This window comes from Electrophorus electricus, chromosome 10 (assembly GCF_013358815.1).
Source record: "Electrophorus electricus isolate fEleEle1 chromosome 10, fEleEle1.pri, whole genome shotgun sequence".
In the NCBI taxonomy this organism is placed as follows: Eukaryota; Metazoa; Chordata; class Actinopteri; order Gymnotiformes; family Gymnotidae; genus Electrophorus; species Electrophorus electricus.
Window position 1 is genome coordinate 1,633,391 of NC_049544.1, and position 60,948 is coordinate 1,694,338.

The 60,948-nt window shown below is 39.7% G+C and overlaps 6 protein-coding genes across 7 annotated transcripts; 4 read left to right on the forward strand and 2 right to left on the reverse strand.

The window, feature by feature from the left end:
- Positions 1-11,841: 11,841 nt before the first annotated feature.
- Positions 11,842-14,767, reverse strand: lratd2b (LRAT domain containing 2b). 2 transcript variants are annotated; one of them, XM_027007259.2, is made up of 2 exons: positions 14,572-14,767; positions 11,842-14,415 (listed from the first exon to the last, which is right to left on the reverse strand). In XM_027007259.2, the coding sequence occupies exon 2, from the start codon at positions 14,286-14,288 to the stop codon at positions 13,467-13,469; it is 822 nt and encodes a 273-aa protein (XP_026863060.1). In that variant the 5' UTR covers positions 14,289-14,415; positions 14,572-14,767; the 3' UTR covers positions 11,842-13,466. The 2 variants fall into 2 exon arrangements, with proteins under 2 accessions (XP_026863060.1, XP_026863058.1); XM_027007257.2 differs by having other exon boundaries at positions 14,509-14,767.
- Positions 14,768-26,068: 11,301 nt separating this feature from the next.
- klhl38b (kelch-like family member 38b) lies at positions 26,069-29,414 on the forward strand. Its single transcript, XM_027007295.2, has 4 exons — positions 26,069-26,354; positions 26,931-28,284; positions 28,393-28,498; positions 28,594-29,414. The coding sequence occupies exons 1-4, from the start codon at positions 26,329-26,331 to the stop codon at positions 28,881-28,883; spliced, it is 1,776 nt and encodes a 591-aa protein (XP_026863096.2). The 5' UTR covers positions 26,069-26,328; the 3' UTR covers positions 28,884-29,414.
- Positions 29,415-34,169: 4,755 nt separating this feature from the next.
- Positions 34,170-40,248, forward strand: fbxo32 (F-box protein 32). The gene is made up of 9 exons (XM_027007256.2): positions 34,170-34,426; positions 35,121-35,227; positions 35,316-35,365; positions 35,478-35,570; positions 37,446-37,539; positions 38,218-38,402; positions 38,590-38,772; positions 39,062-39,205; positions 39,311-40,248. The coding sequence occupies exons 1-9, from the start codon at positions 34,305-34,307 to the stop codon at positions 39,398-39,400; spliced, it is 1,068 nt and encodes a 355-aa protein (XP_026863057.1). The 5' UTR covers positions 34,170-34,304; the 3' UTR covers positions 39,401-40,248.
- Positions 40,249-40,413: 165 nt separating this feature from the next.
- Positions 40,414-47,633, reverse strand: prelid3a (PRELI domain containing 3A). The gene is made up of 6 exons (XM_027007255.2): positions 47,491-47,633; positions 46,743-46,911; positions 46,028-46,117; positions 45,801-45,871; positions 45,480-45,582; positions 40,414-43,679 (listed from the first exon to the last, which is right to left on the reverse strand). The coding sequence occupies exons 1-6, from the start codon at positions 47,520-47,522 to the stop codon at positions 43,608-43,610; spliced, it is 537 nt and encodes a 178-aa protein (XP_026863056.1). The 5' UTR covers positions 47,523-47,633; the 3' UTR covers positions 40,414-43,607.
- Positions 47,634-48,229: 596 nt separating this feature from the next.
- On the forward strand, positions 48,230-50,475 carry si:dkey-29h14.10. The gene is made up of 5 exons (XM_027007269.2): positions 48,230-48,323; positions 48,552-48,815; positions 48,940-48,990; positions 49,473-49,592; positions 49,829-50,475. The coding sequence occupies exons 1-5, from the start codon at positions 48,278-48,280 to the stop codon at positions 50,023-50,025; spliced, it is 678 nt and encodes a 225-aa protein (XP_026863070.2). The 5' UTR covers positions 48,230-48,277; the 3' UTR covers positions 50,026-50,475.
- Positions 50,476-50,721: 246 nt separating this feature from the next.
- tbc1d31 (TBC1 domain family, member 31) lies at positions 50,722-60,727 on the forward strand. Its single transcript, XM_035531066.1, has 22 exons — positions 50,722-51,071; positions 51,928-52,074; positions 52,163-52,278; positions 52,363-52,541; positions 52,655-52,806; positions 52,893-53,052; positions 53,215-53,415; positions 53,511-53,681; positions 54,232-54,311; positions 54,471-54,617; positions 54,837-54,970; positions 55,062-55,195; positions 55,312-55,491; positions 56,109-56,341; positions 56,724-56,876; positions 56,987-57,122; positions 57,269-57,361; positions 57,642-57,782; positions 58,425-58,619; positions 58,947-59,100; positions 59,513-59,641; positions 59,915-60,727. The coding sequence occupies exons 1-22, from the start codon at positions 50,998-51,000 to the stop codon at positions 60,052-60,054; spliced, it is 3,249 nt and encodes a 1,082-aa protein (XP_035386959.1). The 5' UTR covers positions 50,722-50,997; the 3' UTR covers positions 60,055-60,727.
- Positions 60,728-60,948: the final 221 nt, after the last annotated feature.

The window sequence follows — 60,948 nt, forward strand, 5'->3', positions numbered from 1 at the left end:
TAACGTTTTTAGATGACAGGTTTTTAAATGATTTTAAACACCCCACTGGAACACTGACAAAAACCAGATGTTTTAGTTATTGTACAAACCCGGCTTAGTTTTCAAAGTGGGTAATTGCAAAAATGTATCATATGAATCACAATTTATTTGGCATGTGAATACCTCTCAATCCTCACTCTGTTATCTGTCTCAACGTGTCTTGGTATTTATTATCTTAGGCCTTGCGTGTTGTACTGTGTATGACTATGTATGTGACAAATAAACCAAACTTGAAACTTGAAACATAAGCACTGGTTGACATGTAATGCAAACAATGGAACATTTACACTGGGGAAGCACACACACACACACACACACACACACACACACACACACACACACACACACACACACACACACACACACACACACACACACAGAGAGAGAGAGAGAGAGAGAGAGAGAGAGAGAGAGAGAGAGACTGACAGGAAGAAGCAGAAGTTTATTTTAGACACTGGATTAAGAAGGATTACAATCAATCATTTCTCATCTGACCTTAATTAATAGCACTCAGACTATAAATTATTTCAGCTTTTGAATAGTAGGGTGTGGGCTCAAAATCAGATAAAAAATATGCTATGCACAAAGTCCAAAATCAATTATTTAAATACATATTTGGAATTTTTAGACTTGCCCATGAGATAAACCATGTTAGTTAATATTTCCAAAGGTGTAGCACATGGGAGCTGTCCTCCCTTGTAGTATGGAATACAGTAAATCTCTCTCTCTCTCTCTCTCTCTCTCTCTCTCTCTCTCTCTCTCTCTCTCTCTCTCTCTCTCAATCTCTCTCTCTCTATATATACCTCACTTACTGTGTCTCTTTCTTACTCGTTCAACTGGATGAATAAAGCTTCATGAAATTACTATGTGACCTCTAGCGTAGCACACAAACCTCATTTAGTTTTAGGAAATTAACCCTTTAAAACTCCACCAGGCTCACACATCACTGTTACTACTGCGCTACTGTGAATTCAGCTTGGTGCGGTGAAGGGCTATCGCTGGAAAGGCGGGGGGTGGGGGCGGGGGGTGGGGGGTGGGGGGTGGGGGGGACCATCCAGCACAGAACAGCACTTTGCTGTCTTTACAGTACTGCTAATCTTGGACAAATGTAGCCACAATTGTTAATGTGTTATCTGTTTCTCACATTATGTACCGTTGGCGGCCCACACTATGCTTGGGTACATGCAGTTGAGTTGTGATATACTTGCTACTTTACTATTACTTGTGCTAACTTCAATATGTAGTATTTTTAAAGATTACCCACTTAACTTTACATACCTAAAACAATTAGGAGGTACATTGTGCAGATGCAATATCTTGATGTAATTTCAAAGAGAAACCCAACAAACTGCAGGGAAAAACTATCATGAAGACAAGGCTAAAAAAAATATCCCCCCCCCCCCCAACCTACCCTCAACAGTAGCAGGTATGAATTTTACATTGATATGTAAAATGAAGACTGTAATGTAACCGATTATAAATGAAGAGGAACACCAGGAACAGACAGACATGCACACACACACACACACACACACACACACACACACACACACACACACACACACACACACACACACACTCACACACACACACACACAATTGCATCTCAGTGGCTTTGGAGTAAAGGAAAAAATGGAACTGACCTATTCTATTATAACCAGCTATGGGTTTTGTTTTCAGTTGATTGTGCTGTCATTCTTGGTTTCACACCTGGCTTTGCCATCCTTATCTAATTCAGCCCCTACATGCAGCTTTTGGGTAGCCAGAACATTTCATTTAATTTGAATAATTTGAAATGTGTTTTTATTTTTAATGTTGGCTGTTGTTTGTGCTTGGTTTTGTATTTTTGATTGGTTCGATGCCTTCATAAGTGGGTGTGGTTTTACAATCAGGAATTCTACTTAGTGGCCTGTTGACTATAATAACATTAGCACACTGAAGAAGGCTTGTGCTGAAATGCTTTTTCTATGAGACAAATAAATAATCAGCAGTTATATGAATGCTGTCTTGATTTTTCTTGGTAGCCAGAAGGTACCATGATCTACTCCTTGGCAAAGAGGCGGTGCTGGTGAATCCTTCAGCTGGCAGCTTGGATCACTTTCCCAACCATATCCTGAGATATTTCTGTCAACCAGCACTTGCAGAGTTTTGGTCCCAAAGGGAAACAGCACTGGCTCTACAGACAGCCACAAGCAGTACTCATGTAGCTCACCTGGTAAAGCAGGTAGTGTAAGATGAGATTGTGGGTTTGATTCCCTGAGACTCACTGGCATTCTAATGGATCTTGCTGAATAATAACACATGACAGGTTCTGGAAATGTATGTAGTTTTGTTAGAGGCCTTTTGTAATGTGACAGTTACTGCTGTAGGTTTTTTTATGGCATTACAGCATTGTGAGACAACTGTATGATGAAGAAATGAATGTGGTGTTTTATAATTAGGTACATTTTACATAATTAGGTACAGGTGTGTGTGTGTGTGTGTGTGTGTGTGTGTGTGTGTGTGTGTGTGTGTGTGTGTGTGCGTGTGTGTGTGTGTGCGTATGCCTGTGTGCATGCATGTGTGCACATATGTGTGAGTCTCTGTGTGTATGCATACATTTCTTTTCGCATACTGCAGTAGGCCACTCAGTGGCAGTGAGTGAGAGAACACCCTGATACTTTAGGGCCGCTCAGAGAATGCGTGTCACCTCCATGGTCCTCAACCTAAAGTCAGAAACAGGGTCACCTTACCCTGTCATAAGTCCATTGCTCTGCAAACCAGTATCTTGTGGGTCACATCTACTGTGAAGCCTCAGGAATCTATTTTCCCTTGTCTTATTATTTCTGTGTTAGTTTCTTTAAATTGGGCAGCTAAAGTAGTTAGTGATCTCTGTATTTGGCCTGGTTTAATGTTGCTTCTCATGTTATCTAAATTCATCATAGCATAATAATTTCTGTAGTTAAATATATAAAGTGATGGCACATGACAAATTAGCTGGATGTATATGTATTAATTCACTAGATATCTAATGTCACCAAAGTGCTTTTTCACATATACAATTAGATGAGATAAACCATAGTTTCTCATAGAAAATCATTCTTCCTTCTTAAGGACACCACATATTTACTTTGTGTCTTCATCTACCACTCTTGAGAAATATGTTGGCTGAGTCAGGCTGAGTAATTGATTACTTAGCTTTCTACGTATTCTAGTTGCAGGTGTTAGGTAAGAGCAGTTATGAGGACACACCCGAACAACACAAACCTCCTGGCACATTGAGCTTTGTGTTGGAGACCTCGTTGCTTGCGGTGCCAAACTGCAAAACGAGAAAAACTCCACTGGAGGTCTTTAATGTTAAAACCCTTCAGCAAAACAATTCAATTAAACAGTGAATGAAATTAAATAGTAGATTATTAATTAACTGTCTGATAAAAAATATGCTTCAGGAATATACCATATAATATATAGTATTCTGAAGCTCATGTTAATAGACAGCCAGAGTGGCATAAATGAAGACATAATATATGAGGTAGTACTATTGGGTCAAACCCAAAGCCCACTGTGTGAATATTCATCTTCATTGGTATTAGGCGTTCTCAACAGGAAGTCACTCATGACCTCACAATAAAGGGGAATCAGTGGCAAGGCACAAATTAGGCAGGTGAGAGAGGGATTAGAGGACCGTCACCGTCCGACACAAAGAGGATGGATGAGGGTTTTTCAGGGAGAAAAAAAAGAACAAGGCTGGATTAAAGGACTCCTTTGATGCTTCCGAGTGCAGTGAAGTGGGCAGGGATATTATAACAATACAAATAGATGAGATTTTCACAAAGACCCAGCATGGTGTAAACCCTATATGCGATGTGTACGCCATATGCCAGTGGAAACACCTCCCGTGGAGACATTATTGTCAGAAGCACAGTCTTTTGGACTTTCTGGTGGTCTGAACATGGACTTGTTTGCCATAAATAAAAGACAAAATATACCTTTGACACTTTTGTGCCAAATGTTTCTGAAGACAACTCCAGCCTCCTTGTAAAGATGTCCACTCACACAGCATGTTTCTTGGAATGTGCTGGAACTGGTCACTGGTCAGAACCATTGATTCTGCAGAATGTGCCCTTTCACCAGCAGAGCAGAAATTTCCTAGATCTGATTTTCACACAGATGGCTGAGTGAAAAAGGTAGATATCACAGCCTCCTGATACTGTCAGTTGCAATTTAATTCTAAACATTTGATGGCTAGAGGCTCTTTCTACAGAATAAATCTTTATTTGTATATATCTCACTCAGAAGTTCAAAATGTCCCAGTTTCCGTGCTACCAATCACACTGGGCAGATATGCCTATATACTTCACAAATACACAATATATATCACATATATTCCAGAATATATATCACACATGAGAAGGAAAACTCTGGTCTCCTCTGTGAAAAGCATTTTTCTATGAACTACTCTCTTGTCTGCTATCTTATTTGTCTTACAATGTCTTTAGTAGTATTAAAGAAATGTTACAAAATTGTTGTTTCAAAATGTTGTTTATAGAGAAACATAATAGGGAAGTGTAATATACAAATTATAGATAAAAACAGTTATAATTGCTAATAAAGCAAGCATATCAAGCAGTATTAAAATATGATTGCAATAGACACCTGGTGAAAACTTAAATTGTAATGATGTTATGTGGCTATCTTAGCTTAGTTTACACTTTTTCAGATCAAGTCCTCCAAGCTCTCAAGTTTTGCAACATAATTATCTCCATATAGAATATTCTAGCCTCAGCCTGGTGCCATGTGAGAGAATGAAACCACAAAACTTCCCCCATGTGCATGTGTTTAACACAGCTGTTTATACTGTGTGCCTAAATACAAGACTAAAAACATTCAGGATTACCTACATTTAAATGCTAGAACTTAAACATAAAAATAGTCTCCAAGTGATTCAAACAAGGCCTTGTAGTTGTGTTCAAGCCTGGTGAGTGTGTCTACTTCTCTGTGGATTATGATGAACAGTATGTAAGGTATAAACAACAACCAGGCAATGACATGCTTATTGTTCAAAGATTCCCAACTTATAAGAGCATTTGTACACCAGGGGCTACCAGTGAAAAAATAGTAGCTATTAGTAGGTATCTGTGAAAAAAAACAAATAAAACCCAGTGACATAAATTGCCTCGAGAGGTGCAGTGCCACTGTAATCAAAGGGTGTCTCAATCACCTCTCGTGGTAGGAATGATGGCTTTGGTCATCTTTCCTGTCCATTGCACTGGTTCTAGCCAGTACAAGATAATATATGCAGAACTGGGCAATCAGTCTCCTCCGAGCCTGTTTGAGCAATCGTTTGGAAAAATGTAGCAGCTGGCTTCACTTGTCCTCCCTGTAGCCTCCCACATTGGTTGGTGCAATACGATAAGGGTGATACAGACACTGAGTGGGGATTGGTGGCGGCTAACACTGGTGAGGTAACTGGGCAACCCCCTCGATACCCAAAAATATGTAAATAAATAAACCTCCTGGTATGCGGCACCCTTAGTAAAAAGACATCATCAATGTTCCTGTAATGATCAAGGAATATCATTTGCATGCAACTTGTGTATACAAACATCCAAGCACAGATGAAACACCAAGTGGCATGGAGAAGAACAGAGACCAAAAAAATGCAAATACAGACTGCTGGTTTGTAAGAAAAAGAATCATACCAATGTGTGCAACATCCATGTTGTAAGAGCATCTACATCAGCAGCAGCAAAAGCAGCTCCACCCCCTGCAGCTCTGTCAGGTGACCTCGACTCAGGGCATAACTGACCATGTAAATCTCTTTAATAATAAGTAAAAGTAAAATAATACCACAGACAGATTATGAGATAGAATGAGGTTTGTTTGTTTTACATCAATTGTCTGCCCAATCCATGGTTTTAACTCATTCCTTGTTGTGGACATGCTGTGGTAAACCTCAACCAAACATTCATCTGTAACAATTAAAGGCAGCAGAATGAAAGTACTTGGCTATATAACAAAAACGTGAATATTTCACACCTGAAAAGGTTCAGTATTTGGTATTTCACTCAGACCAAAGGTGTTATGGTGCATCCTCTGATAAACGGACATAAGACCTAAGATAATATGCTAATCTTTGAGGCTTTATTATTGCTAGTGAGAGACCAGTCATTTCACTGATTTCACTCAATCACATGCTCCAGATTCAGTTCAGTGATTGGAACTGTGCCAGTGGGCTTTAGTAAAGGTTAAAGAGGCCCTTTGTAGTAATGCACTCTTGCATTTCCTTGATTCCATCACCTTTTCGTCTTATGGTTCAACCTTTAGGGGGTTGGAGATTGTTTGGGAGTACAAAGGTTTTTCACTGTGTTTCCAATTATAGCACTGCTGAAAAAGTGTGCAAAGTGTCCACTCCTACATTTGTAACTTTTCTGTCCCAAACCTGTAACATTGTCCTAATACTAGACAGTGAGTTGTCCTAATACTGGACAATGCCAGTGAGTTAGTTTCAGATTCCAGATTCCAGACATTTGCAAAGCTTGAAGTGCAGTCGGAGTGCTATCAGGCTCAGGAAATCCTGGCAGCTATATCTCCCCAATGTTTACAGGAACAGAATATAACTCGTGGAGGAGGGGATGTTTAAGATTCACCACTATCAATGTCTTACAACAAGCTAATGTATAAAATATCATGCAGTAACATAATGTTATAATACACTAGATGTCTATATCAGTCCATGTCAGTTGGAAGTCACAGTAGATAAGGAATAATTGTATTTTTCTCTTTTAAACATGCTTGTAGGGAGATGCAAGTACACAATTTGTGTCTATCTATTACACTGAGAATTATGGGCAGTGGTAGTTCAGTGGTAAGGTAATCGGAAGGTTGCCAGTTCAAGACCCACTGCTGCCAAGTTGCCACTCTTGGGCCCCAGAGCAAGGCTCTTAACCCTCAAGTTGTATCCAGTCAAAACTGTAAGTAGTTTCCTGGATGTAAGCCTGCTTAACATTGTTTCATATCTACCATTCTCACATCAACGCTAGTTAAAACAGTTTTAAAAATGTTTAAATTCCCCCTCCCCCACTTTCCTGATCCAATTCTCACAATTGTCTTGAGTGTCCCCCAGACTACGGAAGGAAGGGTGGAGGACTTCCTCCCGTCCCTCTTTCTTTTTGTTGCACTCTGGTATGCTGTTCTACTCACTTTAAAACAGTGGTGATGGGCAAGAGGAGTGAAAGGTATAAATTCACTTAGAACTAGCAGGCTCATTGTGCTTCATTAGCTGGCTGCATGATTCCATTAGTCCCACAGTGAAAGGCAATAGAGGTGGCACACGTAGCAGATCACAGAGATCACTGGCTGTTGTCAGCTGACAGATACACCAGCGACCAGCAACTGTTTATACCAGAGGTTATGTTAAACAGAGTATAGTTCTTATGGCAATAATAAACCAATGTACTTGTATTTTAAAAAAAAATAGTACTTCAGTTCAGTTTAAACACAATATAATATATTTAAATGACTTGTGTTTCTCAAATTGTTTCCATTTTTAATCTAATACCACAGTACAAACAGGCTGGGAGATAAATCTAATCTAAGAGCTCCCAAGAATATGCCTCAGGTTATGCGGGATTGTTGATCACCAGTGTGCTTGGAGTGTATCAGCTCAGTTCTATTGTGCGATCATCCAGAGTAAATTAGTTATATTGTGACTTAATGTTGATATATTTTGCTTTCCAGTGTGAACCAGTGTAAGACAGCCCTGGATGCCTTTCTCTTTCAATGGCTAGCTTTTAACTGCAATGCCAGTGACTGCCATAAAATGCCAATGACTACCATGGCAAGCCAGTGCTTAGCATGTAGTCTGGACCAAAAGCACAGTAGCTGGTGCGTTTCCACACCTTTGACATCTTATCAAAAAGAACGTGAAAACGAACTGAATCATGGCTTGATGACTTATTCAACAGACCTTGGACTATAGTGGCATTAATCAAGGACATGTAATAGTGGCTCCCTGAAAAAGTCTCTTAAAACTTTTTAAAGACCCAGAGGTATTGCTCTGTCCCTTTGGCTGGATCAGAGGCACTTGTTCGAGTAAAAACAAGTGCAGTGTCTGGTGACTTGCTAGCTATTTCACTAACACTTCAGAGACTTACCTTCTTTGTGACTTTTACCAGGTTACATCCACTGCAGTTCTATATGCTCATGAACCACTACTCCTGTGCATTGCTCAAGTTTGGATAATGCCTGGTTTACTGAACACAATATCTTATAACAATAACTAAACCTATAACTAACAATAACTAAACCTATATCTTCAGTAACATTTTTAGTCCATTCATTTCATTTTACACTAGACTTATATTAGATATTGAATAGGTCCCAGGTCTTAATAATGTATATCATTGGTCATTATTGAGGTTAGTGGAGGTCTCATGTACTGTTTGGGTTATTCATGTTATTTTTCAGGAGGTCATATACCTTATAAAAGTGTGCACTTCCAAAATAAGACAATAAATTTGCATTTGTTTTAATGGCCCAGTAGGCATTGCCTGAGGTGTTCTGCACACCTGCCTGCATAATAGATTTACAAGATGGATGATAACATTTTCAGCATGGGGCTAATAGAGTGATGTTTACATAAAATATGTTTATGTCTATATTTTTTAATTGATTTAAATAAATGAGGCAGCTCTTCATGTTTCTTTTCTCTTTTATGTTGTTAGGAGACCTGAAATTGCAGAGAAAGGGCATTGATTGTTTAAGACAGATTACATGCATTCGGGTAAAAAAAAACAAAAAAACTGCTAGCATAGTTTTCAAAACAGGTATGTGAAATAGCACAGGTTCAGTTATATGCAAGCAAGATTATGTTCCATGAATTAACAGAATCTCTCTCACTAGTCAATCCACACGTATAATTTATCTCTCGTCTTATTTGTGCTCTGGTCAAACATCAACCAAACATGCTTACATCAGACTGACATACTTCCAAAATAATGCAATTTGCTCACAGTGGTACATGGAGATTTGTGGAGTGAGCTTATTTACAGTCTTGACTGTGCTTGAGACACAATTTCCTGCCCACAGAAAACTCAAAGGAATGTTGTTAATAAAACACAAAAGACTGAGGACTTTGTGTGAGTCAATTTCATACAAACACAGATTACATATCAATATAAAATAGATGGTGATATCGGTTTTCCACTAAAGGAGCTATGATAGAGGTAAAATCTTAAATTAAAGATGTCTTCACTTTCATTACACTTCAAGTTCACACATACAATTAGGCATTTTGTGTGCTAGAGTGGTTTTGTTTGAAACAGGTGCCTTCCGTAGAACTGCGCCCACTTTGCTTGGGTGAACCTGGAGATCCGGTTGAGCCAATCCCAGCAACAAGCTGTTGGTTCAGATGTTCTGTGGTGGAATTAGAGATGCCCAAATACCACCCGAACAATACAGCTTATTATTCCTCTTCATAAGCCCTTTTCCATGAAAGATGGGATTCTTCTTAATTAGCATAATGTTATTGAAAGGGACCCTTTTATTTTCAACCAAGATTTATATTCACAATTATCCATTTGAACTTCTGAGAGTGAGCTACAGAATTACAATCGAATCAGTAGGAAGGTCGTTGATAGTTATCAAATCAAACTTTAAATAATTGCTCTGACAAAGAAGTTTTGCGGTCTGGGTGCTTACTGTTCCAGTAAAACCTTGCTTGAAATTAAATATTAAATTCACTTGAATTGAACTATTGTAGGTCAAAAGTATGGTTGGTATATTATAAATTGGAAGATTACCATAAAATGTATCATTTCATGAGGCAAGACAAATATCTTTCCTACTTTTCACAATTTCAAACCAATTTAATATCATACAATATCATTCCAGTAGCTTGAATGTAATTTGCTGGAGTGTTTTATGTTAATGGTCCATTATGAGCTCATGCTTGCCTTCATCAACCTACTATAACATTATAATAACTCTGTGAAGGTCACTGCTGAAAGTCTTGCCCATTCATGTTTTCACCTTTCTTGTTCCATGACGTTGAACACTGACAACATGGACACCCCCCACCCCCCCAGTCTTTCTCTGGTCTCTGACACGTTTGCTATTACGGGACCCTGCAGTGCAAACTGTCTCAATGTTTCCATGGAACTGAAGGGCAGTGAGTGAGCCAGTCATTTTGCTCCTAACACAGCAGGCAGTGGCTAGGAGAGAAAGAGACAGAACTGAGAAGAGACACAACTGAGAAGAGACACGACTGAGAAGAGACACAACTGAGAAGAGACAGGACTGAGAAGAGACAGGACTGAGATCGATTTATAAAACAGAGCAAAGAAAAATGTGGATGTGGCCAAGCAGAGGCTGTGTTTGAGATATCAAACAAAAGCAAGCTCATTTCTCTTTCTTTTGGACCTACAAGTTTTTTAAGGTTATGTTAAAATTCCATTAACTAATACATTCAAGGCATTCAGCTGACAATTTTTCATGCAAAGCAACTTACAGTTATGACTGAATACAACTTTGAGGGTTAAGGGCCTTCCTCAGGGTCCCAACAGTGGTAACTTGGTGGAACTACTACTGCCCCATCATAATAAAACATCATAATTTTAATTAAACAATATCTGCAAGAGGAATAATACTTTTGAAAAGAGTTCCAGGAACAAGGAAGGAGATAGATTACACCTTTTTTTCTACAAAGGATACACATATATACCCTTTTCCGAGAATTTGTGCAATTCGCTTGATTCCTACCTATTCAAACATAACCAAGACCCAGCACACTCTACAGAAGGCTTAATCTTTCCACCCAATGATGCATGTCACTGGCAAAATTCTAATCACTTAAAGATGCAAATAACCAAAGAACTAACATCTTAGCTTTATCCTTTTATTCCCTAACTGTTAATGTAACAAAGTTTAGCCAGTCAAATATCATATTGTAATTTGTGCTTGACCTGTAATGCTCATTTTAGAGAAGGGGACCCTCTACAACAGGAAGTCAGTGTTTGTTATCTGTGCTTTTATGGGAGGTATTTCCTGTCTGCTTTCTAGTTTGTGGGATAGGCCTATGGACAATCTTCCTTGCAACAACACAGGATGGGTGTGGCTTTGCATGCACCAGACAACAATACAATGAAGGTTCCTATATAAGACAACTGTGTCTAGCTTTTGTCAGATCACTACTGACTACACAGCATTTTCCTATGAGTATCAACAGAATGGCTTTTGAGACACTGAAAGAAGCAGAGGATTCAAATGATCTTCCTTGTCTTACTCTCTGAGAAAAATGTCTTAGTTTGTAGAGACCTCTTACTTTGAAAGCTATTTTGCTATATAGTGTATCAAAATATTATCCAAGAATATTATTACATATTATCCAGGTCATGTTTGTCTCATCATTATTTGATATAAACCACCAGTATAACTACTAAGAAGATAGCATAATTAATGTGAATACAATCACTCAGCATAGGAAACAATATATATATTGCAGCTAACCACTTCCTCCTATATATATATATATATATATATATATATATATATATATATATATATATATATATATTATGGGCATCATCTACTTAAAGATGGTATAGATAGGGCAGTACTTTAATACTTTTTTCAGCTATTGGTTTGTGTAGATTTGATGTTGAGTGTTAACTGAACCAGGTTGTGTATGGTGAAAAATTACTAGTACCACTGATACAAGCACATTTCAAGACTTTATGTGACTTCTTAAAAAGAGATTTAGAAGGCTTACAGTTGGACCAAAAATGCTAACAAATAATAGATTTGTACGAAATATACAGTTTAAATACAGTTTAAAAGGTGGGAAAGTAAGTTTAGTCACTCAAATCCTTATGGAACAAATATATATTTAAATACATCAATTGTGCTTTCATTTTTAGTGGCACATTACATAATAAATTAGTGATTGCATGTATAATTAAAATAATTTTAATATTACCAAATCATCAGGTGTTTGTTCTGTAAGAGACCATAGTATTTACAAAACAAATGATGCCTTTGTTTTAGTTAAAATAAAGATTGAAGATTGCATATGACTATAGGTTTGATTTCATGTGGACAACATCTGGTGACAAAGTGGCTAGTACTGACATTCAAATCTCATTAGGCCTTTTACTTTGAAACATTTGATATAGAGCAGCTGTCTTCCATTACTCTCTGTACATCATCATTCCAGTAGCAGTGGGTAAATCCTCTCTTCTTTGGGTAAACAAAGATTTACGTAGGCGATATAATCTTACAGTTTCTGCCAAATTTAGGAATCTTCAGCCTGGTATTATGATGCAAATGTACAGAAGCTACTCAGACTTTACATGTGCCTTTCACAGCGTCTGGGTAATGTACCTTACATCACACACTCTAGGTAAAGTACCTTACATCACACACTCTGGGTAATTTACCATACTGACAAGTCATCATAGCAAAAAGGGCTGAGTGTTAGATCTGGGGCATCAATCTCAGGTCATGGAGAGTTTTAGCACAGCACAACAAACATCCATTTCAATTTATGACAAGATTGGTAATTATCTGATGAGTTGAAGCTATGCCATGTCATTCAACATTCCTGAAAAGATGTCCAAGTGGATTTGGGAAAACCATGAAAAGTTTACCATATATTACATAAGACTACCTAGGCTGCAAAAATATATTTACACAAACGAAATCAAAGTCAGCTAGTCACGTGATCAGAATGAAGATTTATCACACACCCCTTTCCTGACTATATTTTCTGGATAAGCTTTAGCAAATAATTGTTACCTAAATCCCACCCAAACTGTTCCTGTAGATGTTTTTCTGATGTTTTAAATAAGACATATTGCAAAATGATCCAAGGATTTGATGGCTGAAATCAATCTGGTCCAGTTAATAGCTCCATAGCTCGGTAAAAATCACAGAATGAAGATGCTAAAATGGCAATTTCTCCTGGGAAGAAGATAATTATTCTACACTACCTCTTTCCTGAAACCACTGTATCAAGTACCACAGAAAAAGACTGAGTTTAAAAAGCAAATGTTTAGCGAAAATAAACATGCTTTATTGACTGACTGAGGTTTACAGTGTCCATACAAAGATAGAACACATGTAATGGATTTCAAATAAGTGCATAATTAAATTTGACAAGATTTAAAAAGGAAAAGCTCTCTTTCAGCGCAACTCTGTCAGAGAAAATCACAGCCTATGAAATCTGAGAGTAGGTAAAAGAAACTTGCTGACAGTATAATGGATGAGTTAAAAAAAGAGTAGGCCTATCTGATTATAAAAGTTGCCTATCCTGATACTGTAAATTCTAATGCAATATAAGTATTTATTGGGGGCAAAATTTGGGATCAATTGCTTATCAACTTTGTCTGTTAAGATTTTACGACTAAGCATACATGTAGAGTGATCCACAGTTAAACGATTCAATTTGATCAATTACAACCATAATCGTTGGGGATTTCTTCACTGCAGTTCAAATGATTTGCCAGCTCCTGGATCACAGCATCTCTCCCTATTTGGTCATTTCTTCTCTTTTCCATGATTAAATCCTCCAGACTTTGAAATTCCAAAACGTGACTTTTCTTTTCACACAGTTGCAATTTCATCCTGTATGGCTGTTTGCCAATCCGAATCTCGCCCCCCATTTTGAATTCACGCTTTCCAAATCTGCACCAAGCGGCAAAGCATTCAGAGTTTCTCCAGCAAACATGTTGATCTTTCGCGCCGACTTGATCCATTGCGTTCTGCACCACAACATCCGAGTTCAAAGGACGGAATTTATACAAGTCGTTCACTATTCTGCCTCTTCTACCTTGACTTGCGTCAGAAAGAAAGTTTAGTTTAATCTCACTTCTTTGTAGGTGAACCACCTGAAAGTCTCCCACATATACCACCCAATGTGGATACTGTCCGACTGTCACAAATTCCACCAGATCGCCAGGATTGCATTTGTTTAGCAAGTTCTCGCAAGGATGCGTACCCATCTCTATAGAGTTTATATTTCTTTCGTAAATACATTCATCGCGGTAATACACCGAGCATCCCGTATCGTTGCGGTTGTCATATTCTTTTCCATCGTCGTTCGCATCATTCTCAGTCCCATCTATGTTCTCCTCTTGCTCGTCGTCATCATTTGAGAATATGTACGATACTCCGATGCGTGGACCATCGTCGTCCTGTTCGTGTCCGTTTGGGTCCGTCGTGGGGACTTCATTATAACTCAAATGTGTCAGCTTTTCCACCCGATTTCCCATAACACTTTAAAGGACTCCAATGAACAGTTTCAGGTTCCGTCGCTAAAGGGCAAGGGTGAGCGATTCAGCAACGCAACACGTAGTCAGTCCGCCCTCGGAGTCTACCACGGTGAGAAAAGGTTCCACTCTGAGAAGTATATGATGGTCAACAATTACAAAAAAGACACAGATTAATTCATCTAATGTACTTGCACGCTCCGGAAATTTTGGGCGACTGTACCTGTTTCAGATAATACTCATGATTAGACAGCTCTTGTTAAAATTTTGAACAGGTGTACTTCACCTGTTCGCTTCCTTGCGTGCGTAAACCCACAAACAACCGGCGTAGTCTAAACGACGTTAAAATACAAACAGTAGGGTACGTCGTGGTTCACTAGATTTTCCAAAAGAGTTTAATCTTAAAGTAACATTATATGGATCTGTAGCTCTCTTTTGTCGTATTATCCAAAGTCAGGTCGCCTGTTTAATGTTCTGACGACTGCTGCGATCTCGCCGGACTAAATATCCACTCTAGTATTTGCACAATGCGCTGTCATTTAAAGAGACAGTGCACTACGTAGGTGAATAAGTACACGTACACAAAAACATTTGTTCAGGAGTAATTATTCATATTTCGTATCGAGTATTCAAGAATAGGCCTATATTTGCTTGTTCAACCAAACAGTAAAAAATGGATTCATGTGTGTGAGTAAATGCAATGCAATTATATCAAACCATGAATATAAGCATATATTATATATGCTTGCTCATCAAATGAAAAGTCCCAGAATGTTTCTTAGAAATTCTTAGATTTTATTGTTAAATGAATAAGAGCTTTATGTGAGATCTCACTCAAAACCTGTCACACAAACATTGTTTCCATAGCACGTTACTGACCTTTGACCAGTCTTGACTGTGTGTTATCAAGATACGTAATAGCCAAAATAAAGTTATGATGTGAAAACAATTGTTATATTTATAATTAGCAAAGTGTGTTTTATCATTTGTTTTGGTATAACAGTTTTTTTTTTGGGATGCAATGTACCAGCTGGACCAAAAAAAACAAAAAACAAAAAAAAAAACCCCACAATACTGAAGTAGTGAAATCTGTTTTCAGCTGTAGCTTGCAACATTGCTGAGCTACAGCTATGTTGTTTCTGGAAAAATGGGCCTGGTGTTGTTGTACACAAAGTACCTAAACTTTATCATAACCCAGAGTTAAGCCAGTGATTGCATGAGCACAGAATAAAGTTACAGAACCCTTTGCACATGAAATACTGGCAATGCAACTCTGTCAAGCTAGTCACTGTAGTTGCTACAAAATCTTTGTGAGATTTTTTGTGAACATATTCTTGGTGGGTGGATAGATGGATATGTACACAGCTACAGTGTGCCCCTGTTGCTGAATTCTGGTGTTGTTCATTCTGTCTACACGTCTAAGCATGTTGGCCAGTCTGTTTCTTAACAGCTGGCCTGAGAGTATGTTTGTGTACTTCAGCTAAAGGACTTGCACAGGGGTGTCCAGATGTTGCTGTAAGATATGTATGTTTCTCATTATCTCCAGGTCTTCAGAGCTCAGACAAAAATTGCTGGTGCTTTTGAGATTGTCATTGATATTTTTTTGTTTATGTTTTGTTTTGAGAATCAATAGTAGTTTATGTTTGACAGTGTCTTTTACTGACAGTGAGGCAAATATCTACCCTGTATTCGTGCTCGGTCCAGGTTCTCATGTGTGACATGTGAATGACACGTGGTTGGATCACTGCATCCAGTGAAGTGTGCGACACGGTGACATTTTCTCCAGTAGTGCGTTAGAAAGATCCTCACACCCAGTAGCATTCTCCTGTGGTGTTAACTGAGGAATTTCAACTACCTGACATTTTAGCAGCCGTCCTACTCAGCTGCGGGAATCCCTCAAAGCCCTGAAGCTCTACAAAGAGTTTCTCTGCTCCTCTAGAACCCCTGCTCTGAACATTAGAATGGTGTCGGGGTATTTTTTTTTTCCTTTGTCCAACAGTCTGCCTGTGATGTCACTTTAAGGCTTCTAGACTCAGGATGTAAAATAATGAGGAACAAAGACCAGAGAGCTTTTCTGTCCTGCACAGAGACACAACTCAACATTTGAGTGACTGCAATTTGAGGCATCTTTGATAATAAGTCAGGGGAAAAAAACACACGCACTGCAGAAAAATAACCACCACCAAGAGTTAGCAAAGTAGGAAAAATGCACCCCAGAGCAATTTGGTTTCCATTGGGCATGCTCTGGTAGTATCAGAAGAATATTAAAGAGCTAAGAGTAAGCCCCTTAACACCCGCCTTTCCCTGTGTATGGTCCCAAAGGCTACAGTGCTCCATCAAAGATGGATTACTGCTGGAAGTGCTTGGTGCATATCTCTTTGTGTCACGCCAGGGAAGCGTCCCCTCGTAAACCCCAGTGACAGGCACTGGGAGAGGTGAAAGGAGGGAGAGATAATTATCAGATGATCTAAGTCTTCTTGGGGATGGTTGTAATGCAGTGTTCTGACCTGTAGGTGAAGTACACCCCTGCTCATGCCATTGGGGTTGGTTTTGTTTTTCTTATTTTCTTTTAAACATGTTTACTTAACTTTCACAGAGTAAGGTTAAAGCTTAAAGCTTAAAGTTTAAAACATTAAAGTATAAACTTCAAAGGTTAGCAGACTTTAAATTCCCAAGAATTAAAAGATATCCCTTTTCCTATTTCTTAGATCAGCTGGGTTCATATGCATAATGGGATTCCCAGAGATGTGTTGGCATTATCTTTCTCAACAACATACCGTGGCCTTAGTTCTGTGATGATTTGGGGAACTCATCCATGAACATTTTTCATGTCTACTGTAATTTGGTGTAAGTGATAGAAAAATTAGAGCGTGGTTGTAGCCTGTTTGCTATGGTGCACTGACCTCTAAAGGAGCAGAGAAGTTCATAGTCTACATTCCAATTCCAAAGCAATTCTGCGCTCATTCATAATGAAGGACTTTGTGGTGTATATTGGTACAAAGAGTTGAATAACTATGTATAATGTTATATATCCAGCTTGTTCATGTGACACCAGCATTTTTTATCTCTTCTAGCCTTTTTGCAAGTTTTCAGATCCTGTAAAGATAGATGTCAGCACCTATTTTTGTAAAGGCGCAACTCTAGTGCCGGAGTCCGTGAAACTATTGTATACATAATTTCAGTGACACTGCTGTGCTGAAAGTGGAACATTCTCTTCAGGTCATATCATGAAAAAAGGCCTTGAGAAGTAGGTCACAATCCTGACACAGTGGGGTCTAATTTTCCCTGTGGTAGCTTGCTACCCTTCTTAGCAACGTGAATGGTTTGAAAAGAAAATCTATCAAGCACATGGCTTGCTAAGAGTCATGTCATGGTGGTAGTATTTAAGTGAAGAATGAATTTCAGAGCCACTGAGTGGTTTGGTTATAAATTAGGCTGATTGTCTGACCTGTTCTGTGCATTAAAATAATCCATACCCCAAGATGCCGGTAGTCACCTGAGAAATTAAATACCATTCCATATCAAATTATGATTTCCTGAATATACTTATTGTAAGAGAGAATCATATACCTAGAAATAAGTAAATGTTTATATATTGTACAATTGTACACTAACAGTACATAAGAGTCGCATTTGTGAAAAATCCTTGAGTGGTGTTATATATATATTAAATGTCACGGAACGCTCGCCTCCCGCCGGTCACGTGGTTTGGCCACACTTGCACACACCTGCACCTTGTTTATCTGTATATATTTAAATCCCTGTTGAAGTGTGCAGAGTGTTGGTCATTGAGGATGTCACGTCGTAAATGTCTTGATGTAATGGGCCCTTTATCGTTGTTAGAAGTATTCGTGTTTATCGTCCGTATTTAAATGTTAACCGTTTCATGTTCGTGTTAATGTTTGTAATGCTTGTGATTGCCGTTATCGTTATGTGTTAATGTAATTTCTGCGTCCTGCCCCGCGCATTGTGGCACTCGGGCCACATCGCGTTACAATATATTTAAACTGATATATATATATATATATATATATATATATATATATATATATATATATATATATATATATATATAAAATTTAAACTGTTGAATAAAACATGGCTGAAATACATTCTCATACAGCATATTGATGACATTTGCTGATCTGCTGATCAGTCTCGTATCTTGTACAGATCTGCAGTCATTACGCGACTCAGTGCATACCGATTCCACACGTAAAACTGAAGGGTCTGTGATGGCGTTAGGTGGCAGAGTTGGTGTATTTATTGTGTGCAATTTAATATGTCAACCATTGGTTAATTTCAGTGATGGATTTGCATGTAAAAAATACTATTATGCTTACAGGCTCAGTGTATATATACTCTGTGTATATATAAGCAACATGTTTGGCAAGAAATAAAGGAATACATTTGTCATTTTTGGGGCTCTGTGTGCCAGGTATTTTGAAAGGCTCAGTATAGCCATGCATTAAAATGTCAAAACAACACACCACTTTCTTTTTAGGCATGAAGATTACAAGAAAATTTGGAAAACAATTTCCCTGAGTCACAGTTTATTGTGTCGACAGAAGCTCTTACAAAGGGTGTGTGTACACATGATGATGTCCTTCTGAGGGCCTATATGAGAAAGATCACAAAAGAGTGCACAAAAGGAAGCAAAAGATGAAAGTGCTGTGATCCTATGCTTCAGCCCTAATTGAACACTTCCCTCTGTCCAAAATACACGACAAAAGGTGCTTTCATTCATACTGCCATACACCCCACTTCAGCCATTCTCAGCTGGGCACATACTACAGAATGGAGCCTGATTAGTTCTTACCACTGGTTCTGCATAACCCAACCATTTTTATTAAAATCATTTATTGAAGGCTCATGGAAATAAAGGCAGGAACATCACACACACACACACACACACACACACACACACAAATAATCAGTGTATTCAGTCAAACCATCAAACCATGGTTATTAAATACATAAATCAAAACCAGATGAAGAGGAATTGTACATTATATATAATATATTAGTTATATTATTAATTAACAATATTAATACTAAGATTAATTGCATGACAGAAAAAAGCAGTCTGTTGATCCTCACATCATGGGTTGAACAAATGCATGAATATATTGTGCAGCAGTTCTTTGTGTTTCCCTACAAAAGATCCCAAACTGCCAACCCTGATATCATAATAAGTCTAATAATAGAAGTGATTTGTACATCTCACAAATCACGTCCATGAAGAGCATAGATAGTTTAAAAGGATGAGACTGAACGGAGAAGGATTCAGCCATCAGTCTTAACTACAATACCCACATAGTGCCTTAACACATGCTACGTTGTATTAAGACTTTTGTTCTATGAGCGGGAACTGTCTGGTGTGTCTTCATTCCAAGGACATCTCAAAACTATTACACTGCAAAATTACACATTGAGACATTAGTTTTGTCAGTCTCACTGACAGATCTGGATACAAATGTGCTAATTTAAAGTGACCAATAATGCTAAGATAAATAGTAGAAATGCAATGCAATCCCTATGGCAGATATTTTAGGAGGTTTGGTGCATAACAAGAGACAATTAACAGATACATAAAAGTGGCACAGAGGATGCGGGGTGATGAAGATATAAATGTTTCATCAAGGTATCTGATCCTAACACTAATCTTAAATAGATAGTCGGACAGGAAACAGGGCCCGCAGACTGAAGACCCATCTATTTATATTGTAGGGTATTGTTTATTATGTTGTTTAACAAACTCTAGCACTTGTTTATTGCACTTATCATTGTTTAAGATAGACCTTATGTATTTAGCACATACACAGGGCCCGTGTGTTCACAGGGCCCACACATTCACACATTCACACATTCAGTAGGCCTGCTATAAATTAAGTATCAAATATTAGCACATTTATATACAAAACTCACTAGTTAATAATGTCACTCAAGTGTGACAAATGATTTAAATAAACAACAAATAGTCGAGATGTATTAATTTGGCATCTGTCTCATATATATATATATATATATATATATATATATATATATATATATATATGTCATAAAAAAAATTATAAATATATATATATATATGTGTGTGTGTGTGTGTGTGTGTGTGTGTGTGTGTGTGTCATAAATAAATAAATAAAGAGATTTTATATATATATATATATATATATATATATATACAAACAAACATACTGCATCTATATGTACAGTTACTGTTCATTTCTTGCCTATTTATTGGAAATTAGTAAATACTAATACTGTGTAGTGGCCTCATTTGCTCAGATCTTTATGTTATAGGTTTCACAGGGTGCTGGGGACATTTCTTTGAGGTTTTGGTCATGTTGGCATGATGCTGACATGAGTGACTACTACAGATTTTTCACTCATGCTGCAAAAATCCCGTTCTACAACATCCCAGACATTCTCCACTGGATCTAGACATGGTGACTGTGGAGGCCACTGAAGTACATTGAACTCACTGTCATGTTCATTGAACCAGTTTGAGATGACTTGTTTCGTTGTGCCATGGTGCATCAACATTGCTGGAAGTAGCCGTAAATAAGATAGTGGCCATAAAGGTATGCACATGGTCAGCGACAATGTTCAGATAGGCTGTGACAGGTGGCTGATGATTAAGTGGTGTCAGAAGGTCCCAGTGTGTGGTAAGAAAACATTGCCTGCACCATTTCTCCACCATCAGCAGACTGGGTCCATGAATCCTATGCATGTTGCAGTAGAAATTGACACTCATATACCAACCACCATCTTTCCAAGCTTTAACTGTCTAGTTTCAAAGAGCTGTACCCACAAAAGCCTCAGATACCTGTTCTTGGCTGACAGGAGTCAAACCCACTGTGGTCTTCTGAGACCCATATAACACATCTGTCTCGAGGTTTGACAGGCTACATTCTGACACACTTCACTGCTCAGCATCCCATCACAGTAAAAAGTGATTATTTGAGTGGTATCATTCCAATTCAGCTGTTTTCCTCTGACCTATCCAAGTCAACAAAGAATATAATATATATGTTCTAGTGTGGTTCTCCAGTGTTCCACTAAGTCATTTGCATTCTTATAGTTGATCCAGATAAAGCTTTGGTTGGTCTGTCTGATCTTTGAAATCTGGTGCAAACATACACATATATTTAAATAGTTATAGTCAAAATAACTATAAATCCGTCTTTCCCTTCCAGTGCCTGGATTAATCAGACCAGGCCACCTTCTTTCCATTGCTCCCTGGTCCAGTTGTGATGTTCATTGTAGATGCTTTCAGCAGTGGACAGGTGTCAGCATGGACACTCTGACAGGTCCACGGCTAGACAACTCCACATGTAGCAAATGTCACCTTTCCATCATAGCCTGCATGAGCCTTTTCAGTAATTTGTGCTACAGTAGCTGTTCTGAGGGGTGGGACCATATGGGCTAAACGTCACTCCCAGTGTGCAACACTGAGCCTTGGGCTCCCATGGCCCTGTTGCTGATTCACTGGTTGTTCTTTCTTGGACCACTTTAAATAGGTACTACTGTGTACCAGGTACAGTCCACAAGAGCTGCTATTTTGGAGATTTGGCCCTTGTCAAGGTCACTTAGATCTTTACAACTGCCCATTTTTCCTGCTTCCAACATATCAGTTTCAAGAACTGTTCACTTGCTGCCTCATATATTCCACACTTTCATTTTAATGTCATTTTAACAAGGCAATCAATGTTATTCACTTCACCTCATGAGTGGTTTTATTGTTGTGCCCGACGTTTTACTCTTCTAACTTCTCATAGAAATGTAATTTGCAACAATAGCCATCAGTTTGCCCTGCTAATGCCTGATGCACTATAATGTTGCACATAGACACAGTAAGCACAGACTTACTCAGTTAAATTCATATTTGGCCTAAGCCTGTGTTTATGTTTATTTCTCTCCCATCTACACACAATACTCCACAATGACAAAGCAAAAGCAGGATTTTAGAATGTTTTTTTAAAACGGATTTTAAAAACAACAACAACAACAACAACAACAACAACAACAACAACAACAACACTATAACACTGAAATGCATCACTGGCAGCAGTGACAGTCTCAAGTCTTCCTGACAATGACCACTCATGTTTTCTTGGTGGTGTGCTTAGGAAAATTTAAATTTAAACCTTCACCCGAGCCTGAGATTTTCATGCTGGAAAAGGTTTTAACTAGGATTGCTTTAGTTTTTTGCAACCATCTTTCTTCTATCCTGACTAGACTCCCAGAGCCTGTCACAGAAAAACATTCCCACAGCATGGTTTTAATGAGGTGATGCTCAGAGCCTGCTTCCCCGCCCTCCCCAATACACACAACTGGGAATTTTGGCCAAGTAGTTCAATCTTTGTTTCATCAGACCAGAGAATCTTGCTTCTTATGGACTTTGAGCTGCAAGCAGGCTGTACTATTTCATTTGTGAGGAATGGCTTTCCTCTGGCCACTCTACCATAAAGGCCTGATTGGTGGAGTGCTACACTGATGGTTGTCCTTCTGTAAAGTTCTGCCATCTCCACAAAGGATCTCTGGATATCATTCATAATAACCATCGGGTCCTTGGTTACCCATCCAGTCATAGCCTCTCATATCCATTTACTCATTTTGGTTGTGCGGCCAGATCCAACAAGAATATTACTGATTCCAAAGCTCTTCCATTTGATAAAGTTGGAGGCTACTGTGGCCAAATATTATAGTACCTGACCAGAGCTGTGCTTATGATGTACTGCATTCTGTCATGCAACATCATGCAACATGCTGAGGACCAGTATGCGGTATACAGTATATTCTGAGTGCAGAGTTCAGTATACAGTATGTAGTAGGCTGTTTACACCTAGTGATTTCATGGGACTAGGATGTGGATTGCATCCTGATAAGATTTTAAGCACATGCATTTACATTTGGTAGTCAAAAAAGCTTCTGCTTACTCACATTGAAATCCAGTTGCTACGTGGCAGGTACCATGGAAACCATCTCATACACTACAGGCACCAGCCTTAGTTTTTCTTCTTTTCTGCATTTTTTACTGCTATGTAAAATTGAGTTCCTAGAGTTCCTGGCTACATGATTTCTGCAGACCATCCAGCCTCGTTCTCCACTTATAAAGCAAATCTTGAGTTTTTACAAAGCTGAATGCATCACCCACTAAACCTGACATATTGGCGGGCAATGCTTTCTTACCAGTACAGTGAGGTCACAGGTGATGTTGATATTGATATTGATATTGTCATTCTTCTGGTAAGAGAGTGCCTGTCTCTTCTGTCATTTTCTTATTTTCCTGTTACGTAATAGTCTTGTAAGCTTTCAGAGTCTCTAACATAATATAGAAACATGTCAGGTGTTGCTATCAAATTGCTACTTTGTGAGAGTTCTGTTATTAGCTGTTTCTGGCAGAATAACCAGTTTAAACTTGTAAAAATGTCCGTCAAAGTGTCAAACATTTAACACTGGTAAATATGAAGGTACTAAAAGCACACTGCTCAATATTTATATTACTGCAGAATTAAGGTGCAAGAAATGTGTGTTATGAAAGGATGTTACAGTATTTGCATGTTGGGACTGAATATCAACACAGCTTTTTTGTTTTCCTAAATATTCCTATTGCATGATTAATGGCTTTCATTTTATTTAATATGTTGAGAATCTTGCAAAGATTCTGAAAATAAAATTGAGCAAAAGTTCCTTTCTGCTGTGCTTTTTTTAAATATAAAAACAAACTGAGTTTGTTCAGAGGTCATAGAGGTTCAGGCAGAGCTATTGCAGTAGTACGGCTTATTCGGGCTTCGGTGAACACTAGAGGGAGCTACTGCCCTGTTTCTCAGCGGTTTGAAAATTAGTTGCTATAGATCACTAACCTCAGCGGAACATTACAGTCAAATAAAGTTTAAATCACACCTTGGTTAGACTTTTAATCCAAATATATGTCAAATACAAGACTGTAAAAGTCTTTTTAATATGTGCTTCAGAAAAATCAGTTTTGACACATGTGGAAGTCAGAAATGAATTAGGGCAAGGTAAGTTGTAATGTAAACAGCACAGGAGTCTGTGACGTAATTGTATGTTTATTACATGGTCACTTCCCCATGTGGGGATCTCACCTTGATCCAGTGATTACAGCACTGGACCAACAGCTGCCTATGGGCAGAATTTGGACTATCAATATATTTGATGACATCTGCTTTGCCAGTAACATCAGACTGGATTTCATGTTCTTTTGTGGGGGTTTTTTTTTTTTTTTTTTTACCTACCACTCAGATTACACTTTGGTCTGCTGGTTACAAATCCATCTCCTAATCCAAATGTCAGTAGTGCTCAGCACTTCTCATCAAGTCTCAGGTTGTGATCTTAAACCTTTGCAGGAGGGCAAATGGGACTTGCTCATCTGTCTCCTCTCTGCAGCAGATGTTAACAACTCACTGCCTTTAAGTGGAAAAGCTGTCTCAGCTCATGGGATAGCCAAACCCCAATGAGCACAATACAGTGTAAGATGGAAAAGCAATTTCTAAAACAAATAGTTTTATTTGTGATTAAATGTATTTTTTTAAATTATTTAATTTGTGTTTTATATGGAAGGAATTTTAGAGAATTAGGGTATATTTTAGGTTGATTTGTTGTTGTTGTTGTTGTTGTTAGTTGTTTATTTTATTTTATTTTTTTGCCTTGTCAAATAAAAATGACAGAACAGCCTCCTCAAAATCTAAATATTTAAAGTATTAACTGGACCCACTGATTCCTTTGGTGAGCATCACGGTGAAGGGGTGATCCACAACATTCTGGATTTATTACTCGCTGTTTCTGTTCATTACCCTACTCTACTCTGCGCTCAGTAACTGTAGTAGGCCATATGACCTGCTACACTCTGCAACACTACTGCAGTCTAAAAATCGCAAGGATGCCTTAACAAGTATATTCAGATGTCTTAGTGGAAGGCTATAGATGCAGTGTTGGATGGTGATTAAAATCTAAAATGCTTAATTGTTGATTTGTGATGATTTAGTCGATTAGCGTTACACTGAGCGCATAAGTAGGTACTTTTCCTCCATTAGTGTGGTGGCTACTCCTGAAATAGCATAAAAGGACAGGAAGGGAATAGAACACAATATAGGTATTTTTATTTTCAATAAAAGTAGTGTACAGTAGTGTTGATAAACTAATAAAAGGTCTTTATTCCTCTAGCTAAGTTTATATTATGTAAATATGTTTCAGCTGTGACAAAAATGGTAACACTGAACTATTTTGAATACAGTAGACTGTGACCTGACTTTCCGCAATATATTTATATCGTATGGCATTTTCATGACATACAGGTCAATCTTCACTGAGTACCAAAGAAGGGGGCAAGACCATTCAGTTAAAAAAAAAAAAAAAAAGACTATAAAATAGACCATATCTAATCGATTTAATTTAAATCACAATTCATATGGCTTCAGAGATCACAGAAATCCCACCTTGGCTTGACTGGCCTCATCACCACAGTGTTTGCTACAAGCAGTTGAATAAACACATTTGCTAGCTGGTGCAGGGTTAGCATAGAAAGAGAAGTGGGTGGGGTGGGAGGACTTTCCAGGCATGCAGCCAGAATATCTGTTGGGGTGAATGTCCGCTGGGTACCAGTCAAATGTCTGTCAGATACCAGTAAACATTCGCATACGGCGGATCTTAGGAGGGGCGACGCAACTTTGCTGTGCTGACAGGTGAAAAGCTGGCATGGTGGAAAAAAAGCTGAGGGGAGGGTGTCACATGTCAGTGCTATGGGGACCAGTGGGGGGTGGAGTCACGTGTCAGCATTAGGGGGAGTAGCCTCAGCTCTGATGGAGACAAGGGCCTTTCTATTTTTAGGGGGACTGGAATGTGCACAGAGGCCTCATGGACCAACAACTTGACAACAAAAAACACGGCATGGTACCCACTATAAACATTCACCTTCCACTTTCAGAGGGCTTCAAAGATACAAAGAGACCTCTAATATTGAGTTGGTTCTGTCTCAGCGTGACCTGATACAGAAGGAGGTACAACACCATATAAGATGTGTTACAAGTTGGCCGAGATCAGGTAAGGCAAGCTGCAGCTAAGAATTTAGATCTCCAAGTGCATGAATAGATTCAGCTATAGGATATGGATAACTGTGCAGCTACTGTTATTGTGTTGTAGGCACAGTCCTTAGGCTGTCTGGGCTGTTCTGAAATGGCTGGTATAGGGTACTAACACAAGGGGGTATTAAATAGAATTATTACTTTTTTTTTTCATATTTTTCCTACCACATAATGTGCAATAAAAACCAAGCTTATCATAAGAAATAGACAAATGTTTTAGATTCTGTGTCTTTTAAATTGTCACACTCAGAATGATTCGTGATGTGATGTAATGTGATCACTTCTCTTGTTAATACTGACTGGTCATCATCCCAGTCATGGTGATCATAATAATAATTGGCATAATATTAACAACTGCCTGATGATAACCACAGATATATATGTTTTAGTACCAAGTATAAACTCAATACCTTTTCATAAGAGACATTAACTGGTTTCCATTTTGCCAATAACTTCACACCATGGAAAATTAAAATTATTTCCAAATTACAGATGTGGGATGGATGTTAAACCTGTTATTTCTTCTTACTGACAGCATAGATGCCTCTTTTACGGATGTCTTACACTATAAAGATAAAGAGTCGCTATCAGCCCTCACCTTGCAACTCAACAACTTGAGAAAGCAGCAAATTCTCACGGACATTGTCCTTTGCACAGAGGGTAAGGAGATCTCCTGCCATCGGAACGTTCTGGCATGTAGCAGCGCCTACTTCCATGCCATGTTCTGCAGCAACTTTCGAGAGAGACGGCAGGCCCAGGTTGATATGCAAGGCATTCCCTACCAAGTCCTGAACAGCATTGTAGAATATGTTTACACAGGCGGCATCAGTATCACCATGGAGCTCGTTCTCCCTTTGATGCAGGCTTCTGCCATGTTACAGTATGGGAGGATTTTTGAGGCCTGTTCAGTCTTCCTGCAGGCCCAGCTCAGCCCAGATAACTGCCTCAGCATGATTCGCCTCTCAGAAATCCTGCACTGTGCCAGCTTACAGGAGAAAGCCAGAGAGATGGCTGTGAAACGCTTCTCCGATGTTGTGGAGTCTGAGGATTTCGGCGAGCTCTCACTGCAGGAGCTGTTGGCCTACCTGGAGGACGACCAATTGTGTGCCGAGGAGGAGCAAGTGTTTGAGATCCTGCTGGCCTGGATCCACCACGACCCGTTTGCCCGCCGAGGTGCCATCCACGACCTGTTCCGGCGCGTCAGGCTGCGCCACATCCATCCGTCCTACCTTTTCCAGTTCATCGCTAACGACCCACTGGTGCAGGCCTCCTCCCTGTGCACCGGGATTATCGAGTCCGTCCGACGCCTCCTCTTTTCAGTTGGCTCCCATTGCCCAGGTGAGCTGCAACCGCTCTGGGCCACCCCATGGCGTCACACCTGGAGAGAAGCACTGGTGGTCGTGGGCGGTCGTAAGAACAGCGAATGCACATCTCGCGAGGCACTGCTCTATCACGAACAGTCACAGCGTTGGCAGTCGCTGGCTAAGCTACCCGTACGACTCTACAGGGCCTCCTACGTCTGCATGCACAGTATCCTCTACGTGCTTGGGGGGCTGGTGATGAGAGCAGGAGGACGCAGCACAGCCAGTGCTGCCGTTTATACTCTCTCCCTCAAAAGGAACCAGTGGAGAGTGGCAGAGGCCATGCTAGCTCCTCGATTTGCCCATCAAAGCCTCTCCTATCTGCACTTCATCTTCGTTCTAGGTGGGGTCACAGGTGAAAGGCAGATCTCCAATGGGGTGGAGAGGTACAACACAATGTTCAACCAATGGGAAGTCATGGCTCCAATGCCAACTGCAGTCCAGAATCCTGCTGTGGCAGCAAATGACAAGAGAATTTATGTGTTTGGTGGGGAGGATGCCATGCAAAACCCAGTACGAATGATACAGGTAAAGTGGCTAAAGATTTTACAAATCTGTCATAAAGGATCAAATGGAAATGTTCACCTAAACAGATCTTTGGAAATTTGATTTTGTGCACTTTGGTTGTACGCATAGGTTTACCATATTGGAAGAAATCTTTGGTGTAAAATGGAGAACCGGATGGTGAAGAATGTTTGTGCCCCCGCTTCAGTTATTGATGGCAAAATATACATCATAGGAGGTAAGCTGAGAAATGTAATTAACTAACAAAAAAAGAATGCTCCAAGCAATTTCTTTGCTTCTGTTTGCACTGTATGGACACTCTTTCTTTCATAGGTTACACAAGAAGAATGGTGGCCTATGATATTAAGGCAAACAGATTTGTTAAATGTGAGAATATGAAAGAGAGGAAGATGCATCACTCAGCTACTGTCATCAACAACATGCTCTATGTCACTGGAGGCCGTTATATCAGTGGCCATGACGCTGTTGAGGACTCAGACAGCTTCGACTGCTATGACCCAGTGACAGACACGTGGATGTCAAAGGGCACCCTTCCATTTAAACTCTTTGATCATGGTTCAGTTTCAATGGTGTGTGTTTCTGACCAGCCTTTTCCCACATGAATGTGACCATGTTGCCAATTAAAGCATGCAGGTGAGATGTGTTATCATAAAAAGCAGAACAATATCAGTTCTCTGTATGCAAACAAAAACATTTTGATGACTATGGTGTAATATTTAGACAAGATTCTGCTGGTTTAAAGGAATCATCTACAGTGCTTTGCTAAATATAGGCTGGAGTTAATGAGTAAGAAAGTGTGTAAATGTTCTAATGAGATGTGGAATTTAGTCACAATATTTTTCACAATGATTTACAGGAACTGAGGAGCAGAACCTCCTAGATATTTGACAATTCAGTAACATTTGATCTTGAAGAAACAAAGTTCACACTTATATTAAGCAAGACTGACTTTGGCAATTGCTGATTTCAATTTGTCTTCAGAACTGGCTTTTCCAATAAGTTGTAGAAGAGGGGCATGCATGTAGAGGCATATCTCTGCTTATTTAAACCGAGTAGTTTCAGTACTTTAAGCACTTTTGTACAAACACATTCCTGTAATTTCAAGTTCACTGAATTCTTTTCAAGATGTTTGTGTATGTTGTTCCCTTAAATGGTGCTTCTGTAGTTTTACAAAAGATTTCATAATATGTTTATCATAAAAAAATCTTAATGTTTTAATTCTGCATTAAAGCTTTTCTGAAAGCTTTGCTGAAATAGTTCTTCACAGAATGCTTCATAACATTGAATGTTATTGATGAGGGCTGCTGGCACCTTCTGTAGTGCCTTGCAGAATTGTGCACATACTGAAGTTTCATGAACTTTCCCTTTTGCTATGCTTTATTTAGACACTATCATGACAGTTTTGCATTATATGTTATTAAAACATTATATGTTATTATTATTTCACTGTAACACATTTTAAAATAAAATGTTTTCTTGTAACTTAATTAGGAATTCCTTGCAGCTTCTTTCACAGTATTTCCATTAAAACAACTAGTAAACATGTTATTCCAAATCCAGCAAGATGCTTTTCACCATGGCTCTGAGGAAGGAGCGAGGGGGGGAGCGCTACACATATCTTGGCCGTGTCATTTTTAACTTGTAGTGGAGCAGAGTGTAAACATGTCCAGACCTGAGACATTGTCACATGGGAAGCTCATAAAAAGGATGAAAAATATATTCAGCTATTATTTTACTGATCAGACCTTATTACCATTTTTAGAGAGTTTAGACAATGAAAAGTCAAAAACTGAAATTTCTTAGTATTCAGACCCTTTTTTATTTAGTCCTTGAGATGTGTCTAGAACTCAGGTGGAGTCCACCTCTTGCAATTTGAATTGATTGGTCATAGTCTGTAAAGGCACACACCTGGGTCTATTATGGATAGAATTCAGGCTGCGTTGTCAAAACAAAAACCAAGACATGAGGTCCAAGGAACTGTGATCAAATAGTGGCAAGGAACATTTTAGAGCAAGGATATATAAAAATTCCTAAGCCATCATCACAGTGACCTTTATCTTTTTGAAATAAAAAAAGGTTAGTAAAACCTTGAACATTCCTAGAGATGTCTGACCAAACTGTGGCTCCAGAAGTCTTTGGTCAGGGAGGTCAAGAAGGAATTCAGCATCCATTCTAAAAGAGCTCCAGAAGGAGAACCTACAGAATGACCAACCATCTCTTCAGTGGCGTTGGAAATACAGAGAATGTGGAAAAATAACATGAAAGTAGTCCCAGTGAGAATTGGGACAGTGGCCCCTAAATTGGAGGAATGGCTCCAATAGATCCCAAGAATGAGAACTTCAATCTCAGTCCAGAAGAGCACAGGAAAAGTGAAAAGGCCTCTAGTGTGAGAAAAATAAAATATGACCTCCAAATGTAAGGGTGAGGCAAGAAAATATACATAAATATATAAAAACAGTACCAGTCTAAAATTAAGAAACTGTTTATTTTTGTTTGTTTTTTGTTTATTTAATTTTTTTTTTCATTTTACAAAAAGACAAGTATTGCAATTGTTTAAACAAATATCTAAGCAGCCACCCTTTACTTTGATGCCAGGATTGCATTTCTTGATGATCATTAATGAGCTACATGAGGTGTCTGATATCTTAAAGTAATTCTCACATATGCAGGGTGAAAGACTGAAGTTCTAAAGGAAAACTGAGGGGATATTTAACATTATTTTTTATTGTATTATTATTATTTTATTTTTAATATAAATATATATTTAGTTTGAAACTCAATTCATATATAGTGTATCAACTTTCACTAAAATTTGTTTTAAAAATACATTTAGGCATAAACCAGTAGATTATAATGCCTTTAAGACTATGAAAACTTCATATTCAGTCAGGTGTATCCAAACATTTGACAGGTACTGTTTAAATATATTTATATATATAATATTTTATTTATTAATATATATAAATGCTATCTCACCATTCTAGTGAGTGGTAATATTTTTTCTCTCACTCCAGTGGGTGGTCATATATATGTGTTTACTATATAATTTATATATATTTGCACATTTTTTATCTCTGAAGTTATTTCATGCCATGTAATATTACTTGTCTGATACTCTGGTATTGCATATCCAAGAATTTTAGACTATTTGAGAAAAAAGCAAAAACTTGCTGATGCTAGACACTCTCTCTCTGTCCCTCTGTGTGTGTGTGTGTGTGTGTGTGTGTGTGTGTGTGTGTGTGTGTGTGTGTGTGTGTGTGTGTGTGTGTGTGTGTGTGTGTGTGTGCATTTTAAGATTACACTACATGGAACCAATTTATATTTCTTCTCAAGCCTGAACGCACTGTGCTAAAGGTTGTTCTAGCAAATGCTGGATGATGTGGTTCAGTGCTTGGCTACTATAGGTAATCTCATGTTATTCTGGGAAACAAACAAGGGAGAACATTATACCCCCAGAATCATGTGGTTGAGCCCCACTGCAGATGTGACAGTCCAGCATGTCAGTTGGCCAACCAGCCTGGGGGAATGATGAAATTGATGGTAGAGGAACAGTAACAGGTGTGTGTGTGTGTGTGTGTGTGTGTGTGTGTGTGTGTGTGTGTGTGTTTGTTTGTGTGTTTGTTTGTGTGTGTGTGTGTGTGTGTGTGTGTTTGTGTGTGTGTGTGTTTGTGTGTGTGTGTGTGTGTGTGTTTGTTTGTGTGTGTGTGTGTTTGTGTGTGTGTGTGTGTGTGTGTGTGTGTGTTTGTTTGTGTGTTTGTGTGTTTGTTTGTGTGTTTGTGTGTGTGTGTGTGTGTGTGTGTGTGTGTGTGTCTGAGTGCTCACCAGATCTGTCCTCTACCCCATTGCAATGACAACAAAAGCGTTTAGAGAAACAGAGAAACGTCATTCCAGTATCATGTGTCATGTTTACTTCCTGCTGTTACTCCCTTTTCAAAGCCACCAAAGAATACTTACATCAAAACTATAATTAACTCTTCAAATGTAGCTCCTTTACAGTTCATTATTATGACTATCAAGTTTATAATATTCAACATAGCATCTGAAGCTTGTTCGTGTCAGTCATCAATGAGTAGTTGTTTTAAGAATTTGCCACATAAATGGTTAGGAAATCCCCTCAGAGGGATTAACCCTGGAGGGCCAAACACGCAACATAGCTTGGAGAAAGATATTTTTGGAGAAGAACAAATGTCACATGTTGTTAATGTATCTGGCTTGAAAGTAAATCTAATACCATCCTGATGGAACCAATGACCTATTTGGAATGAGTAGCAAACAGTCCAGGTTTCTGTTCACTAAAATCTAGAACACGGAATGCAGTATCCATCTTTTTCATAATATTGAGACTAGACAGATCTGCCCTGGTGTGATTTACATAGAATACCTGTCCCTCAGAATCTAGTACAACCGGTGATCACATTTCGACATGCATAATTAAAGCTTGTTTTCATTTGTAAAAACATATAAATATATTTTAACAGCATTGAGGTATGTTTTATAGATCAATATCATGCACTGATTAAGACATGCCCATGTTGTGTACAATCTTGTTTACATTGTGAGCAAGCATGAGAGAGAGGGTAGTGTTGCTTAATGTTGCAGATGGTCACATTCAGCGAAGGTTTGTAAAGGAAGGTCACTCAGTGAAATGTGACCCTGACACCCAGCAATTGGTTGGCATGGGGCAGTCAGTGGGCATGATAACACACAGCCTTAACCCATGACCTCATCTATCACGTCACACATGCATGGAGCAGCGTGGTCAGCAGCATTGAGGCAGTTCTGAGGTAACTGGATGGCTGCATGCTGTCTACAAAAACATGGAGACCTAGACAAGGTCATTGAGACCTGGATAAGGAAGAGTTCAGTGGAAAGAGGCTTACTGCATTCCAAAAGGACAATGTGTGCACAGCATGTGCTAAGATTTGACAATATTTCCTGAGGGTCTTACCACCCTAAAATCTCCACAAAGAAAATGTAATACACAATTGTGCAAGCACGTATCACCAGCACACAATATCCCTCATGAATATTTATTCATTATGTGATCAATGAAGCAAAAAGAAGGAATTAATAAAGCACAAAGATGAGAATCTTTTATATTTATTCTGTGGATGTCCAGGCAAATTTTCTCATTTACATGTATGATGCATAGAAAGCATTTTATTAAAAAAACAAGACGCCCTCAGTGTAGTGCACTGTATGCACATTTGTTGCTGTAACATGCGCTATCATTTTTATCTAATAAGTTTATTTTGTATGTAATGTAACGAAGATGTTCCCAGGCCTTGGGTCACACCACATTGCAACGAATGGTAATTTTAATTTTAATAGTGTTTAATTTCATTAACTTCACACCAGAAGACTGCATGCTCAATCACTTTCTTGATGTGATCAATTTTATGAATGTTGAAAAGAGCAGTAGGGATTTGTTTTTTCCTCAGGACATTTGATTGATTCACAGACCCTTGCACTTCACATAAAACCTGTGACCATGCTAGTACCTGCAGGAGATAACCTAGGTATCACAGAAAACACGCATGGTTAATTAAGTCTTCACAAATCGCACTGAAGTGTAACTAGAATTCAGTCAGCTTAATATTTTTACTTGTTGATTAGAACATTTCCTTAAGAATGATATCTTTTAATAATTACAATATATGCTCATCTAAGACAACTCACAATAGTTTCGCATATTCATGTCTGTGATTTTTCATATGGTTATGAGCAACAGCTGATCCAGCGCATGCAACTTGGAGTGATAATATTTCCAGTGAGGTTTTGCAATATTGAAGATGATGATAAACAAAGCCACGTGTTGGAGGACACTCTCCAAAGGGGGCGGGCCACACAATATTTCCGGATTCTCTGCCTGACATTATAAATACAGCTGCGCAATTTCAGAGTTAGGGCTGTTAAACAAGACGAATTTCTAAAGAGCACGTCCGCTTAAAGAATTCCAGACGTCCTTTCTCTTTTAAAGACTTGCGTGTTTTTCTTGCCGCATATTATTTTAGGAATTGAAAATGCCGTTTCTTGGACAGGACTGGCGGTCACCTGGTCAAAGCTGGGTTAAAACTGAGGATGGTTGGAAAAAAACGACAAGAGATGATGACGAGACAAATAATAATGTTTCTGAACGAAAGAGGTCAGTTTCATTAATTCCAGTATTGTGAATAATATGGTACTGAATTGTTGTTCTTCTTAAAGAAACAGTTGATTAACTTGTCTCGTGCCTAGGTATAAACGGTCTCGAAAGCTAACACGTCTTCAGTATCCGTTTAATGATCTTGTTAGCCAGGAGGTTTCCTGACTTTATTCTAGTTTTTCTCCACTGACGCAAATGCATTGGGTTAGTTGATTTACCTATAGAATTAAACTGGTCCCAACATAAACAGGAAAAACACTTCGTAAGAAGTACGAAGGATGCGAAGGATGATGAGAAAATGTGGACGTTGTGCCAGCGCCGTCTCATGTTTCAGAACCGCAGTGAACATCTAGCTGCGTTATGCTTTGGTCTTCTGCCTCCCTGGACAACACTTACTGCACTGTTAATAACCCTGCTATTTAAATATACAACAATAAAACCGGTAATCATCTGTCTGGCCACTTTACTCTTTACTCTCTGGCACTGCTGGCAAGAAATTGGGGGGGGGGGGGGGGGTATTTTTTTGTACCAGAGGAAGATACTCTATTCTCATTGTGTGTGTATTTGTTCTCTCAGGCAGCCTATGTTTTCTACAGTGTTTGCCCAGTGATGCAGCCATGCTAATGTATCGCTAATTAAAAACCTGTAGTGGCTGTCAGCTGGGTGTTTTATTCTGGTCTCACTTCATCAACAGTAAAGAAGAGGATAATTACAAAGAGAATTTGCTCCTCTCCATGAATTATGATGTGGCTGCAAAGAAGCGTAAAAAAGATTTGCTGAACAACAACACAAAAATTCCTTGTGAGTTATTTGCTGATCCTTTTTATTTTTTGAAAGGAGGTGCCATTTATCTCAATAGATGGCTGTGTAATTATTGTGTTTTCTCTAGATTTCCACAAGGACAAGTGGATTTACGTTCATAAAGGGAGCACCAAAGAGGTAAGGCCCAATCATATCCTCCCCAATCTTCTCCTCCCAGTAAGCCCAACCAGTTTAGAAATGGAGGGTGAGCTGGTGGTTAAACGCCTCTCTACCTTCATGTGTCCCACAGCGCCATGGTTATTGCACCCTGGGAGAAGCTTTTAATCGCTTGGACTTCTGCAGTGCCATCAAGGACACCAGACGATTTAATTATATTGTGAAGGTGAGTTTGGCCAATACTACCCTACAGCCCTTGTCCTCGGTACAGGATGTTAAGTGACACATGGCGATGTAGTTTATGGACAGGGCAGAGTGTTAAGCCTCTGTGTGGGTCTTTGCCCCCCCCCCCCCCCCCCCCCCCCCCCCCCCCCCCCCCCCCCCCCCCCTTATCACCACACTCCAGACAAGAGGGCCCCTGGAGAAATGCCATACTCAGTGATCAGAGGCACCTTCTGTTTCTTTGGTGTGTGCATGCATCCTCAGGCTTGTCATTGTCATTCTTCCTGTATGTCTGCGCAACAACCAATGCGAGATTAACTAATGAGAGGCTCCGTGCCAAGTTGAAAAATCATTCGTGTTGCTGTTTACTAAGTAATAAATTAAGGCAAAGCTCAGAGGTGACCGTTGTAGATGGGAAATGAGGTGGAGGAGACCATCATACAGTGTCCCGGCACCCAGCACAATAGCTGCAGCTCATGAAAGCGGACAGAAGAGACTAGTGACTCAGTCCCCCTTCAGACCCCCCCCCTCCCCCCATAAGGGCATAAATACAATCTAGATGGCTAGCTAACTAACCCCTAAATCACATACTTTAAACAGTAATGATTTAAATACCCTCATGTTTGTGGCTTTGTGGATTGTGTAAATCACCAGAAGGTCTTCAACTTTTTTTTTTTCTTTTTTTAAGCGATAGTCTCTAGGGTGGAAGGTACTGTGTTGATGTAGCGGTCAGGCTTGTCTCACAAAGTTCTTGCTGGCCATCTGCCTTGGCAGGGGGAGTTGGGTCTGCTGGTGTTTTGTGGAGCTCAGTTACAGGGATCAAATTTAAGTAGTAATGGAAAAATTGCCAATGAGACAGCAGGAGAGAGCTACTCAGGGACAACAGACAGCACACGACTGCCTACACCCTGTGATTCACTCGACAGTGTCCACTTGATGATGTCCAACGTGATGCTGTCAAGGCACACGATGGTATTTAGCGTGGCCTTTGTGTTCCCTTGTACTGAGAATTCCCTCAACAAGTTATGTAACCAAGGGGCAAGAGACTAATTGGGTCACATGGTGACTGGAGAGCAGATAAAGCATAACCGTAAGCCTTTCAACTGGGATCACTCACTGTAAGTGGCGTTAACAAGTACCTCCATGTGTAAAAAACCCCCTAACAGTTGGCTGTCAAACCAGACTGGGTGGTGCTTTGTGGAAAACACAGCAGAAAGGAACTGGGGGTGTAAATGTGTGTGGAAACTGGGTGATCAGCCAGTCTGCGTTAAAGGGGTGGACAGAAATGTCATGTCCCAAAATGCATCACATGAAGACACTTAAAAGGGTTATCAAAGGGGACCTGGTGATGGAAATGACGTGCGAGCGGAGCTTGGAAGACCAGCGATGCTCGCATGCTTTCTGGGGTCTGTGTTCTGTGGCACTGCATTGTTGGATGCCAGGCATTCCATTACTGCCATGGCGCTGTTGTCCAGTTGGGGGGGGGGGAAGCTCCACCCTCTCTTTTGGGTATGGCCTGTTTCTCAAAATGGTGTGTATGTCTTGGGAACATGTAGCAATCAAAATGCACACTCCTTACATATATGCTTGTCTGTCGGCATAAGGGCAGGACATTTACTTTATTGCAGTGCTACTCCTCCCTGTGCAAAAAGCCAAGCAAGTGTCTGAATTGAATAATGATTCCTGCTCAATTTGGCCTTCAGTGCAAAACAGCAAAGCGTTTATAGAGATGTAAACCCAGTGTGTACGGAGTAGAGAGCTGCTGGTCTTTCTCGGATTAGTGTTTGTTGTCATTAGCTCTTGGCTGGAGCTGGTGTAAGTAATGTTGGAGCAGAAAGTCTCCCAGCCTGACTGCTTGTATTTATGCCCTGCGCTGTAGCTGCTGGAGCTGATTGCCAAGTCCCAGCTACCCTCCCTGAGCGGTGTGGCGCAGAAGAACTACATGAACATTCTGGAAAGAGTCGTGCAGAAAGGTGAGTGCGCTCTCCCGCACGCACACACATATGTACATACTCTCTTTTCCCTCACTTTCTTAGTTGCTATAAATAAATGCAATCTCATTGCCATTAATGTAATCCTCAGAATTCTTTCCCTATCTGGTTTTTCTGGCTTTGTAGTTTAAGGGTTTACGTGGCAGTAAGAGATGATGAGCAACTGTTCCAACAGCCCAGTGTGTTTACACTGTTATCAGTCAGCTTTCGTGACAGAATTTGCAGTTAGGCTTGACTAGTAATGTGCTGAAGGAAATTTAATAATTACCTGCAGTGGAAAGAATGACAAGGCTTTGAGAGCAAACAGGAACCCCAAGGATATTGTAAACTGAGCGTTCTCTAAACATAAATGTGTGTCAAGTGCACTTGTACAACAGGCCCTAGTGCTATCACGCTGCCAATATGCCCAAGACTTATTTTCTCATGTTTGTTTCTTGGTACAATACATTTCTGCAGAATAAAAGGAAATGGGCATATTCCCCCTTTAAAACAAAATGTAACGTAATGACCAAAGAAATGTCTTCAAGGGTTTGATTTTAATGAAAGGATTTTCTCTACCCAATCTGAGCCTTGATCAGCGTCTCCCTGTCTGTCCGTGAGCCCAGTGACGATGCTTGTAATCCTCTGGGCCCTTCCCCCCTGCCTTTTGTGCTGCTTTAGTCTTGGAGGATCAACAGAACGTGAGGCCCATTAAGGAGCTGCTGCAGACCCTGTACGTCTCGCTGTGCAGCCTGGTGCAGGACATGGGCAAGTCGGTGCTGGTGGGAAACATAAACATCTGGGTACACCGCATGGAAAACATCCTGCGGTGGCAGCAGCAGCTGGACAACATTCAGATTAACAGGGTGAGTGTGAAGGGGCGGGGTCTAGGGACAAAGGGGCAGGGTTATCTATGCCTGATATGACCATGGGATAATGTGTCGTGGGCTAGGGTGGGCTTCCATTAAATGGGAAAGAAGGGGGAAACCTAGGCTGATGGAATAAGAACAAAGCTTTAAAAAAAATTACATTTTTCCTCTCTTGGGCCTGTAGCCAACAAACACTGGGATGACGTTCCTGGACCTGCCAGCGAGTCTGCAGCTGAATATTATGCACCGGCTGTCAGATGGGCGGGACCTGGTCAGTCTGGGCCAGGTGTGTCCTGACCTCGGTGTACTGGCTGAAGACCGGCTACTATGGAAGAATCTCTGCCAGTACCACTTTACAGACCGACAGGTACGAGAGTTCTAAAGCATTGAAAAAATATATGAACCATGACCTCATAGTCAGGTTTCTGGCTAGATATGAATCAGTGTAGAGTATGTAAAATGTTTGTTTAAATATGTATACATTTATAAGGAATAAACTTTGGTGAGATGACAGAGCTTTTTATTTAAAAGAAAATATGCAGTGGAATCAATTAAAATAAAGCAAGTAAGAAAGTTAACTAATTCAAAAAATAACAAGGAAATAAATGTACTGAAATCATTTTTGAGGATTTTATTTTTCTAAATGTACCACTCAGATTCGCAAACGTCTAATGGTATCAGATAAGGGGCACCTGGAATGGAAAAAGATGTACTTCAAACTGTGCCGGTGCTACCCTCACAGAGAGCAGTACAGTGACACCCTGCAGTTCTGCACCCACTGCCACATCCTGTTCTGGAAGGTGAGCACCAAGCATGTGCCCTGCCCCCCTCCCAAGACGTTAACCCTCTACCCGTTTCCCCCAAGGTGGGAACCTTCTCTCCCTCATGTTGCTCTGCCCTTGCAGGATACAAACCACCCCTGCACAGCGAACAACCCAGAGAGCTATAGCCTTTCCATGTCCCCGCAAGGTTTCATCAACCTCTTCAAGTTCTGATGGGACATCGTTTGCTTTCACTGTATGTACATAGTGTATATAATATCAAAAGTGCAATAGGTTCCTTGATGGTTTGAGACAGGTTCAGGGATGCATGTCAGGGTGGGATATTCCATTATGTTGTAAAGAATTTTGGAAGTTTGGGGGGGGGAGAATGGGATTATGAATGTGAAAGAAAATAAGGATATGATTTGGGAGAGTCAGAATGTAAATTTAATTTGTTGTAGGTAAAGTGCATTAAATGTATTTTGTGGGCCTGAGCATATTTTCCTTGAAGTAAACATACTTTGCCTCGTGTGAGCAACTTGCATTAAAAGTTGCCCTTATGATGTAAAGACGTCCTGATGATTCTCAACTACAGATAGCAATGTACGAGATTCTGTTGGACTGTTACACGTTTGCTTTTCTGAAAACATGGGGAGTAGGTGTGTTTACCAAAGCTGTCATGATGCAGTGCAATACTTTTCTAAGTACTTTTTTTCCACTTTTTATACATTTGATATTTTCAGAGTTTGTTTTAAGTATACATGTTGGAGTAACTACAATAAGAATAAATACTTGATTATAACCTGCTCTACCACTAAAGTGTACTCGTGTTTAAAGTGCCTTAATCTCACTGATCAAATAGCAGTGTAAAAAGTGCACATGACAATGATGTCATTTACTAGTAGCCTGCTAGAACGTGTTAGCACTTCATTGCAACATAGTATGTGGTGTGAATTTTCACATTTTCTGAATACTTTAATGACCATATGCATGTTATGAATTTGATACCAAAGAGGTTTGTAACTTTCTTGGCTTAGTGTGTTATTCTGACCAGGAGAATAAAATACTTTTGTTGTACACTGTTCTGACTCTTCAGTTCATGGAATGCAACCCAAGAGCCATGGGCTTTGAATGGTGAAAAGAAAATTAAATAAAACCAACTTCTAATATTCCTGCCTGGTGAGATGGCTTTACTGCCATCTTGTGGGCAACTATTTTACCCAAAAAAAAAAAGCCTTCACAAAACGTTTTCTATACATGCAAATTTTATACAACATGTAATAGAAACATTAACACAACATTTTTTTTTTAAATGTACTTTACTTGATTTAGCAAGGTAAAACCTGCTGAATATAGGCAATGTATCAAATTTCTCTGCCTAGAAATTTACATTATTCAGCCTAGTTCTACATTTTTAAAACTAATTTCAAGTGTCTTATGAAGTAAAACTTTCCTAGTCCATTGCAGGTCATTTTCTTCCAACAATTAAGTGTGGGAAGGAATAATCATTACCAAAGATTTAGTTTCATAATTTCATGACAAACATATTTCCTACATTTAAAAAGTAATTTGATGTCACCAAGATTTTTTTTTTACAGTGTAAAATTTGATAATTACACAATTAATTGAGGACATGATGTTTATTTAAATTAGTGTATAAATGTTGGTAAGAAAACACTAACATTCCAGTTAATTGCAAAATAAATACAATTAAAACTGTTAAACAGAATAATATGCATCATAACTTGACTTACAGGAGCTACATGCTGGATTAATAACAGTCTGCCATTATGGTTTATATTACAAGGATTTTCTTTTTTTACTTGCACTGTCAATAAGTGCATTTCTACATTTATAGCAATTTTGGTATTTTGAAAAGCCTCTTTACAAACAAGCTCTGCTAATGTGACATACTGGCCTATGGCTTTTTGTAAGTGCATTCAGTTGGGTTTAATCTAGAGGTATGCCCATTAGATATAGTCCATTACTTTCCAACTATGCCTATAACAATAATTACATAGATTCTAAATGTAAACTCTGACTTGCAACTCTTCTAGATGCAGTAGTTAGGTTCATCAGTGGTAACACTGCATAATTTTAATATATGTCATCAGAATTTGCATACATTAATTCTCCCATACACAGCTCCCCCTATGTATTAGAACAGTCCAAATAATTATAGTTGCTGTATACTCCAGGGGATTTGAAGCATAAGAGAATAACAGACTAATAACAAGCAATCTGAAAGGCATAAGAAAAGCATCAGAAGCATACCCAAGAAACTAGGCATCAGAAAACTACTGCCTAGAACTTAATGAATGAGAGAAGACCGCAGAACGCATTTAAGTTAATTGCGATAACATACCATATTTCTTTTTATTGGTTAAGATGCTGGAGAATACAGCAAAAACATTTAGGAGTTCACTGTCCCAATACAATGTAGTAAAGCAACTCTGGTCTTACGTGCAAATACTAGATGACCTTTTAAACGCTCCTGTGTTTTCCTAAGACTTTTATGAAATGATGACAGTAATAAGTACATACTGTCATTGCTGTGAACTAGAACAGGATCCGTTAAAGGCCTAGATAAGCCGATTTGCTCCAATATAGCAACATGGAATTCATTTTGAATTGTCATTGGTATCTTGTGCATGCTTTCTGGAATGGCGTTCAATCTGACTTCTGAGTAGTTAGTAATACAATATCATAGCTGATAATTCTGCATTTCCTTTTTTAAATAAGGCCCTATCTGAAGCATTCCTGTATAATAAAACAAAAATCCTATGACAATTACTAAATGAGTGAATAGTTTTGTTCAAATCAAAAGGTTCTGTTTTGACAAGTGGTAGCACAGGGTTAATGAATATTTTTTAGCACCAAACAAGGACCTTGCCACCAGGGCTCACCTTCCTGCTACACTTAGCTACTATTAACTAGCAACACATTTCCTTGATACATCTATGATAAATTAAATCACTATATTCTAGGTTTAAGCCCTGACCTTTAGATGTTACATAATTTCTTTCACTGGCTGAAGCACTCATGTATGTGGGCTAGTTTGACTGCATTAGACCCCAATTTGATCAAACTAGCAAAACTACATGTATAATGTGTCAACCATTCAGTATACATGCAGTAAAATTACCTTTTTAAAAAGAATCACCTTTTTAAAAAGACAAACTGTTGCAGCATAGGCTGAGCATGGAGAATAAAATATGTGTAGTGTAGGGGGAAAAACAACACCACAGAAATAGGGGTGAAATGTTAATATTGAACAAATCATAAATTATATTCCTATTAGCACTTAATTAGCTCATGTGCTAGGAAACACTAACCGCCATACATGGGATCTAATTTCAGCATCCACACTAGAGCAATGAGCCCAGAAACCTTAGGTCTGCTTGCTAGCTATGCCTCAAGATAACCGATAGGACAGGAATGAAAAGCACACACAAATAGACTCAACTGTGTAAATGAACTAAAATACAAAACATTACTGACTTCAGGAAATATATTAATAACTCATAACCTTCAGGAAATGGCAGTGAGAATGGATCTGGATTTTAAAAAATCTAAACATAAACCTGCATAATTTGGACTACTATACATGGACATGTAAGTACCACAGCTGTCACTGCTGGAGAAAAATACAAATGTATCACTATTCAAAACAACAAGCTATCATTCGTGGATATTATGCAGATACAATATCTGTGAAGCCATCATTCACTGATATTATGCAGATATAATATCACTATTCGTAACAACACAGTGCTACTCAGCAGTACACAGGAACATGGAAAATGTGTATGCAAATGGAAGCCAAAAGGAGGCATTCCAAAGCATCTAATTTATCTCCAACACTGTCTCTGTTTTATAAAACAGAAACAATCCATAATAAATCCACAAACATAATAAAGCTGCAAGAGCACAATCAACATGCCTCTAACAGACTTTTAACTAGACTCAACGACTTCTGAGGCGTGAAAACCATAAAACAATAGAAAATGTTTTTAAATCTAAAATTCCTGAAAGGAGGTAGTCAGAAGAATTTCATATTCTGAAATAACATTCCACATTTTACCAACGACTCCAAATAGTATATATTTAAAAGTGCAGTTTCATGAGGTTTGTGAGGTTTTCACAGTGGTGCTTTGTTCAAGCACTCTTGATGTACACACCTTTTGCACAGGCACACAGAGCCAGAGATAAAGACCAGGACACTTAGGGTCCAGAGCTGGGGCAGCAGACTATGTTCAACCCATCATAATTGCTTTACACTTTGGCCCTGAGTTTCCAAATCAAACGCAGAAACAGACATGAGTCAGACGTTGCCTGCAGGCCTACCAACACGTTATATAGAGAGGTTCTGTTTAGCTGCATTCAGAATCTGTTTAAGTTTATATATTTGCTCTACCAGGATCGGAGACGTCACCCCTTGTCAGCAAACATCACACAAGGGCAAATTCTCTCTTTCTGAGTTTTTAATGATCCACTCTATTGCATCCCAGCCCTATAGGGAAGAAGAGAGACAATAATTCATGGTCAGCTTAATCTCACAGGATAGACAACAAGGAAAGCAGTGTTGAGTGAGTAAATTCTGTGGTATAACCTTTTAACATTAAAACAAACAACAACTGACCTAAATGTTTCAACATAGTGGAATTATATGGCACTGATCAAGAATTTAGGGTGGCCAGTTCCAAAATAAAGCATTAATAGTATTAATATTTCTGCAATAGTATTAATAGGCATTTCTATAATTGTATTATAATATATTACTCGTAGAATTCATGCATGTTAAATATTTACATCATAAATATTTACATAATAACCCATTTAAGAAATGGCAGTATATGCAATGGAGAAAATCCATTTCCAGATCGTAAGAAACAGTAATGGATTAGATCACTGTGGGGTAACTGTTTAAAAACATATCAGCACCTTTGGCTTGAAAACAACAAACCCGCCCCCAACCACTGCAAGTTCGGAAGAAATGAGCTCAACATTTCAGTTTCCTTACAGGATAGTTAAAGGAAGTTTCTGATTCAGAAACTAAGATGGCAGTCCAGAACTGACATGATTCTGGAAATACACTGAGACTACTTTAATTTCACTCCACCATTTATAGAAACCACTGTAGTCTGTATATATTAATAACTAAGCAAAATGTCAAAAAAGAAAACAGAAGCCCATTATAGGGTACTTTTTGCCATCATTGATGCTTGTGTATTTGCTGGCATGGTACTTTTTATGTAAAGCAGTTTAAGTAGTCAAAAAACATTCAAGAGTTCCCACTCTTTTAGCCATTTAATGAGCACTTTAGCTCCCATAGCACCAATTTCTGCACCACCCATAGCAGCATCTTGACACACACTAAAGTGGCAGAAGACATTTTCAAGATCCAATAACTTTACAAAAAAAAAGGAAAAAAGAAAAGATAGTTGCTGCATGTAGCGCATTTGCTTATCTACATTTAACATTTACATGAAATATGCTTTGGGATTAGTATGTGTATATGCTTTTTATTTTTTTAAAGGGCCAAAGGATTACTATAACTTAATATAGCTCAATAGTTATGCTCATTTTCACATTTACTCCTAATCACTACAACACATATGTCATTTAAAACCCAGCCAGAAATGATAACATGCAGCTGATTTCCTGTGCTTTCCCCTCATATTTGATTATTTCTTTATTAAAATAGACTATAACGTATATAAAATATAACATTTTTGATCTCCCCATCCTGATTTCTGCACAGCACTGCAGAATCCATAATTAGCTCCAGTGAACACTACATGATTTACTGGGTAAATTCCTCATTTGTAGCAATGTTTTCTGTTTGTGTCATCCAGGCAAATGAGAATTACTTCTGAAAACTACTTCCCCTTTAAGTACTGACCAAGTCTCAAATTTTGAGCAAGTTTTTGTCAACTCATCTTACCACATGATTTGTTGAAGAGGATATTCCAGTAGCTGTCATTGGTGCAGTGGGTGTACTCAGTGACTAGGACTACTAATGAGTGCCTGAAGATTCTACCATAACTTTACATGGCATGAAACTGGCCATTAAAAAGGCACCTGGACTTTTCATGCTTTGCCACTGTCCTATTGAGACAGAAAGCTGCTCCAACAGTGTAATATCTTGCAGTTCGTATCTCTGTACAGATCATTCCCCCAATGACTACCGGTAATGGATAATAGGATCTCTGTGTATTTAGCTGTGTTAAAGAACAACAATGTATTCAGTTGGCAGAGTGAATGCTTCCATTTACTGAGTTTAAGAAAAGACTGAGCAGAGTCTGAGTACCTTTCTGGCATTAGCTGACATGCTAAGGGCCATCAGTCCCTCGAGGTAGCTACTCAGACTGACCCCTTTCACTCTGATTATGGCTTCTTGGGTTAATATCGTGCTATGGGAACAAAACAACAAAAACTTGTTTATAAAAGCAGAAAAACTGATTTAAAAACATACAAAAACAACTGCTATTGAGGAAACTTTGACCAGGAGCAATGAATGGTACTGAACAAGATCTCTACTATAAACTGTGTTTCAATTAGATGAGAAAAGCTAAACCATACCAAACAGCATTATATATATCAAATACAGAACAATAGGTGCTCTACTTACACTTCAGGGTTTTCTGGATGTGGTCTATAAACTAGTCTCTCATCAACAGATACTAAATTTGTGAGGGTTATCTAAAGAGACAAAGGAAATCCATAATCATACCCTGCATAACCCTTTCCATAACATCAATTCATTTTCATACATTTAACACACAGAAAACAAGTAGTAATACGTTTAAGACAATTAATCAATTAATTTTTTCCAGTCGTCTCATATATAATACTCACATTTGTTGAGCAAAGCTCCATTTTTTTTTCTTCCGGATCTACAATCGAATGCTCTTTAACATAGGTAAAGGTTCGGTTGGTCCCCAAAATCTAGAGACAGTTTAGTAAATTACTGTGTCAATTTAAGACTTATAATCACTTATTTAATCCCCAGAATTTTCATGCACGAGAGCAGAGCAGCAAATTCAATCTCCTCTGCTTAAATGTCACAAAACACCTGACTTACAGCTAGCCAACGGCTTTAGTCAGCATCCCTAAAATACATACAGTAGCGTATATGGAAACAGTACACATGGGGCAAACACGGGATACGCACGTCTTCAGTTTACCATTTCAAACACCCTGAGAGCAGTCTTTGAAGCACCTAAAATATTCTAGGTGTTCCTTCTAGGGAAAAGTTTTGACCCCCCTATTTGAGTCCACAAACGTCTTTCAAATGTTATAGAAAACAATAGTCTTTTATTATTCAGGGTTTATAGGAAGATTTCTACAAAATACGAATGTTATTTCATTGTTGTTCACATTCTCTTTCGTGTTTTGGAGTAAGTGGTGGATCCAAAATTCTACACTTTAAAACCCATACTGGCTTTATCAGCATATTGCTCCCATCATTTTTCATGGATTGATAGCTACATATTCTCCGCGTTCCTTGTTCAGTATGGCAATTACAGTACTACACATGGAAAACTCTGAGCATAGCAAAGAACCTACTTACTGCTCTGACCACTCCTGGCAGTCCCCACTCAGTGCTCAGAAGCCGGTGACTGTGCAGACGACCGTTTTTGTCCAGGTTTCTTTCTAGGACGTCCACACCTACTACACTGGGGTTCATTGGATTGGGGTACTTTCTCATTGCTGCTTTTATCACCGTCTCCCAGGGGTAGCTATGAAAGAACATGAGGGGAACAGAGCAGATGACTACAGAGTTTTCATCATTACACACTTATTTATGTTGTAGTTTGCCTGCCATGAATACTCATGGTGTGATGTTTTGTGTCAAGACCTTCGTGTTATAGACTACAAAACAAAGGCATTAACAAAAAACAGGCCCATTTTTTAAATATGATATCCTCATCCTGACGTTTCCTAAAGTGATGAAGTCATCAAACAAACTAATACGTGAGAGTCACTGATGTGGGTCATTATGTCTGTGTAAAGTAAATTTTAAACCCAATATATAAACATAGATAAGTACATACATAGCAGGAAACAATGTTTACATATCGACTATGGAGGAAAGCACGTGTATTTAGATATGCACATTCGCATAAAGACAAATAACCTTTGTTTTAACGGCTACAAATGACATAGGCCCTAGATGCATACTCTATTTTTTTTTTAGAAACAGAAGAAACCGACTACAAAAATATTTTTTCCCGGAAAAACGCACTAGAAATGCATATTATAGATCCTATTCCCAGTGATGCAAGAATCAGTGCACATCCTTGCTGGCCTGTTGGTACCTGAATATATGCTCCGTGCTCCAGAGCTTCATTTCCTCAAATCTTTGTGGCAGTCCCTGCCAAACGAACTAAACGAGATTATAAAACGAAAAATATTGAACTCAACACGTGCCTATTTTCTTTCGTTGCCGGTAACATCTTCTCGACAGAGCGCCTTCAGTGAGATAGAATTCTCCCTGTACCAATAGACGCTCAGAGTCGATCGCCTGACGCTTTAAAGCTGTTTGGTGCAGATCAACTGTGCGTCGATAATGCGCATACAATAGAATACAAACGTACAATACAAACGCAGACCAGAGCACAGAAACCCATTGAACGACGTGGGAAATACAGTAGGAAATCAACACCACACAGCACATATATAAAAGAAAATAGTATCGCCTCCAGTACAAGCACTACACACATGCAAGACGAAAAAAAAGATTTAGATCGCTATAACAGCATTTTTGCCACATGAAAGGGAGCTTTATGTAGGCTACACCTTTGGTAGAATAAACTCATTGCTAAGAAAAAGGAATAAACAAGAACAAGAATATTGAAATATTTTTATTTTAAAGAGGCTTTAGGTCTATTATGTTTTTTTTTTAAATCATGAAATAATAATGTGTACATGCATTGGATTCATTCGTTCAACAACAATGCGCGTAAATTTAGATGTCAGGTTGGCTCAAAGGGGAATTCTTCGTGGGAAATTACATACTATAGAGCGCATGCGCACTGTCGTCAAAGTTCTGCTTGAATAAAGCTTAAACTGGACTGATGTGTGAAGGAAACTTGAGATTACTAAATGGACATCACGGTGTCTGGCCGTTGTAAGGGCGTTGTAACACCAGGTAAGCTGTTTAGTTCACATTTAGTTCTGTGTTAAAGGCTCACGTAAACTGCTGGAACTCTGAAAAAGAAATCGAAATTACGGAAGTGCTGTCGAGTAAACTTTGCCTTAAAAAAGGAAAACAATGCTATAAATTGTAGTAGAAACCGTGTCACCGTTAAACCAACTCAACCAGGCCTAATTAATTATATTTTCTATAATCATTGTCCTATTTTGTCTCCTTCGACAGAAAAAACATTACAGCGTCAACTCAGCACCCTGAGTAAGTGCATGTCAGCATGTTTGGTGCAAAAAATCTCCACCTGCTTGTGTCGCTCGAGCACCCTGACGGACTATGACGTCCAGGTGATCCGGTCACAGGCCACGGACACGCAGAAGGCCTCGCAGCTCGTGCAAGCGGTCATTCGGAAAGGTCGCGGGTCGTGTCAACGTTTCTTCAAATGCCTCAGCGTGTGCAGCCCCTCACTCTATGAAAGGGTTACGGGATGCACGGGTAGGTGCCACAGTGTTACTGCTGAGTTAATTGGTTGTTATTGTATGAAGCTGGGAATGAAGTGCTTCTAATCATTCTGTTCATCCTTTCATTCATCCTTCAATTAATCCATCGATTCATCCAGTGAGTGTAACAGAGGAAGACCACTATCATTTGGAAGACATATCTATTCCAGGTATCTTGGTTGTTAGTCTATATTTTGTGGGTATGAACATGTGTAACTAATTATTCTTTGAAATTCATAAATACCATTTTTGTTTTGATTTTTATATCTTATGAAAAGAATATATATGTGATAATGGAGTTTGATTACATGGTCAATAATACGTATAAACAACCTACCCTGTGAATCAGCATCTTGATCACTGCCTGCTTTTAAGAAGTTGTTCCTGCATTTCAGACAATGTTTCTATTTACATCCTGAAAACAGACAGCTGGCTCTTGTTTTATATGGGGTTAAAATTTCCTTCCCTTCATAATGTCTGTACATGCACAACTTGTTGCATCTTTATTACTTCAGCCTATGGTAGAGTTTATATTTTATTTCTACTTCCTTATTTCTTCAAACTGCAGACCAAATATATATTTTTCTGGCTTTATTTCATATGTTCCACAGAGTAATATTTTATTGCCTGTTTTTGTTCTTGCTTTTAACAGAAACAACTGGTGCAATTCCTCCAAGTATCATAAATATACAAAATTCCTTGGTGACCAACTGCATCATTGGAAGCAACAATAACTTGCTTAGTGTGCTGTCTCAGACACATGTTGCTCACGGTAAGGATAACACAAACGAGTGGCAGACAGTATATGACAGGAAGTATCATCTTTTCTCTCCAACCTTATATAGCCTTGAAGTTTTGTGTTAAATTTAATATCATTTTCTCTATTAAGATGTTGAGAAATGAATTTATTAATCCATATGTACCTTTAAATTGGAATCCTTTAGTTGTGCTTTTAACCTCTTGTTTCCATGTGCATTTATCATCAATATGTTTTTTTCTAATTAATAGATATGATTGAAGATACACAGAGGGCTGACCAGCAGATGACAGAGCAAGACCCTACGCAGGCTCACAGCATCCAGGTGGAGCGCTCCTATGTGGAGTTTGTTATCATAGGGGACAACAACTATATGAGGACTGGAACAAATGAAGACTCAGGACAGCAGGAACAAAGTGAGAGTGAGCCTGAAGGTTCTGAGGGGTGAATGGGATGAACTGGGGAGAAAAAAAGACAGGATGGAGATGTTCTCCAGCATTTTTACAGTTCAGTTCCAATGTGTGATATCTAAGCATCTCTCTTATTAGAGAATCATGGATTGCAATCCATAGAATTTAACATCATCTGTGTAGAAATTGAGCTCGGACTAAGCCTTACAAAACGTTTTTAATGAAAAATCAGTTGTTTAAGAACATGGACATAAACCTGGGTTCTTGGCAGTTCTGTTTCCTCTAATAAGTGTCAATACTTTTTTATTTATTTATTTTTTTACATAAATACCTCAAAATCTGATGTTTTGTTACAAATCGAATCCAGTCCTTGTGAACTCAACGGGATGTGGCATTATTTTTCACATGTCCCTGCTTTTGTACTGCTTTATATACATGTTCTAGTATGAATGTTTACTGATTGATGAGCGTTTCATGGTATTTATATATGTGGGTTTATTTATAAACAAATAAAAGTATTGTTTTAATACATTCTTGGAAAATTAAGGAAGTCACACGTTGAATAATCCGCCTGTACTTTATAAACATTTTAAATAGTTAAATCTCTTTAATGAATGTGGAAGGGGAGCGGTGGTCACTGAATTAAGAAAACAAAGCTCGGCAGATCTTTAGAGATAAACTGTCTTTAAACTGTCCAATCATGCTCTATAAACATCCGGCGTACACTTCCGGTCGGTATTGTAAGAGCAACAGCTCTGCCCATCTGTTGGAGCCTTTATCAAGCAAATACTCACATAGTTTTATTATGCCGTAAAACTACTACGAATAGCGTATAGGTTTTACATTTGCTGTCATATTTGTACGCAGTGTAGTTTGTCCTTGTGTTTAAAATGTTGGGCGCGAAGAACCATGTCAACACCGCACTTTGAAAGCTCTGTTGTTAGCAACAGCTACTTCATCACGGTCCTTTTATACAGTTAGCTTTTAAATGTTAGTTATAACCTGCGATCATGCAAACAACCGATATTGGCAGTAAGGAAAACGGAAAATTATGGCAGCGCAAACCAGTTCCATCAAATAATGGGTAAGTCTTTATAAAACTATCAATACCTAAGGTAAGAAGTTACATTCGTATCTAAACTCGGTTAGCTAGCAGCTGATGCATTAACACGGTATGCATGGGGAATTTTACAGATGTGCGTTTCCACTTTACCACAAAATTATTGGACTTCTAACCGTTTGACTCTATTTAGAGCCTTGGGTCTGTACATATTTTATATACACACACATTTAGCTGACGCTTTTATCTAAAGCGACTTGCAATTATGACCGAGTAGAACTTGAAGGTTAAGGACCTTGTTCAGGGGACCAACAGCAGTAAGTTGGCAGTGGTGGGGCTTGAACCAGCAACTTTCTGATCATAACTCTTAAACTCTTAAACCTTAACCATTGAACTACTACTGTCCTTATTTTCACAACAGCGTCAGCAATATTTCTCATGTCGTGGAGAACCATCTTAACTATTGCCAAGAATACTGAAAATGTTTCTCTAACTACCATTTTAGGTCGATCTCTATGACTCGAGGAGTTTAGGGTGTTTATTAGCTAGCAGCTTACCTAACTAGATCAGTTAAACTGCTGTAGCTAGCTATTTAGCTGACATTTTTAGCTTTTTTATTTTAAAAAGTATCAAGTAAAATTGGTGGTGAGTGCATGTTTTACACTGACAACAGTGCATGCAAATGTGATAACAAAAATGACATGCAATAACAATTTTCTGCACAGAAAAGTATATGACAACACAGTTTGTTACTGATTTGGATGTCTCTTGGATGCTTGTATTGGAGACAATTTAGCAATCTCCTTAGGTGTGCTTAGCTATGATACCTAGAATAACCTTAACCTTTAGTTTGTCTCCCCCTCATTCCTGCCCCTCTCAGGATCTTGGTGAATCTAATCCGCAACGCGTCATCTTACCAAACCAAGACGGTTCGTTTCCTTCATGTGGCATTTGACACTACTGGGGAGTCATTCCTTGCTGGTGATCACCACGGAAATATCTATTTATTTGATATTGGCAGAAACAGGTAGGTAAACTTGTAAAGCAAAAAAACCCAAAAAAAACACCTTTGCAGAGCCAATATGTCTCACACTGCTGTTGAAATCTGTTGGTAGATTTCAGCTGATTCAGAAAACAGGGCTGGCATGCACCGCCCTCGCTTTCAACCTACGCCGAACAACCGAGTTTCTGGTTGCCCTGTCGGATTATTCCATCAAATGCTATGACAAAGGTAGGTGCTGATGAATGACACCTGTTCGATTCCCTGAAAGCTGCGTCACACCCCTGGGGCTTCACGTCCTTCGCTGTGCCGCAGACACCAGGCAGCTAGTGAGCTGGATGAGGGGTCATGAGGGAGCTGTGTCCTCTCTGTCCGTCCACGCCTCCGGTCGCTACGCCATCAGCACTTCCTCCGACACAGCTCAGCTGTGGGACCTAGACACCTTCCAGCGGAAGAGAAAACTGAACGTGCGCCAGTCCACTGGTATACAAAAGGTCTGAGACAAGTTTCTTCGCAAGGTCCATAGTTCACACCAGACAGTGTAGACTCCAGCAGTTTATCTTACTCAATTATGTCTCGCTGTTTCGTTTGTGGCTGACTGTTGTAGGTGCTCTTTCTCCCACTGAGCAACACCATTCTCAGCTGCTTCAACGATGACTCCATCTTTGCTTGGGAGAGCGACACGTTGGTCTGTGCATATCAGCTCCCTGTTCCGCTGGATGGGCCCCGGATGCATTACAAGGCGTTTTCTCTCACACAGTAAGAGACGTGAGAACTGAGCTTGTAGTACGTGAGGCTAATTTGGTGGCGGGTCACAATCACAGATGCTGCATCTGCCTCTATAGGGATGGGAAGATGCTTGCTACGGGCGGACGCACAAACTTGCTCCACTTGTGGTGTTTAGAAAGCCGGCAGCTTGTGAGAGTGATACAAATGCCACAGGCAGTGCGGACTGTGAGGCACCTCGATTTCCTGTCGGACAGTTTTGATGGTGGATCCAGCCAGGTGTGTGTGTGTGTGTGTGTGTGTGTGTGTGTGTGTGTGTGTGTGTGTGTGTGTGTGTGTGTGTGTGTGTGTGTGTGTGTGTGTGTGTGTGTGTGTGTGTGTGTGTGTGTGTAATATATAATTCCGCTGGGTTCAGAATCCATCTGCATGTTTTCCTTTTAGATTTTGGGCGTTCTGAGCCAGGACGGCATCATGCGCTTCATCAACACAGAGACGTGTAAGCTGCTCTTCTCCATTGGGTCGCATGAGGATGCCATCACCTCTGCTATTGTCTGTCCTAAAGGTCGCCACATTGCTGCCGTGATGGACAGCGGGGCTGTCAGAGTCTACAGTGTGCGGGCTCTCACTCAGGAGATCCACAAGGTAGCTGGCTGGGACGCTGGGGTCACAGCCATGGCGAAAACATGTTGACTGCTGGTTGCTATGGTGACTCCTAAACAGAACCCCCATCTCCCTAGCCTCCGCAGCCCCTGGTGAGGTTGGTGACGGGCGAGAAAGTTGCTGATGGTCTGTGTTTGAAGATGAAGGTGCATGCGGGAACGGTACGGCGTCCCAAACGGACCTCCGGGTGCAAAATCCGGACCAGACTCCTGCAACCCCCAGATGTTTCTACACTGGAAGACAAAGAGGTTTTATTCTATTCTGTTCTGTTCTGTTCTATTCAGGCCCTGGGTCAGGATTTCATGTTAAGAGTCGGTTGAGGTCTGTATGTTCCACAGTAAAGTTTTAACTCATGGTATAGTGTAAAATGTTCTATTCTCCTTGATTATTTTTTTTCTTTCTGTTTAGATCACAAAAATGAAAAAAAAAAAAAAAGGTTTATTTATGAATCTAATGCTAATAATGCACAAGCTGTTGAGCAGTGGTATCTCAGTGTTTAAGGGATTTAACTTGTAATCAGAGGTTTGCTGGTTCAAGATCCATCGCTACCGAGTTGCAACTGTTGGGCCCCTGAGCAAGACCCTTAACCCTCGATTGCTCAAGTTGTACTCAGTCGTAATTGTAAATGGCTTTGGACAAAAGTGTCAGCTAAATGAAACTGCTCACTTTAACTTTTTAACTAAGTGCTTAGGCTGAAAGAGTGTTGAGTGATGCTCGATTTACTATCACAGAAAATTTTTTGGTGCAATTATGAATTAGTGAAGTTGGCCCCAGGTTTAAAAGATCTTTGCCTTCCAGAATGATTTGCCAGATGGTCTTAATAAGAAGAGACTACAGACTTTACTTAGAACGTTTGGAGAATACCCAGCTAAATACAGGTAACAGTTTTTTTTAGGGAGTCTAAAAAGTTTTAATGCTTTAGTCTTTGTTTCATTAGTGATCTATATTTGTGTGTATGTGTGTATATGTGTGTGTGTGTGTGTGTGTGTGTGTGTGTGTGTGTGTGTGTGTGTGTGTGTGTGTGTGTGTGTGTGTAGGATGTTTATTTGGCGCTCTCTGTTGCGGCTGCCAGAGAACCACGCGGCTTTCAGCAGTCTGACTGAGAAGGGCCTTCACTCTGCCTACCTCAGCCTCCACGAGCACTATCCCATCAAGAGTCCCAAACTACAGAGAGGATTACAGAGGTGACGTGACCCTGAACTGGGCAGGTCAAAGCCCAAACCAGCAGAGCCTAGTGTTTCAAACACCCCCTACATCACTCCTGTTGAATTCTGGAAATATACTTCCGCATAAAGCATTAACTGCGAACAAAGTGGTGATTTATCTTGACTTGGATCCTGTGCTTGACTAAAGTGCTGTGTATGTAATGTATGGCTTGTCTATGTAATATGTGTCTCTACCAGGGTTCTGTCTGCTCTGGCTCACTGGTCTGCTATTTTTGGTGAAACGGAGTATCTCCCTCTGTTGGCATTTCCATTTGTCAAGCTCTTTCAGAATAATCCTCTCATCTGCTTTGAAGTCGTGGCCACTGTTGTTGGTACATACGCTGAGTGTCGTGTTGTGCTTACATCTGCTGCGTGTGCTGAGTATTTGGCCCTCAGTTTGTTTTCTTTCTTTCTTTCTTTCAGTGAACTGGTGCCAGCACTGGTTTGAGTACTTCCCAAACCCTCCTCTCAACATCCTGAGCGTGGTGGAGAACATGCTGGCGCACCACGACAAAGAGCTTCTGCGGCATCTGGTCAACTGTGGCGTCACGTCGCAGGTAAGCCACATTTGGTCACGTGCATCCATCGAAGATGACGTCTGCGTTGCGGGAATGTCAGAATGATGGGCTGATTGACAGTGTGCCTCTCCTGCTTTCTCTCTCCCCTCTGCCAGTTGTATGCATGGCCCCTGCTGGAAACCCTGTTCTCTGAGGTGCTGACCAGAGAAGAATGGCTGAAGCTGTTCGATAACGTTTTCTCCAACCACCCTTCTTTCCTTCTGATGGCCGCAGTGGCCTACGTGACCCTCTGCAGAGCTCCGTTACTCCTCTGCACCCACAGGGACGACTTTGAGGTTTCTGTTTTAACCTGTTTTTATCAGTTTGATTAGCATAGATGTATTTTAGTCATCTAATAAATCAGTTCCTTCCAGAAAGTGTGTAATTTGTTAAAATTGTAAAGTTTGAACTTTCACCTCGTGCAAAATTTATTCCCGTGGCAGGTCTGCAAAGCATGGGAAAATTTATAGATGACAAATGACATGTAAAGAATAACAGAACTGACTTCACTATGGCAACTTATTGGCATGCTTATTGCCGCTTGATTGTTAGCTGTTAGATCTGCTCATAACTGAGTTTTTGTCAGTTGTGAATTAGTTGTGTAATGTGGATAGGCAACAGTAGTGATTCTTTCATTCAGATCTTCTTATCTTTTTTTCAAATGATTTATTTTTTTTATTTTTATCACATATGCAGTGAGTTTTGTTGAGATCACACTGTTTAAATAGTGTGTGCATATTCCAGACTCTCACACATGATGACCCAGTTGGTGAGCTCAACACAACCTCTGTGTCTGATGATTCTGAGTCTGCAGCTCTCTTGACTTTCACAGAGCCTCTCCAAGTTGAACTGAACAGTGGCATAAAACTCACTGCTTGCCCCGATCCTTCTTCAAATATGCCCCTTCACGCAGTACTTTTTCCACCACCGCAACAACCTGAACATCAGCGTCATGCTGACGGAGACCTACCACCTGATGGAGACCACCCCGGCAGAGCTGCACCCAAATTCGGTGCTGGGCGACTTTGAGCCCCTCACCCGGGGCCAGTACCCCATTTTCAACAAGTACCCAACCTTCATAGTGGAGTACCAGTGCCAGGAGCGGGAGCGCATCCGCCAGGAAGAAGTGGAATACCTCAGAGAGAGGTGGGAATTGTCATCCTCTTTCCAAGAAATGGAGGCCTTGGCCTTGCTTATGTTGGGAAAAAATTTTTCATTGTGAGCGACTCATTTCTGTGGTTTCCCTGTTCAAATGCAGCACTTGATGCCTGTGTTAATTATCAAGCCTTTTGTCAACTGACTCGGGTGTGTTTAGAGTAGGCAACATACAAAAATCCATATAGCCTGACTGAGAATTACTGCATTGGATCCTGGGTTTTTAAAGGCCTGAACACAGTTTGACTAGGATGCCTAGACCCGTTCAGACTGGCGTTTATGAATGTGGCTTTGCTTACTCTTTGTTTGAGTCAGGTCCTGTTACTGCACGCATGATTGATGTTTCCGTGTGTGCGTGCACATGCACGAGCAGGCAGGCGCTCCAGGAGGTGCGTGCTGAGGCCGTGAGGCAGCAGGCGGAGGATGAGGCCTGGTACATGCAGCAGGACCTGCTCCAGCAAGCTGAAGTGCAGCGCAGGAGGCTCCTGCAGGAGGAGGAGAGTAAGCTCGCTCAGCAGAGAGCCAGGTGGGTCTCTCTCTCTCCTCTCTCTCTCTCTCTCTCTCTCTCTGCCTCATTCTTTCCCTCCATCTCTCACTGTCTTCTCTTTTCACACACCCCGACTACATTGTTCGCAGGCTGGCTGCTATGAAGCGCGAGCTGAAGGTGAAGGAGCTCACACTGCTTGATGCAGCAAGGAGACGCTTCCTCACACATCAGCAGAACCAGCGCAGGATCGAGCTCCACCGCCTAGACGACGAGATCCAAAGAAAGGTTCCCTCCCTTTATTCCCCTTTATTTTGTGCAGTTCATGGGACTGTTTTCGAAAATTGTCTCTTTTTTTCCTATTTTTCAAAATATCTCTTTATTTGACTACAACCAGTAAATCGGCTGTTTTCATTGTGTTGTACTATGTTCAGGCGGCACTGCAAGCCCAGGAGACAGCTGCTGCCGTGAAGGATATGGAGGTGAGACAGATGGAGCTAGATGCTCACAGAAGATTGTTTGAGCAGGTCAGTCCCTGTCTTGATTCTCCAATGCCCTCTGGGGATTTTAGTCATTTAAAAACCTTTTTGGCCCCAAACTGTCCAATTCCCCGCCACAGCAGAAATATGTGTAATCGGCACATATTATATAAGTGGCTAAGATCAAAACCTCTAAAAATATTGTCATGTAATCATTACAGATAAACAGTTTACTTATCATTTATTGTTGTCATTATTTACTGACTGGTAGTGTGACTGAGTTGTTGTGTAACATTGTAAAACGGTACTCTTTATGTGGTCTTCTCAGCGATTGGCCAAAGAGCAGGAGAGGGTGAGCCAGGAGGTGAAAACCGAGGTGGAGGCTCGGCGGAGAAAGGCGGAGCTGGACGACTTGGCCTTCCACAACCTCCTTCAATCAGACAGCGACCTCAACCAAGAGACCCAAAGGGTATGATAGAGCAGGACTGTACGGTCACAGAGGGTCTGGCTGATTAACTGAACCTGAAAACAAGTTAATGAGTAGAAAATGCTTGAATATTGACATTATTGGCCCTGTTTACTGGGGTGAGATGAATGACCTGGTTTGCCTGTCCCTTTTGACATTCAGTGTAGTGCTTGTCAAACTGTTGGGCATCTGTTGAGTCACATTGGGGATGGATTGGTAGAAAAATCTCAGATTATGAGATTGGTGACCAAAATGGTTGTCATGGTTTTCGGTATTATAGTGGTATTGTTAAACTCTGAAACTTTGAAATCACTTTAGCATTTTAAATTTTTTTTATAAATTTCTACAATAACAAAGTTATTAGAAGTCATCTCACATGACCTCCATACTGGTTACCAATCTTATGCAATTATTGCAACTATTAAACTATGATTATGGTTGGGTTTTAATCCATGTTATGTAAGTAAAACCCGTAACCATCCTGGCCTTAGACTGCGTACACAGATCCTCCAGGTACGTGTTTCTGTCCTATAAAGCTGAGCGAGCTCAAAGATGCGGTGGTTGGCTTCACGTGTGCCTGTGGAAGCTGTCACCTTAGCATGTGGGAATCGTCAGACGTGACAAGAGACTCTCCCCCGTATTCAGGTGTTGGAGGAGTCTGTAGCAGAGGTGGAGCAACATGACGTCGACGCTGATTGGCAGACGGAGGTGATTGGACGATTGCGGAGGGCAGACGAGGAACAGGAGAGGCGGAGACAGCAATTGGCTAACCTCAGCAGAGAAACACTGGCCAAGGAGCAGCAGCTCATTCAGCTCATGATGAAAGCAGAGGGCAAGCATGTAAGAGGCTTGTCAGTAACATCTTATAGTTGTATTGCCTCTGTAGCAGTTTAGCATGTGGGATAGAGATCTTTATAATCTAATAATCTCTAGAGTGCTAAATTGCATCTAGGATCAAAGATTGGAGAAACAAACTAGGTATGTTTAAATGTTTCCAAAATCTGCCAATGTTTGTGGGGAAAAATAAAATAATTTTAAAAAAAAGATTAAATTTAAGCAGCTGAGCCAGATATCGACCACTTCTCTCGGAGTGGGCCGGTGTTCTAAGAGTGTACTTTTTTTCATGGATTTGACTCTCCTGACCCATATAACCATCTTTGTTCTCAGTGGAGTGAGGCAGGGGCAAAGCAGGCCCAGCCGGAGGAGGAAAAGCAGGCAACTGTCGCCATGGAAACTCGGCAGAGGTCCCGCCTCTCCTGGCATACAGACGAGGCGGCCCAGCACCAGGATGAACTGAGAAGGAGCCAGGACGAGGCCATGAGTGAGTTCAGCTGCAGGACTTCAGTCTGTCATTCACCACCCAGTTCATTCATAAAGGGGTCACAGATAGATGTTTCTGCACTTCTTGGACACACTACAGCCCATCTCCTGTCATACACAATTTGTATGTATTATATGCTTATTATTGGCCAGTTACTGAGGTTTTAGAGGTTTTTAATTTTCTTGACAGTTTTAAAGTTCTAAACACTGATGATATTCTGTCCTAATATGGTCATTTTGTACTAATAGGATTTTTTTGATAATAGTAACAACAACAACAACAATAATAATAATAATAACAAATTAGTCAAATTAACAAAGTAAATAAATTGTCCTTTGGATGACCCAGTCTATGTGTGTGGGTATATTAGCTGAGTCATGGACAAGAGAGTGATGGTGAGTGTCTCCTGCAGATCAGCTCCAGGAGAGGAGGATCCGTTCACCCTGCTCAACAAGAGGCCTGTTGCACCTGCCTGACTGTTCACAGGTCGACCCCGCCAATATCTGTCTGAACAACCAATCCTCAGATGACTCCACATGTTGTGAGTAAACATCAAACGCCTTTCATGCAAACGTTTTAAACACATGACAGAACGCTTTGTTAACCACTTATCTGAAGTAAATTAATGTGAACAGGAATAACTTCTAGCTGGTTCTTATTTTTTTTTCTCTCTCTGAAGGGATATTCCACCATAGTTCAGAGTCCCTGTAACGGATCAGTATATTGAGAGCAAACTCTTGTGGTCCTGTAATATGAGCCTGTGTTTGGAATGCCAGTGCAGAGCTCATTTGTGGTGACGATGTTTCCCGCACAGTTTCTCTGGAGCACGGCCGAGGCAAGCTGGACCGCGAGGAGAAGGCACTGCTCCAGGAGGTGCGAGAGCTCCGGCAGAAGCTGGCAGCCCGAGCTAGAGCTGGAGACCACACGTCACTGTCAGGCAGCTCCCAGCACTGACAGTGATGAGAGAAAGGCATTGTCTAGGAGAAGCTCATCCACAAGGCCTTGCTGGAGTCTTGAATTACATATTGTATTAATAGGTAATAGTGGTCATCTAGTGAATTGCATTACGAACGTTTTTGGTTTGGGTCCTTAGACCAAAACAATAACATATATATATTATTGTTACTTATTATTAGTAATTAAGCATATTAAGTTATTAAAAAACCTATTTCGAACTAAACTGCAGTTGTTATTGACCATGTTAGGTCCATGTTAGTTGTAATGGATCTTGTGAACCTTATATCCCACATCCTTTATTCAGGGTAGGACAAGCAATGAAGTGACATACTACAAATTCATTTTGGGATAAGGATATCACAATGTTTCTGATCTTTCATGCTGTATTTTATGATTTGTACCCTAATTTTATTTGTTTATTTGATGGAACCTAGCCTTCTGAATTTAAGATGAGGTAAATAAATTTTAAAAACCTTTTGTATACAAAACCTTTTGCCTTCAGGACACATTTTTGGCAGAGACAAGGTTTGCCCATTGCAGCATCAGAGCAGATAAATGTTGTGGTTTTCAGCAAGCCCATGTAGTCGCATTTATTTATTTTTTCTCTCCTCTGTATGATGTATTTAATGTGAAATATTGCTGACATATAAATCTTTGAGTTTTGTATTTACTCCATATCTGTTTGCTCTGTGATCTAGAGTCCAGTCATACTTGAATCACTAAATTGCTTCAAAGTTTGAGCAATTAAAAGCATCTGTATGTTGTGCAAATCTGGAGCACAAATCAAATTGGTTTGTGGTAAATTTTGACATCCATTTTTATCTAATGACAAATGGAGTAAAAACTTTATACATTTTTTTCTTCTTTCTAAAACAACTGCTATACCCGAAG

Bases quoted from the DNA above. Each gene is read 5' to 3' on its own strand.
- si:dkey-29h14.10 (XM_027007269.2), top strand. From the start codon at position 48,278: ATGGACATCACGGTGTCTGGCCGTTGTAAGGGCGTTGTAACACCAG. The intron at 48,816-48,939 runs GTAGGTGCCACA...CGATTCATCCAG, and splicing joins AAGGGTTACGGGATGCACGG to TGAGTGTAACAGAGGAAGAC. The intron at 49,593-49,828 runs GTAAGGATAACA...TCTAATTAATAG, and splicing joins TCAGACACATGTTGCTCACG to ATATGATTGAAGATACACAG.
- prelid3a (XM_027007255.2), bottom strand. From the start codon at position 47,522: ATGAAGCTCTGGAGCACGGAGCATATATTCAG. The intron at 45,872-46,027 runs GTGAGTATTATA...TTGTCTCTTTAG, and splicing joins TGGAGCTTTGCTCAACAAAT to ATAACCCTCACAAATTTAGT. The intron at 43,680-45,479 runs GTACTCAGACTC...TCTTCCCTATAG, and splicing joins TGTCAGCTAATGCCAGAAAG to GGCTGGGATGCAATAGAGTG.
- tbc1d31 (XM_035531066.1), top strand. From the start codon at position 50,998: ATGCAAACAACCGATATTGGCAGTAAGGAAAACGGAAAATTATGGCAG. The intron at 52,542-52,654 runs GTCTGAGACAAG...TGACTGTTGTAG, and splicing joins AGTCCACTGGTATACAAAAG to GTGCTCTTTCTCCCACTGAG. The intron at 57,123-57,268 runs GTTCCCTCCCTT...TACTATGTTCAG, and splicing joins ACGACGAGATCCAAAGAAAG to GCGGCACTGCAAGCCCAGGA.
- fbxo32 (XM_027007256.2), top strand. From the start codon at position 34,305: ATGCCGTTTCTTGGACAGGACTGGCGGTCACCTGGTCAAAGCTGGGTT. The intron at 34,427-35,120 runs GTCAGTTTCATT...CTTCATCAACAG, and splicing joins AATGTTTCTGAACGAAAGAG to TAAAGAAGAGGATAATTACA. The intron at 39,206-39,310 runs GTGAGCACCAAG...CTGCCCTTGCAG, and splicing joins GCCACATCCTGTTCTGGAAG to GATACAAACCACCCCTGCAC.
- lratd2b (XM_027007259.2), bottom strand. From the start codon at position 14,288: ATGGGAAATCGGGTGGAAAAGCTGACACATTTGAGTTATAATGAAGTC.
- klhl38b (XM_027007295.2), top strand. From the start codon at position 26,329: ATGTGTTACAAGTTGGCCGAGATCAG. The intron at 26,355-26,930 runs GTAAGGCAAGCT...TCTTACTGACAG, and splicing joins TACAAGTTGGCCGAGATCAG to CATAGATGCCTCTTTTACGG. The intron at 28,285-28,392 runs GTAAAGTGGCTA...TTGTACGCATAG, and splicing joins ACCCAGTACGAATGATACAG to GTTTACCATATTGGAAGAAA.